This window comes from Sphaerodactylus townsendi, unplaced genomic scaffold (genome assembly GCF_021028975.2).
Source record: "Sphaerodactylus townsendi isolate TG3544 unplaced genomic scaffold, MPM_Stown_v2.3 scaffold_19, whole genome shotgun sequence".
Lineage (NCBI taxonomy): Eukaryota > Metazoa > Chordata > Lepidosauria > Squamata > Sphaerodactylidae > Sphaerodactylus > Sphaerodactylus townsendi.
The window spans coordinates 2306657-2377203 of record NW_025950352.1 but is presented as its reverse complement, the minus strand read 5'-3'; the positions used below and the strand labels follow the sequence as shown (position 1 = coordinate 2377203).

The window sequence follows — 70547 nt, the reverse complement described above, 5'->3', positions numbered from 1 at the left end:
CCGCGTGCCCCCATCTTTTGCCTAGCTGCTAGCCCCCAACTTGCCTGCCAAACACGAGGACCTTCCCGGTCTGCGCGGGGAAGGGAGGGGGCAGTGCAGGTGGCCAAAATGCACCCCCTACATGTCCCAGGCAAATCGTGCCTGGGTGAAATGTCCCCCCCATACCCTCCCCAAGATATGCCATTAGTATTCAGCTCTGTGCAGTGGTGGGATCCAAAAATTTTAGTAACAGGTTCCCATGGTGGTGGGATTCAAACAGTGGCGTGATATTAGAAAGCCAATGGGGCTTCAGAAGGAAGCGGGGCATTTCAACGGGGGCGTGGCGGGCATTCCCGAGAAGCGGGGGCATTAATAAATTTTCTCTGTTACTGTAAAACTCTTACTGTAAAAAAAAAAGTTCCTAATTTCCAGCCTGGCATCTTTCTGTCCATAGATTTAAAACTCATTAGAAAGGCAGGAGTCCCTATAAGTCTGCTGCCCATACAGAAACAACTTCAGCTTCTCCTCTAATTGACTGCCTGTCAAATACTTAATACTTTCAAATACTTAATTTTGTTTCTAGAAATCAAAAGAAGGAGACTTTCCTTAAACCAGGAACTTGACCATATTTCTAAAACATGTTTGTAAAACAGCCCACAGCAAGGAGAATTATCCCGTTTTCATACCTTAGCCATGAACCAATAGCGTAGGAAACAACAGGACTTTATGATGTTTGGACCTAATGGGATTTCTAACGGAAAAGCAGACCCAATTAGTAACCCCCTCTCGGCACACACAAATAATTAGTAACCCACTCTCGGGAACCGGTGAGAACCTGCTGGATCCCACCTCTGGCTCTGTGCCTGCTGCCCCTGCATTCCACATTGAGGATGGAGGCAACAGCTTTGCAAAGCTCAATGCCGGATTCTGCTGAAGGCCGTATATGGCTCATGGGCCATAGTTTGGAGACACCCCCCCCCCCCAGAGTAGGCAATACAGACCTTGATAGACCACGACTCTGAGTCAGTATAAAGGAAGCTTCATGTATTTCACTCTGCCTTGACTTGTGTAAAACAAAGTCCTTCTTCACTGAAATAATATTTAATTCATTGCCACAGGGTGTAGTGACAGCGTCATTCCTTTAGCTGGTTTTACAAGGGGAGTACGCAGATTCGTGGAAGAGAACTCAATCTGTAGCTATTAAGTGTAATGACTCAATGGAACCTCCATGCTTAGAGGCAGCATGCCTCCGTTTAATGGTTGCTCGGAATGCAATTACAAGGACTCACGGCGGACTCTTGGGCCTGCTTTTGTTCCAGTTGGGCACTGTGTGAAACAGGGTGACTGGTCTAGATGGATTGTTGGCATCTCTTTGTGGTTCTCCTGGTTTCTTATCTAACAATACCGGCATGGACCTGGCCTCCTTGTGAACCTCACACTGTTATTTGGCCATTTCCAACCTCTGCCCCTTAGGGAGCTGGGGATGTTTAGTTTGGTGGAGAGAAGGTTAAGAGGTGACAGGATAGCCCTGTTTAGATATCTGAAGGGATGTCTTATTGGTGAGGGAGCAAGCTTGTCTTCTGCTGCTCCAGAGACTAGGACCAGGAGTCATGGGTTCAAGGGGAAGGAAAAGAGATTCCACCCAGTGGTGGGATCCAAAATTTTTAGTAACAGGTTCCCATGGTGGTGGGATTCAAACAGTGGCGTAGCACCACTGGGGCTGGAAGTGATTTTTTTTTGACCCGAGGGGACGTGGCGGGGCATTCCGAGAATTGGGGGCATTTAATAATTTCTCTGTTACTGTAAAAAAACTCTTACTGTCAAAAAAAAGTTCCTAATTTCCAGCTGATATCGCTTTCTTGTCCATGGTTAAGAACTCATTTCTATAGCAGATCCCCTAGCGTCCTGGAAGGCCGGCAGAAAACAACTTCGCTACTCCTCTAATTGACTGCCTGTAAAATGCTTAATACTTTCAAATACGCTTCAAATTTTGTTTTCTAGAAATCAAATGAAGGAGACTTTCCTTAAACCAGGAACTTGACCATATTTCTAAAACATGTTTTTAAAACAGCCCAACAGGGAGAATGATCCCGTTTTCTACGTTCGCTAACCAGCCACATAGGAAACAACAGGACTTTATGATGTTTGGACCTAATGGAATTTCTAACGGAAAAGCAGACCCGATTAGCAAACCCCTCTCGGCACACACAAATAATTAGTAACCCACTCTCAGGAACTGGTGAGAACCGGCTGGATCCCACCTCTGGGTATATCGCCGTAAGAGTCCACCTTCCGAATCAGCCATTTCCCCCAGAGTAACCGATCTCCGTCACTTGCAGACAAGTTGTGATTCTTGGAGATCTCCAGGCCCCGCCTTGAAAACGGCAACCCTGTTTTATTGGATCCAACCCAGCAAATCTTCCTTTTTAATGCCATCCCACGTGTCCTCCCTGCGAGGGCTGTTTGTTGCCACACCGCTTTGCTTGCTTGCTCTAACCATGTGCGGCGCCGCCCACCAGTTGGGAAAGATGGTGGCATGTGCCTCAGCATCCAAATGTAGCTCTTGGCCTTCCACACCTCGGAACAGCATCTCTGGAAGAGCCCCGCCTTACCTGGCCACTTCCTGGCTGGCCCAGTTATCACCTTTCAGGGGTTTCTACCATCCCAGAAAGGAACAGGTGAGTCACGGACCAAGAACCCTCGTAATTAGTTCTGCTCATGAGCAACACAATAACTTTCCATGCAATTAGCCAACATGTGTGTTTTTCTTTTCTTCACAAAAAGCCTTGGCTGAGCAACACTGTGTTTTGCAAGGAGTAACAATCACACCCGTTGAGCAAACGTAGTTTACAGAATCACAGAACGATGGCGTTGGAAAGGATCATATAGGTCAGGGGTAGGGAACCTGCGGCTCTCCAGATGTTCAGGAACTACAATTCCCATCAGCCCCTACCAGCATGCTGGTAGGGGCTGATGGGAAATATGGATTCAGGAACGTCTGGAAGGCTGCTGGTCCTGACTATCGTCATCTAGACCGGGGGGTAGGGAACCTTTAACACTCAAAGGGAACCCATTTGGACCCGTTTTCCGCGAGGGAAAAGAAAGCACTGCCGAACCGCATAAATAATGGTACGACATTTAAAATAAAGAGAACACTGTATATATAGGGGTTTTACCTTTTACTCCGGCTCGATTCCGAAGCGCATGGATCGCCCGTCCTGCACTGCCTGCCCAGGAGTGGGCAAGGGGATAAAGCCGGTGGCTTGGCCTTGCCAGCCGCCAGAAGCGCCCGCCCCGCTCTCAGCAGGGGTGAAGCGAGGAAGAAAAAAACCCATGGCGGCCAGCCCATTGGCGACCATGGGCGGTTAGTGCGTCAGCCCTGCTGCCTGCAGAGGAAATTTGCGGGCAAGAATAGAACCGGCTGGCTTTCGGCTCTGCGGTGGAACCTTGCCGCAGTGCAAGGGCAGAAGAGCCGTAGGTTCCCTACCCCTGATCTAGATCAACCCCATGCTCAATTCCAGGATGCGGTCTAGAAACAGCTTTGATTCCCAACCAGGAGTGCGTGATGATGGTACCCTCTTGCGGTGCCCGATCGAAGCATGTCCCAGGGGTACCCGGCGGCAATGCTTCCGGCCCCCCTCGCTTTGCATGGGAGTACCGGCGTACCAGCAAGGGACCCATGGAAGTGGCAGAGGGGCAGGGCATGCTGCAAAAAAAAAGGTCAGTAGCTACTTTCTACCGCCCTACCCGCATTAACGTGCTTCCCTTCACCTTGGGAAGGTGCGGGTAGAAGTAGCCAGAAGGGGAAACTGGGAGGGAAGGTGGGGGGGGAGGATGGCAGGAAATTACCGTATGAGATCTGAAGAGTGAGGTCAAAGGGAATTACCATGACAGCATCGAAAAGGTTAGAGAAAAAACACCTGGAAGGCCCTCCAGACGTTAGCATGGACTACACTTAAGCATAGGTGTATCCAAAAGAACTTCGCTGGCCCTCCAGGCTGTTATGGACTACAGTTCCCCATCAGCCTACCTGCGCGCATGATGCTGGCGAGGGGATGATGGGAAGCTATAATCCACTGCTTTATCTGGAAGACGCCGCGAAGTCGGCTTCTAACCTAATCCTAAAAGCATCCCTGACAAGAGTTTGTTCAAATGCACCTTGAAGACTGGCGGAGAAGGGGAGCTCGCCCTTTCTCCATGCAGCTGAATTCATGGCTAAATTACTTTTACAGTAATGCTGTATTTCGAACCGGTCACCTCAGCTCCCGTCGGCTTTCCCCCCCGGGATCGGTTTAAAAGCTGTTCTGCCACCTTTTGAATGTTGAGCGCCAGCAGCCTGGTTCCTTTTTGGTTAAGATGAAGCCCGTCCAAAGTTGGGATCCAACCAGTTCTCACCACTTCTCTAGAAGTGGTGACTAATTTTTTCTGAGTGCCGAGAAGGGGTTACTAAAGCAACCTCCCTGCCCAATAGGGACTGGAGGGGCGTGTGTGTGGCGGCGCCACCAGTGGTGGGATCCCAAAATTTTAGTAACAGGTTCCCATGGTGGTGGGATTCAAACTGTGGCGTAAGCATTAATAGGGAACTGGGAGTGAGCGGCCACGGCCAGAGCGATGGCCAGCGGGCATTTCAGGAGGCGGGGCATTCCATGGGGCGGGGAGCTGTGGCAGGGACGCCGCCCAGCAGCTGCGCGATCGCTTAGGCGGGAAGCTTGAATGCAAGCAAGCGCAGGAACGCCCGCGCCGCCAGTGCACCCTCTTGCTAGACTGCTTGCAGTTCTGCGGCGCTACTGCTGAGAGGAGAAATGTCACTAAAAGGCAAAAACCGCGCATTGGCAAAATCACCCGGGTAGTGGCACCTCTACCGGCACACACAAATAATTAGTAACCTACTCTCGGGAACCTGCTGGATCCCACCTCTGGGCACCACTGTTGGAATCCCACCACCATCGGAACCTGTTATTAACATTTTTGGATCTCACCACTCCGTCCCTTTTGTACATACCTGCCTTGTCCCAAAAGGTTCCCCAGTTCCTAACAAATCTGAAACCCTCTGCCTTACACCACCTTCTCATCCACGCATTGAGACCCGTTATCTCCGCTTGCCTAGCTCGCCCTGCGCGTGGAACAGGTAGCATTTCTGAGAATGCCATCTTGGGGGTCCCGGACTTCAACCTGTTACCTAGAAGCCTAACTTTAGCCTCCAGAACCTCCCGTATACATTTCCCAATGTCGTCGGTGTCAACGTGGACCACAATTGCTGATTCCACCCCAGCACTGTCTAACAGTCTATCTCAGTGATGGCGAACCTTTTCAAGACCGAGTGCCCAAATTGCAACCCAAAACCCACTTATTTATCCATAGAAGTGCCAACCGCGGCGAAGATTTAACCTGAATACGCATTGAGGGTTTTAGTTTTAGAAAAACAGTTGACTCCGGTAAGTATGTTTTTCGGGAGTGTAGAAACTTAAGCGGTGGTAATCAGTGGCTTTGCTTTGAAGCAACCGTGCAACTCTTCCAATGGGTGAATCATGACCCTAGGAGGATTTACTCAGAAGCAAGCCCCATTGCCAGCAATCGAGCTTACTCCCAGGTAAAGGATCACGCTTTTGTTCTTCGCATGAAAATCAGTGGGGTTTAACAGCTCTTAACAGGGTTACCTACACTGCTTCCCCAAAACGAGGTCTTAGGTTTAATGATAATAATTGAGCCCAGTGGCCCAGGCCAGCCTAGATGTGTGTGGGGGGGCACTCTGTGCGTGCCCACAGAGAGGGCACTGCCATCTCTGGCACCCGTGCCATAGGTTCGCCACCACTGGTTTATCTTGACCAGGGTTCTTCAAACTATGGCCCTCCAGATGTTCATAGACTACAGTTCCCATGAGCCCTACCACTTGGCCATGCTGGCAGGGGCTGATGGGAATTGTAGTCCATAACATCTGGAGGGCCACGAGTTTGACACCTGTGATCTAGACTGATGAAAAGCAACCCCCTCCCCAAAAACTCTTGGTCCACCCCCAACACTGATTGTTTAGTCGAAGGCTTTCGTGGCCGGATTCAACTGGTTGTGGTGGGTTTTCTGAGCTGTGTGGCCGTGGTCTGGTAGATCTGGTTCCTAACGTTTCGCCTGCATCTGTGGCTGGCCACAACGAGATCTCCCTGACCACAGCCGCACAGTTCGGACAACCCACCGCAACCAACTAACTGGTCAACAAGAGGGCGAATTTCTTTATAATGCTGCCTGCTTCCACATGCAGTTAATTATACCTGAAGGTTTTATAGCGCTCCACACACCTTATCTTCTATTTCTGACAGGTGTCACGTGAGGTGGGGCAGGGTGATTCTATTTATATTGCAGATGACGGGCTCAGGCTGATTTAATGAAGGCTGTTTTGCTTAATCAGCTACCATCTCTGTCACCCTATCTCTGTAAATATACACCCGTGACTGCACCCTCATTTAGGCCGATGAGAATATAACTTAGCTGGATCTTGTTGGCCTTCAAGTGCCTCTAGGAGAATCAACATAATTTGCATGGAACGTCCGTGTGTGTTGCATGCACGAGGCTGCCAAGTTCGAGCATAGCGCTATCTGTTTATTCTGAGTTCCTCTTGAGCCTAATTTAACCCCGTGCTATCTTTCTCTTCTCCAGAGTAACGTGCATGCTTCCTCTTCTTATCTTCACAACGTCCTTGCGAAGGAGGCTGAGCTGAGAAAGAGTAAATCACCCAGTTGACTGAGAGAGCCATTGCAAAACTCTACCTCACTGTTTCCAGGGGGCTGAACAATCACTCCGTCATAACCGCCAAGGCGATGTTATGATCTCCATAATTTGGGAGGATGGTCCCGGAATAGATGTAAAAATGTGTTGATGATGATGAAGAATCGAGCCACAGAGGTGATTTCCCTTGCACTCTTCCAACCATTTATCTGTACAGTTGCAATAATTTCTGGGGCACTGACTCCCTATGAGTCAAATGGAGTACAATGGCGTAGGAGGTTAAGAGCTCGTGTATCTAATCTGGAGGAACCAGGTTTGATTCCCAGCTCTGCCGCCTGAGCTGTGGGGGCTTCTCTGGGGAATTCAGATTAGCCTGTGCACTCCCACGCACGCCAGCAGGGTGACCTTGGGCTAGTCACAGCTTCTCGGAGCTCTCTCAGCCCCACCTACCTCACTCAGACGTTTTTGCAGCAGCTGAGTATTATGTGATCTACAGTTTTGTTGGCTTCCTTGCAAAACCTGCGCTTTGCTTCATCTGAGGATTTTTCGATTATGGCCTTGATCGCATTTGCCCTAATGGCGAACTCTTAACTGGTGAAGTAGATTTGTTTCCCGACTCCTGCATATGAAGCCTCCTGGGTGCCCTTGGGCCAGTCACAGTTCTCAGTCTTACTTACCTTGCAAGATATCCGTTGTGGGGAGAGGATGGGAAGGAGAGTGCAAGTCACTTTGAGACTCCTGAAAAGAAGAGGAAAGTGGGGTATGAATGCAAAACATTGTTGTTGTTGTCGTCGTCATCGACAACAGTGGCGTAGTGGCTAAGAGCAGGTGCACTCTGATCTGGAGGAACCGGGTTTGATTCCCAGCTCTGCCGCTTGACTTGTGGAGGCATATCTGGGGAATTCAGATTAGCCTGGGCACTCCCACACACGCCAGCTGGGTGACCTTGGGCTAGTCACAGCTTTTCGGAGCTCTCTCAGCCCCACCCACCTCACAGGGTGTTTGTTGTGAGAGGGGAAGGGCAAGGAGATTGTCAGCCCCTTTGAGTCTCCTGCACGAGAGAAAGGGGGGATATAAATCCAAACTCCTCCTCCTCCTCCTCCTCCTCCTTCTTCCTCCTCCTCCTCCTCTTCCTCCTCCTCCTCCTCTTAACTAGCATGGCTGATGAGAACTGAGAACTGCACAGTTGCAAGGGAGGGAGGGAGACTTGGGTAGATGGCACTAGCCTTGCAAACTCCAGATTGGGAAATAACAGGAGATTTTGGGGGTAGAGGCTCAGGAAGCAGGGATTTGGGCAAGGAGGGACTCCCGTGAGGTATAATGTCATAGAATCCACCTTTCAATGTGGCCATTTTCTCCAGGGGAGTTGAATCTTTGCTGCCCGGAGGTCAGTTGTACTCCCAGGAAATCTTCAGTCCTCAGCTGGAGGCTGGCATCTGTAGGTGGTACTCAGTGGTGGGATCCAAAACTTTTAGTAACCAGTTCCCATGGTGGTGGGATTCAAACAGTGGCGTAGCGCCAATGGGGCTGGGTGGGGCACAACCGGGGCATGGCCAGGCATTCCGGGGGCGGGGCATTAATAATTTCTCTGTTACTGTAAAAAAATTCTTACTGTAAAAACAAAGTTCCTAATTTCCAGCTGGTGTCTTTCTGTCCATAATTTAAACTCATTCTAGCAAGTCCTATCGTCTGCTGCCAACAGAAACAACTACTTCTCCTCTAATCGACTGCCTGTCAAATACTTCATACTTTCAAATACATAGTTTTGTATCTAGAAATCAAAAGAAGGAGACTTTCCTTAAACCAGGAACTTGACCATATTGCTAAAACATGTTTTTAAAACAGCCCAACAGGGAGAATTATCCCGTTTTCTACCTTCACTAACCAGCCACATAGGACACAACAGGGCTTTATGGTTTTTGGACCTAATGGGATTTCTAACGGAAAAGCAGACCCAATTAGTAGCCCCCTCTCGGCACACACAAATAATTAGTAACCCACTCTCGGGAACTGGTGAGAACCTGCTGGATCCCACCTCTGGTAGTACCGCACTTCCAGGGGGCGTGCATGGCTTCCAGAGGGAACGAGCAGCTGCAGCATCCTGACGGCCCCGGCCACGCCAAGCTGTTGGCTCCTGCGGTTCACCCACACACATTCCACTGCTCAAGGGCCCTCCTGGCTCTCCTGGTTCACACATAAGAGCTGCCTTCCAGCCGGCTGCCTCCTCAGTCGGTCCACCCAGCACGCCTCAGGAGTTCATCACCTGCCCTGGAGGAGCCTGTTTCAGCCGCCCAGAAAGGCTGAGGCGAGCCGTGGGAGAAGATGAAGTCGGGCGTCGTGATCCTCTTGTGCCTTCTCTTGTGTGTCGAGCAAGGTAAGATTCCAGGTGCAAACAAACGGCTCATGCGCCTCTTCCCTCTAACACTGTGGTGGCGAACCTTTGGCCCCCACCCCCCCCCCCCCCCTCCCCGCGCCCCCCCCCCCCCAGCCACCTCCCCCCCCCCCCCCCCCCCCGCCCCCCTCCCCCGCCCCACCACCCCCACCCCCCCCCCCCCCCCCCCCCCCCCCCCCCCCCCCCCCACCCCACCACCCCCACCCCCCCCCCCCCCCCCCCCCCACCCCCCCCCCACCCCCCCCCCCCCCCCACCCCCCCCCCCCCCCACCCCCCCCCCCCCCCACCCCCCCCCCCCCCCCCCCCCCCCCCCCCCCACCCCCCCCCCCCCCCACCCCCCCCCCCCCCCACCCCCCCCCCCCCCCACCCCCCCCCCCCCCCACCCCCCCCCCCCCCCACCCCCCCCCCCCCCCACCCCCCCCCCCCCCCACCCCCCCCCCCCCCCACCCCCCCCCCCCCCCACCCCCCCCCCCCCCCACCCCCCCCCCCCCCCACCCCCCCCCCCCCCCACCCCCCCCCCCCCCCACCCCCCCCCCCCCCCACCCCCCCCCCCCCCCACCCCCCCCCCCCCCCACCCCCCCCCCCCCCCACCCCCCCCCCCCCCCACCCCCCCCCCCCCCCACCCCCCCCCCCCCCCACCCCCCCCCCCCCCCACCCCCCCCCCCCCCCACCCCCCCCCCCCCCCACCCCCCCCCCCCCCCACCCCCCCCCCCCCCCACCCCCCCCCCCCCCCACCCCCCCCCCCCCCCACCCCCCCCCCCCCCCACCCCCCCCCCCCCCCACCCCCCCCCCCCCCCACCCCCCCCCCCCCCCACCCCCCCCCCCCCCCACCCCCCCCCCCCCCCACCCCCCCCCCCCCCCACCCCCCCCCCCCCCCACCCCCCCCCCCCCCCACCCCCCCCCCCCCCCACCCCCCCCCCCCCCCACCCCCCCCCCCCCCCACCCCCCCCCCCCCCCACCCCCCCCCCCCCCCACCCCCCCCCCCCCCCACCCCCCCCCCCCCCCACCCCCCCCCCCCCCCACCCCCCCCCCCCCCCACCCCCCCCCCCCCCCACCCCCCCCCCCCCCCACCCCCCCCCCCCCCCACCCCCCCCCCCCCCCACCCCCCCCCCCCCCCACCCCCCCCCCCCCCCACCCCCCCCCCCCCCCACCCCCCCCCCCCCCCACCCCCCCCCCCCCCCACCCCCCCCCCCCCCCACCCCCCCCCCCCCCCACCCCCCCCCCCCCCCACCCCCCCCCCCCCCCACCCCCCCCCCCCCCCACCCCCCCCCCCCCCCACCCCCCCCCCCCCCCACCCCCCCCCCCCCCCACCCCCCCCCCCCCCCACCCCCCCCCCCCCCCACCCCCCCCCCCCCCCACCCCCCCCCCCCCCCACCCCCCCCCCCCCCCACCCCCCCCCCCCCCCACCCCCCCCCCCCCCCACCCCCCCCCCCCCCCACCCCCCCCCCCCCCCACCCCCCCCCCCCCCCACCCCCCCCCCCCCCCACCCCCCCCCCCCCCCACCCCCCCCCCCCCCCACCCCCCCCCCCCCCCACCCCCCCCCCCCCCCACCCCCCCCCCCCCCCACCCCCCCCCCCCCCCACCCCCCCCCCCCCCCACCCCCCCCCCCCCCCACCCCCCCCCCCCCCCACCCCCCCCCCCCCCCACCCCCCCCCCCCCCCACCCCCCCCCCCCCCCACCCCCCCCCCCCCCCACCCCCCCCCCCCCCCACCCCCCCCCCCCCCCACCCCCCCCCCCCCCCACCCCCCCCCCCCCCCACCCCCCCCCCCCCCCACCCCCCCCCCCCCCCACCCCCCCCCCCCCCCACCCCCCCCCCCCCCCACCCCCCCCCCCCCCCACCCCCCCCCCCCCCCACCCCCCCCCCCCCCCACCCCCCCCCCCCCCCACCCCCCCCCCCCCCCACCCCCCCCCCCCCCCACCCCCCCCCCCCCCCACCCCCCCCCCCCCCCACCCCCCCCCCCCCCCACCCCCCCCCCCCCCCACCCCCCCCCCCCCCCACCCCCCCCCCCCCCCACCCCCCCCCCCCCCCACCCCCCCCCCCCCCCACCCCCCCCCCCCCCCACCCCCCCCCCCCCCCACCCCCCCCCCCCCCCACCCCCCCCCCCCCCCACCCCCCCCCCCCCCCACCCCCCCCCCCCCCCACCCCCCCCCCCCCCCACCCCCCCCCCCCCCCACCCCCCCCCCCCCCCACCCCCCCCCCCCCCCACCCCCCCCCCCCCCCACCCCCCCCCCCCCCCACCCCCCCCCCCCCCCACCCCCCCCCCCCCCCACCCCCCCCCCCCCCCACCCCCCCCCCCCCCCACCCCCCCCCCCCCCCACCCCCCCCCCCCCCCACCCCCCCCCCCCCCCACCCCCCCCCCCCCCCACCCCCCCCCCCCCCCACCCCCCCCCCCCCCCACCCCCCCCCCCCCCCACCCCCCCCCCCCCCCACCCCCCCCCCCCCCCACCCCCCCCCCCCCCCACCCCCCCCCCCCCCCACCCCCCCCCCCCCCCACCCCCCCCCCCCCCCACCCCCCCCCCCCCCCACCCCCCCCCCCCCCCACCCCCCCCCCCCCCCACCCCCCCCCCCCCCCACCCCCCCCCCCCCCCACCCCCCCCCCCCCCCACCCCCCCCCCCCCCCACCCCCCCCCCCCCCCACCCCCCCCCCCCCCCACCCCCCCCCCCCCCCACCCCCCCCCCCCCCCACCCCCCCCCCCCCCCACCCCCCCCCCCCCCCACCCCCCCCCCCCCCCACCCCCCCCCCCCCCCACCCCCCCCCCCCCCCACCCCCCCCCCCCCCCACCCCCCCCCCCCCCCACCCCCCCCCCCCCCCACCCCCCCCCCCCCCCACCCCCCCCCCCCCCCACCCCCCCCCCCCCCCACCCCCCCCCCCCCCCACCCCCCCCCCCCCCCACCCCCCCCCCCCCCCACCCCCCCCCCCCCCCACCCCCCCCCCCCCCCACCCCCCCCCCCCCCCACCCCCCCCCCCCCCCACCCCCCCCCCCCCCCACCCCCCCCCCCCCCCACCCCCCCCCCCCCCCACCCCCCCCCCCCCCCACCCCCCCCCCCCCCCACCCCCCCCCCCCCCCACCCCCCCCCCCCCCCACCCCCCCCCCCCCCCACCCCCCCCCCCCCCCACCCCCCCCCCCCCCCACCCCCCCCCCCCCCCACCCCCCCCCCCCCCCACCCCCCCCCCCCCCCACCCCCCCCCCCCCCCACCCCCCCCCCCCCCCACCCCCCCCCCCCCCCACCCCCCCCCCCCCCCACCCCCCCCCCCCCCCACCCCCCCCCCCCCCCACCCCCCCCCCCCCCCACCCCCCCCCCCCCCCACCCCCCCCCCCCCCCACCCCCCCCCCCCCCCACCCCCCCCCCCCCCCACCCCCCCCCCCCCCCACCCCCCCCCCCCCCCACCCCCCCCCCCCCCCACCCCCCCCCCCCCCCACCCCCCCCCCCCCCCACCCCCCCCCCCCCCCACCCCCCCCCCCCCCCACCCCCCCCCCCCCCCACCCCCCCCCCCCCCCACCCCCCCCCCCCCCCACCCCCCCCCCCCCCCACCCCCCCCCCCCCCCACCCCCCCCCCCCCCCACCCCCCCCCCCCCCCACCCCCCCCCCCCCCCACCCCCCCCCCCCCCCACCCCCCCCCCCCCCCACCCCCCCCCCCCCCCACCCCCCCCCCCCCCCACCCCCCCCCCCCCCCACCCCCCCCCCCCCCCACCCCCCCCCCCCCCCACCCCCCCCCCCCCCCACCCCCCCCCCCCCCCACCCCCCCCCCCCCCCACCCCCCCCCCCCCCCACCCCCCCCCCCCCCCACCCCCCCCCCCCCCCACCCCCCCCCCCCCCCACCCCCCCCCCCCCCCACCCCCCCCCCCCCCCACCCCCCCCCCCCCCCACCCCCCCCCCCCCCCACCCCCCCCCCCCCCCACCCCCCCCCCCCCCCACCCCCCCCCCCCCCCACCCCCCCCCCCCCCCACCCCCCCCCCCCCCCACCCCCCCCCCCCCCCACCCCCCCCCCCCCCCACCCCCCCCCCCCCCCACCCCCCCCCCCCCCCACCCCCCCCCCCCCCCACCCCCCCCCCCCCCCACCCCCCCCCCCCCCCACCCCCCCCCCCCCCCACCCCCCCCCCCCCCCACCCCCCCCCCCCCCCACCCCCCCCCCCCCCCACCCCCCCCCCCCCCCACCCCCCCCCCCCCCCACCCCCCCCCCCCCCCACCCCCCCCCCCCCCCACCCCCCCCCCCCCCCACCCCCCCCCCCCCCCACCCCCCCCCCCCCCCACCCCCCCCCCCCCCCACCCCCCCCCCCCCCCACCCCCCCCCCCCCCCACCCCCCCCCCCCCCCACCCCCCCCCCCCCCCACCCCCCCCCCCCCCCACCCCCCCCCCCCCCCACCCCCCCCCCCCCCCACCCCCCCCCCCCCCCACCCCCCCCCCCCCCCACCCCCCCCCCCCCCCACCCCCCCCCCCCCCCACCCCCCCCCCCCCCCACCCCCCCCCCCCCCCACCCCCCCCCCCCCCCACCCCCCCCCCCCCCCACCCCCCCCCCCCCCCACCCCCCCCCCCCCCCACCCCCCCCCCCCCCCACCCCCCCCCCCCCCCACCCCCCCCCCCCCCCACCCCCCCCCCCCCCCACCCCCCCCCCCCCCCACCCCCCCCCCCCCCCACCCCCCCCCCCCCCCACCCCCCCCCCCCCCCACCCCCCCCCCCCCCCACCCCCCCCCCCCCCCACCCCCCCCCCCCCCCACCCCCCCCCCCCCCCACCCCCCCCCCCCCCCACCCCCCCCCCCCCCCACCCCCCCCCCCCCCCACCCCCCCCCCCCCCCACCCCCCCCCCCCCCCACCCCCCCCCCCCCCCACCCCCCCCCCCCCCCACCCCCCCCCCCCCCCACCCCCCCCCCCCCCCACCCCCCCCCCCCCCCACCCCCCCCCCCCCCCACCCCCCCCCCCCCCCACCCCCCCCCCCCCCCACCCCCCCCCCCCCCCACCCCCCCCCCCCCCCACCCCCCCCCCCCCCCACCCCCCCCCCCCCCCACCCCCCCCCCCCCCCACCCCCCCCCCCCCCCACCCCCCCCCCCCCCCACCCCCCCCCCCCCCCACCCCCCCCCCCCCCCACCCCCCCCCCCCCCCACCCCCCCCCCCCCCCACCCCCCCCCCCCCCCACCCCCCCCCCCCCCCACCCCCCCCCCCCCCCACCCCCCCCCCCCCCCACCCCCCCCCCCCCCCACCCCCCCCCCCCCCCACCCCCCCCCCCCCCCACCCCCCCCCCCCCCCACCCCCCCCCCCCCCCACCCCCCCCCCCCCCCACCCCCCCCCCCCCCCACCCCCCCCCCCCCCCACCCCCCCCCCCCCCCACCCCCCCCCCCCCCCACCCCCCCCCCCCCCCACCCCCCCCCCCCCCCACCCCCCCCCCCCCCCACCCCCCCCCCCCCCCACCCCCCCCCCCCCCCACCCCCCCCCCCCCCCACCCCCCCCCCCCCCCACCCCCCCCCCCCCCCACCCCCCCCCCCCCCCACCCCCCCCCCCCCCCACCCCCCCCCCCCCCCACCCCCCCCCCCCCCCACCCCCCCCCCCCCCCACCCCCCCCCCCCCCCACCCCCCCCCCCCCCCACCCCCCCCCCCCCCCACCCCCCCCCCCCCCCACCCCCCCCCCCCCCCACCCCCCCCCCCCCCCACCCCCCCCCCCCCCCACCCCCCCCCCCCCCCACCCCCCCCCCCCCCCACCCCCCCCCCCCCCCACCCCCCCCCCCCCCCACCCCCCCCCCCCCCCACCCCCCCCCCCCCCCACCCCCCCCCCCCCCCACCCCCCCCCCCCCCCACCCCCCCCCCCCCCCACCCCCCCCCCCCCCCACCCCCCCCCCCCCCCACCCCCCCCCCCCCCCACCCCCCCCCCCCCCCACCCCCCCCCCCCCCCACCCCCCCCCCCCCCCACCCCCCCCCCCCCCCACCCCCCCCCCCCCCCACCCCCCCCCCCCCCCACCCCCCCCCCCCCCCACCCCCCCCCCCCCCCACCCCCCCCCCCCCCCACCCCCCCCCCCCCCCACCCCCCCCCCCCCCCACCCCCCCCCCCCCCCACCCCCCCCCCCCCCCACCCCCCCCCCCCCCCACCCCCCCCCCCCCCCACCCCCCCCCCCCCCCACCCCCCCCCCCCCCCACCCCCCCCCCCCCCCACCCCCCCCCCCCCCCACCCCCCCCCCCCCCCACCCCCCCCCCCCCCCACCCCCCCCCCCCCCCACCCCCCCCCCCCCCCACCCCCCCCCCCCCCCACCCCCCCCCCCCCCCACCCCCCCCCCCCCCCACCCCCCCCCCCCCCCACCCCCCCCCCCCCCCACCCCCCCCCCCCCCCACCCCCCCCCCCCCCCACCCCCCCCCCCCCCCACCCCCCCCCCCCCCCACCCCCCCCCCCCCCCACCCCCCCCCCCCCCCACCCCCCCCCCCCCCCACCCCCCCCCCCCCCCACCCCCCCCCCCCCCCACCCCCCCCCCCCCCCACCCCCCCCCCCCCCCACCCCCCCCCCCCCCCACCCCCCCCCCCCCCCACCCCCCCCCCCCCCCACCCCCCCCCCCCCCCACCCCCCCCCCCCCCCACCCCCCCCCCCCCCCACCCCCCCCCCCCCCCACCCCCCCCCCCCCCCACCCCCCCCCCCCCCCACCCCCCCCCCCCCCCACCCCCCCCCCCCCCCACCCCCCCCCCCCCCCACCCCCCCCCCCCCCCACCCCCCCCCCCCCCCACCCCCCCCCCCCCCCACCCCCCCCCCCCCCCACCCCCCCCCCCCCCCACCCCCCCCCCCCCCCACCCCCCCCCCCCCCCACCCCCCCCCCCCCCCACCCCCCCCCCCCCCCACCCCCCCCCCCCCCCACCCCCCCCCCCCCCCACCCCCCCCCCCCCCCACCCCCCCCCCCCCCCACCCCCCCCCCCCCCCACCCCCCCCCCCCCCCACCCCCCCCCCCCCCCACCCCCCCCCCCCCCCACCCCCCCCCCCCCCCACCCCCCCCCCCCCCCACCCCCCCCCCCCCCCACCCCCCCCCCCCCCCACCCCCCCCCCCCCCCACCCCCCCCCCCCCCCACCCCCCCCCCCCCCCACCCCCCCCCCCCCCCACCCCCCCCCCCCCCCACCCCCCCCCCCCCCCACCCCCCCCCCCCCCCACCCCCCCCCCCCCCCACCCCCCCCCCCCCCCACCCCCCCCCCCCCCCACCCCCCCCCCCCCCCACCCCCCCCCCCCCCCACCCCCCCCCCCCCCCACCCCCCCCCCCCCCCACCCCCCCCCCCCCCCACCCCCCCCCCCCCCCACCCCCCCCCCCCCCCACCCCCCCCCCCCCCCACCCCCCCCCCCCCCCACCCCCCCCCCCCCCCACCCCCCCCCCCCCCCACCCCCCCCCCCCCCCACCCCCCCCCCCCCCCACCCCCCCCCCCCCCCACCCCCCCCCCCCCCCACCCCCCCCCCCCCCCACCCCCCCCCCCCCCCACCCCCCCCCCCCCCCACCCCCCCCCCCCCCCACCCCCCCCCCCCCCCACCCCCCCCCCCCCCCACCCCCCCCCCCCCCCACCCCCCCCCCCCCCCACCCCCCCCCCCCCCCACCCCCCCCCCCCCCCACCCCCCCCCCCCCCCACCCCCCCCCCCCCCCACCCCCCCCCCCCCCCACCCCCCCCCCCCCCCACCCCCCCCCCCCCCCACCCCCCCCCCCCCCCACCCCCCCCCCCCCCCACCCCCCCCCCCCCCCACCCCCCCCCCCCCCCACCCCCCCCCCCCCCCACCCCCCCCCCCCCCCACCCCCCCCCCCCCCCACCCCCCCCCCCCCCCACCCCCCCCCCCCCCCACCCCCCCCCCCCCCCACCCCCCCCCCCCCCCACCCCCCCCCCCCCCCACCCCCCCCCCCCCCCACCCCCCCCCCCCCCCACCCCCCCCCCCCCCCACCCCCCCCCCCCCCCACCCCCCCCCCCCCCCACCCCCCCCCCCCCCCACCCCCCCCCCCCCCCACCCCCCCCCCCCCCCACCCCCCCCCCCCCCCACCCCCCCCCCCCCCCACCCCCCCCCCCCCCCACCCCCCCCCCCCCCCACCCCCCCCCCCCCCCACCCCCCCCCCCCCCCACCCCCCCCCCCCCCCACCCCCCCCCCCCCCCACCCCCCCCCCCCCCCACCCCCCCCCCCCCCCACCCCCCCCCCCCCCCACCCCCCCCCCCCCCCACCCCCCCCCCCCCCCACCCCCCCCCCCCCCCACCCCCCCCCCCCCCCACCCCCCCCCCCCCCCACCCCCCCCCCCCCCCACCCCCCCCCCCCCCCACCCCCCCCCCCCCCCACCCCCCCCCCCCCCCACCCCCCCCCCCCCCCACCCCCCCCCCCCCCCACCCCCCCCCCCCCCCACCCCCCCCCCCCCCCACCCCCCCCCCCCCCCACCCCCCCCCCCCCCCACCCCCCCCCCCCCCCACCCCCCCCCCCCCCCACCCCCCCCCCCCCCCACCCCCCCCCCCCCCCACCCCCCCCCCCCCCCACCCCCCCCCCCCCCCACCCCCCCCCCCCCCCACCCCCCCCCCCCCCCACCCCCCCCCCCCCCCACCCCCCCCCCCCCCCACCCCCCCCCCCCCCCACCCCCCCCCCCCCCCACCCCCCCCCCCCCCCACCCCCCCCCCCCCCCACCCCCCCCCCCCCCCACCCCCCCCCCCCCCCACCCCCCCCCCCCCCCACCCCCCCCCCCCCCCACCCCCCCCCCCCCCCACCCCCCCCCCCCCCCACCCCCCCCCCCCCCCACCCCCCCCCCCCCCCACCCCCCCCCCCCCCCACCCCCCCCCCCCCCCACCCCCCCCCCCCCCCACCCCCCCCCCCCCCCACCCCCCCCCCCCCCCACCCCCCCCCCCCCCCACCCCCCCCCCCCCCCACCCCCCCCCCCCCCCACCCCCCCCCCCCCCCACCCCCCCCCCCCCCCACCCCCCCCCCCCCCCACCCCCCCCCCCCCCCACCCCCCCCCCCCCCCACCCCCCCCCCCCCCCACCCCCCCCCCCCCCCACCCCCCCCCCCCCCCACCCCCCCCCCCCCCCACCCCCCCCCCCCCCCACCCCCCCCCCCCCCCACCCCCCCCCCCCCCCACCCCCCCCCCCCCCCACCCCCCCCCCCCCCCACCCCCCCCCCCCCCCACCCCCCCCCCCCCCCACCCCCCCCCCCCCCCACCCCCCCCCCCCCCCACCCCCCCCCCCCCCCACCCCCCCCCCCCCCCACCCCCCCCCCCCCCCACCCCCCCCCCCCCCCACCCCCCCCCCCCCCCACCCCCCCCCCCCCCCACCCCCCCCCCCCCCCACCCCCCCCCCCCCCCACCCCCCCCCCCCCCCACCCCCCCCCCCCCCCACCCCCCCCCCCCCCCACCCCCCCCCCCCCCCACCCCCCCCCCCCCCCACCCCCCCCCCCCCCCACCCCCCCCCCCCCCCACCCCCCCCCCCCCCCACCCCCCCCCCCCCCCACCCCCCCCCCCCCCCACCCCCCCCCCCCCCCACCCCCCCCCCCCCCCACCCCCCCCCCCCCCCACCCCCCCCCCCCCCCACCCCCCCCCCCCCCCACCCCCCCCCCCCCCCACCCCCCCCCCCCCCCACCCCCCCCCCCCCCCACCCCCCCCCCCCCCCACCCCCCCCCCCCCCCACCCCCCCCCCCCCCCACCCCCCCCCCCCCCCACCCCCCCCCCCCCCCACCCCCCCCCCCCCCCACCCCCCCCCCCCCCCACCCCCCCCCCCCCCCACCCCCCCCCCCCCCCACCCCCCCCCCCCCCCACCCCCCCCCCCCCCCACCCCCCCCCCCCCCCACCCCCCCCCCCCCCCACCCCCCCCCCCCCCCACCCCCCCCCCCCCCCACCCCCCCCCCCCCCCACCCCCCCCCCCCCCCACCCCCCCCCCCCCCCACCCCCCCCCCCCCCCACCCCCCCCCCCCCCCACCCCCCCCCCCCCCCACCCCCCCCCCCCCCCACCCCCCCCCCCCCCCACCCCCCCCCCCCCCCACCCCCCCCCCCCCCCACCCCCCCCCCCCCCCACCCCCCCCCCCCCCCACCCCCCCCCCCCCCCACCCCCCCCCCCCCCCACCCCCCCCCCCCCCCACCCCCCCCCCCCCCCACCCCCCCCCCCCCCCACCCCCCCCCCCCCCCACCCCCCCCCCCCCCCACCCCCCCCCCCCCCCACCCCCCCCCCCCCCCACCCCCCCCCCCCCCCACCCCCCCCCCCCCCCACCCCCCCCCCCCCCCACCCCCCCCCCCCCCCACCCCCCCCCCCCCCCACCCCCCCCCCCCCCCACCCCCCCCCCCCCCCACCCCCCCCCCCCCCCACCCCCCCCCCCCCCCACCCCCCCCCCCCCCCACCCCCCCCCCCCCCCACCCCCCCCCCCCCCCACCCCCCCCCCCCCCCACCCCCCCCCCCCCCCACCCCCCCCCCCCCCCACCCCCCCCCCCCCCCACCCCCCCCCCCCCCCACCCCCCCCCCCCCCCACCCCCCCCCCCCCCCACCCCCCCCCCCCCCCACCCCCCCCCCCCCCCACCCCCCCCCCCCCCCACCCCCCCCCCCCCCCACCCCCCCCCCCCCCCACCCCCCCCCCCCCCCACCCCCCCCCCCCCCCACCCCCCCCCCCCCCCACCCCCCCCCCCCCCCACCCCCCCCCCCCCCCACCCCCCCCCCCCCCCACCCCCCCCCCCCCCCACCCCCCCCCCCCCCCACCCCCCCCCCCCCCCACCCCCCCCCCCCCCCACCCCCCCCCCCCCCCACCCCCCCCCCCCCCCACCCCCCCCCCCCCCCACCCCCCCCCCCCCCCACCCCCCCCCCCCCCCACCCCCCCCCCCCCCCACCCCCCCCCCCCCCCACCCCCCCCCCCCCCCACCCCCCCCCCCCCCCACCCCCCCCCCCCCCCACCCCCCCCCCCCCCCACCCCCCCCCCCCCCCACCCCCCCCCCCCCCCACCCCCCCCCCCCCCCACCCCCCCCCCCCCCCACCCCCCCCCCCCCCCACCCCCCCCCCCCCCCACCCCCCCCCCCCCCCACCCCCCCCCCCCCCCACCCCCCCCCCCCCCCACCCCCCCCCCCCCCCACCCCCCCCCCCCCCCACCCCCCCCCCCCCCCACCCCCCCCCCCCCCCACCCCCCCCCCCCCCCACCCCCCCCCCCCCCCACCCCCCCCCCCCCCCACCCCCCCCCCCCCCCACCCCCCCCCCCCCCCACCCCCCCCCCCCCCCACCCCCCCCCCCCCCCACCCCCCCCCCCCCCCACCCCCCCCCCCCCCCACCCCCCCCCCCCCCCACCCCCCCCCCCCCCCACCCCCCCCCCCCCCCACCCCCCCCCCCCCCCACCCCCCCCCCCCCCCACCCCCCCCCCCCCCCACCCCCCCCCCCCCCCACCCCCCCCCCCCCCCACCCCCCCCCCCCCCCACCCCCCCCCCCCCCCACCCCCCCCCCCCCCCACCCCCCCCCCCCCCCACCCCCCCCCCCCCCCACCCCCCCCCCCCCCCACCCCCCCCCCCCCCCACCCCCCCCCCCCCCCACCCCCCCCCCCCCCCACCCCCCCCCCCCCCCACCCCCCCCCCCCCCCACCCCCCCCCCCCCCCACCCCCCCCCCCCCCCACCCCCCCCCCCCCCCACCCCCCCCCCCCCCCACCCCCCCCCCCCCCCACCCCCCCCCCCCCCCACCCCCCCCCCCCCCCACCCCCCCCCCCCCCCACCCCCCCCCCCCCCCACCCCCCCCCCCCCCCACCCCCCCCCCCCCCCACCCCCCCCCCCCCCCACCCCCCCCCCCCCCCACCCCCCCCCCCCCCCACCCCCCCCCCCCCCCACCCCCCCCCCCCCCCACCCCCCCCCCCCCCCACCCCCCCCCCCCCCCACCCCCCCCCCCCCCCACCCCCCCCCCCCCCCACCCCCCCCCCCCCCCACCCCCCCCCCCCCCCACCCCCCCCCCCCCCCACCCCCCCCCCCCCCCACCCCCCCCCCCCCCCACCCCCCCCCCCCCCCACCCCCCCCCCCCCCCACCCCCCCCCCCCCCCACCCCCCCCCCCCCCCACCCCCCCCCCCCCCCACCCCCCCCCCCCCCCACCCCCCCCCCCCCCCACCCCCCCCCCCCCCCACCCCCCCCCCCCCCCACCCCCCCCCCCCCCCACCCCCCCCCCCCCCCACCCCCCCCCCCCCCCACCCCCCCCCCCCCCCACCCCCCCCCCCCCCCACCCCCCCCCCCCCCCACCCCCCCCCCCCCCCACCCCCCCCCCCCCCCACCCCCCCCCCCCCCCACCCCCCCCCCCCCCCACCCCCCCCCCCCCCCACCCCCCCCCCCCCCCACCCCCCCCCCCCCCCACCCCCCCCCCCCCCCACCCCCCCCCCCCCCCACCCCCCCCCCCCCCCACCCCCCCCCCCCCCCACCCCCCCCCCCCCCCACCCCCCCCCCCCCCCACCCCCCCCCCCCCCCACCCCCCCCCCCCCCCACCCCCCCCCCCCCCCACCCCCCCCCCCCCCCACCCCCCCCCCCCCCCACCCCCCCCCCCCCCCACCCCCCCCCCCCCCCACCCCCCCCCCCCCCCACCCCCCCCCCCCCCCACCCCCCCCCCCCCCCACCCCCCCCCCCCCCCACCCCCCCCCCCCCCCACCCCCCCCCCCCCCCACCCCCCCCCCCCCCCACCCCCCCCCCCCCCCACCCCCCCCCCCCCCCACCCCCCCCCCCCCCCACCCCCCCCCCCCCCCACCCCCCCCCCCCCCCACCCCCCCCCCCCCCCACCCCCCCCCCCCCCCACCCCCCCCCCCCCCCACCCCCCCCCCCCCCCACCCCCCCCCCCCCCCACCCCCCCCCCCCCCCACCCCCCCCCCCCCCCACCCCCCCCCCCCCCCACCCCCCCCCCCCCCCACCCCCCCCCCCCCCCACCCCCCCCCCCCCCCACCCCCCCCCCCCCCCACCCCCCCCCCCCCCCACCCCCCCCCCCCCCCACCCCCCCCCCCCCCCACCCCCCCCCCCCCCCACCCCCCCCCCCCCCCACCCCCCCCCCCCCCCACCCCCCCCCCCCCCCACCCCCCCCCCCCCCCACCCCCCCCCCCCCCCACCCCCCCCCCCCCCCACCCCCCCCCCCCCCCACCCCCCCCCCCCCCCACCCCCCCCCCCCCCCACCCCCCCCCCCCCCCACCCCCCCCCCCCCCCACCCCCCCCCCCCCCCACCCCCCCCCCCCCCCACCCCCCCCCCCCCCCACCCCCCCCCCCCCCCACCCCCCCCCCCCCCCACCCCCCCCCCCCCCCACCCCCCCCCCCCCCCACCCCCCCCCCCCCCCACCCCCCCCCCCCCCCACCCCCCCCCCCCCCCACCCCCCCCCCCCCCCACCCCCCCCCCCCCCCACCCCCCCCCCCCCCCACCCCCCCCCCCCCCCACCCCCCCCCCCCCCCACCCCCCCCCCCCCCCACCCCCCCCCCCCCCCACCCCCCCCCCCCCCCACCCCCCCCCCCCCCCACCCCCCCCCCCCCCCACCCCCCCCCCCCCCCACCCCCCCCCCCCCCCACCCCCCCCCCCCCCCACCCCCCCCCCCCCCCACCCCCCCCCCCCCCCACCCCCCCCCCCCCCCACCCCCCCCCCCCCCCACCCCCCCCCCCCCCCACCCCCCCCCCCCCCCACCCCCCCCCCCCCCCACCCCCCCCCCCCCCCACCCCCCCCCCCCCCCACCCCCCCCCCCCCCCACCCCCCCCCCCCCCCACCCCCCCCCCCCCCCACCCCCCCCCCCCCCCACCCCCCCCCCCCCCCACCCCCCCCCCCCCCCACCCCCCCCCCCCCCCACCCCCCCCCCCCCCCACCCCCCCCCCCCCCCACCCCCCCCCCCCCCCACCCCCCCCCCCCCCCACCCCCCCCCCCCCCCACCCCCCCCCCCCCCCACCCCCCCCCCCCCCCACCCCCCCCCCCCCCCACCCCCCCCCCCCCCCACCCCCCCCCCCCCCCACCCCCCCCCCCCCCCACCCCCCCCCCCCCCCACCCCCCCCCCCCCCCACCCCCCCCCCCCCCCACCCCCCCCCCCCCCCACCCCCCCCCCCCCCCACCCCCCCCCCCCCCCACCCCCCCCCCCCCCCACCCCCCCCCCCCCCCACCCCCCCCCCCCCCCACCCCCCCCCCCCCCCACCCCCCCCCCCCCCCACCCCCCCCCCCCCCCACCCCCCCCCCCCCCCACCCCCCCCCCCCCCCACCCCCCCCCCCCCCCACCCCCCCCCCCCCCCACCCCCCCCCCCCCCCACCCCCCCCCCCCCCCACCCCCCCCCCCCCCCACCCCCCCCCCCCCCCACCCCCCCCCCCCCCCACCCCCCCCCCCCCCCACCCCCCCCCCCCCCCACCCCCCCCCCCCCCCACCCCCCCCCCCCCCCACCCCCCCCCCCCCCCACCCCCCCCCCCCCCCACCCCCCCCCCCCCCCACCCCCCCCCCCCCCCACCCCCCCCCCCCCCCACCCCCCCCCCCCCCCACCCCCCCCCCCCCCCACCCCCCCCCCCCCCCACCCCCCCCCCCCCCCACCCCCCCCCCCCCCCACCCCCCCCCCCCCCCACCCCCCCCCCCCCCCACCCCCCCCCCCCCCCACCCCCCCCCCCCCCCACCCCCCCCCCCCCCCACCCCCCCCCCCCCCCACCCCCCCCCCCCCCCACCCCCCCCCCCCCCCACCCCCCCCCCCCCCCACCCCCCCCCCCCCCCACCCCCCCCCCCCCCCACCCCCCCCCCCCCCCACCCCCCCCCCCCCCCACCCCCCCCCCCCCCCACCCCCCCCCCCCCCCACCCCCCCCCCCCCCCACCCCCCCCCCCCCCCACCCCCCCCCCCCCCCACCCCCCCCCCCCCCCACCCCCCCCCCCCCCCACCCCCCCCCCCCCCCACCCCCCCCCCCCCCCACCCCCCCCCCCCCCCACCCCCCCCCCCCCCCACCCCCCCCCCCCCCCACCCCCCCCCCCCCCCACCCCCCCCCCCCCCCACCCCCCCCCCCCCCCACCCCCCCCCCCCCCCACCCCCCCCCCCCCCCACCCCCCCCCCCCCCCACCCCCCCCCCCCCCCACCCCCCCCCCCCCCCACCCCCCCCCCCCCCCACCCCCCCCCCCCCCCACCCCCCCCCCCCCCCACCCCCCCCCCCCCCCACTAACTAACTAACTAACTAACTAACTAACTAACTAACTAACTAACTAACTCTTGTGGTTATTTTTCTCCTTCAGGGGCGTCTGGGGAGCCCCTCCTCAGTAAGGGATGTTCTCCGAGTTGTGCCGAGTATCCTGTCCGCGTGGCGTCCGCCCTGCCCGACTCAACTCAATGCTGCCGCCGATCATTCTGCAACAGGTCCACCAGCCTGAAAACGAGCCTTGTGGCGTTGAGTGTGGCAGCCGTGTCTAGTTTCTTCTACATTCTACAGTCCGGATTGTGAGAAAGGCTGGCAAAGGGTCGCAGTACACAAACGGGGAGCGCTTCCCAAAGAGTGTCATCCGGAGTGCTGTTGTGGTCATCAAAGTCGCTCTCCTCAAGCACCTCATAGGACCTTGACCCCTGCCCTGACATTGCCCCCCAAGGCGCTCTGCCTAGCCCCTCTCCCCACTGTTTCCTCCCATGCAACTTCTCTGTAAACAGCCTGCACTGATTCAGAAAGCTCCCCCCCCCAAAAAGTCTCTGCTGTCAAATCCAGTGCTCACCAAAATCCGCTCTGCAAAATGTCCAGAGAGGCAGTGCATGAGTTGGCTGTAGAACAAGCAAGAATGTTTTGTGGCTCTGGAAAGAGGAATTGTTGGCTGATTTTTGGTTATGCAGAACATAATAGAGACCAATAAAGACCCAGGTTTTTTTATTATTATTATTATTATTATTATTATTATTATTATTATTATTATTATTATTATTATTATTATTATTATTATTATTTATTCAATTTCTATACCGCCCGATCCCCAAAGGGCTCCGGGCGGTGAACAACATAATATATAAACAATAAGCAGGAGCAAATCCAGTACAATACAAACATAGGCTCCATCAATAAAAAACATCTTAAAATACATAAAAACAGCGGCTAACAATCTAGCAAATTAAACAAGAGGCGTCCAGGCTCAATTTAAAAACCCACCCCAAGAAGGGGGGGACGGCAGGCCCCTCAATATGAGGAGCTCTGTTGTACCAGTGCCAAAAGCTTAGGAACAGTGGGGCACCATATCAACGGCTGGACACTCCAAAGGCCCGGTGGAACAACACAGTCTTACAGGCCCTGCGGAACTCACCAAGGTCCCGCAGGGCCCGGACAGTTGGTGGGAGGGTGTTCCACCAGGCCGGGGCCAGCGCTGTGAAAGTCCTGGCCCATCTGGAGGCCGTCGCATCATTGAGGGGCCGGGGACCACCAGCAAATTGGCCTCTGCTGAACGCAGAGGCCGAGTAGGGACATATGGGGTGATGCGGTCCCGAAGGTACATTAAAAAGTTTACCAGCTATATGGGAGGGCCACAGTAGTGGGATCCAAAAATTTTAGTAACAGGTTCCCATGGTGGTGGGATTCAAACAGTGGCGTAGTGCCAATGGGGCTGGGCGGGGCACGACGGGGGCGTGGCCGGGCATTCCGGGGGCGGGGCATTAATAATTTCTCTGTTACTGTAAAAAAACTCTTACTGTAAAAAAGAAGTTCCTAATTTCCAGCTGGCATCTTTCTGTCCATCATTTAAACTCATTCTAGCAAGTCCTATCGTCTGCTGCCAACAGAAACAACTACTTCTCCTCTAATTGACTGCCTGTCAAATACTTAATACTTTCAAATACTTAATTTTGTTTCTAGAAATCAAAAAAAGGATACTTTACTTAAACAAGGAACTTGACCATATTGCTAAAACGTGTTTTTAAAACAGCCCAACAGGGAGAATGATCCCGTTTTCTCCCTTCGCTAACCAGCCACATAGGAAACAACAGGACTTGATGATTTTTGGACCTAATGGAATTTCTAACGGAAAAGCAGACCCAATGAGTAACCCCCTCTTGACACACAAGGATAATTAGTAACCCACTCTTGGGAACTGGCGAGAACCTGCTGGATCCCACCTCTGGAGGGCGACCATGGAAAGGAAAACAATAAACTATTCTGTACTGCTTGACAAATGATTACTAGATATGGTTGCAACTGCTAGGTTGTTGTAGGCTCAGACCTGGAAAGACCCGAGAATACCCCCACTGGAGGAACTACTCAACTTTGCTGACATGGATAAACTATCATCTTCAATGAACCAGAAACCAGAATTGGGACTTATATGGGGAAATTTGGGGACCATGAATAATCTTCCTAAAATCAAGATATGCTTCTACACAGTGGTGGGATCCAAACATTTTAGTAACAGGTTCCCATGATGGCGTAGCGCCAATGGAGCTGGGCGGGGCACGATGGGGGCGTGGCTGGGCATTCCGGGGGTGGGGCATTCCTGGGCGGGGCTGTGGCAAGGACGCAGCCGCTGCATCGGTCCTCGGGCGGGAAACGAATGCACGCAGGTGCGGGCTGCCACGCACGCCGGTGCACCTCCTGCTAGACTGCTTCAAGTTCTGCGCGCTACTGCTGAGAGGAGGGGCGTAACTAAGGCAAAAATCACGTGGCAAAATCACCCATTAGTAACCCCCTCTCGGCACACACAGATAATTAGTAACCTACTCTCGGGAACCTGTGAGAACCTGCTGGATCCCACCTCTGCTTCTACACCAACCTCAGGTTTGAACTGCAGGCTGTATATGTTTTGCGTCTCATTTTTTGTCTGCTCGTTTCGGTTGTTCCCACTCACAACATTTGACCATTGAACTTCTGCAGCCTGCACAGTTTAGCAATCCACCTCCAAACCACGAACTGGTGAGGACTTTACCTTTATTCTCTTTAGAGACTCTGAGATTTGCCAGAGGGCTCCCAATCCTCTCTAGGCAGAAAATGCCGGGCCGACTTTACCCCAGCCACCTGTGAATTTACCTGCTAAACACTTCCAGGACGAGAGGAACCTGAGAATGCCGCTCTTAGACGGAACCGAAAGGCATGACTGATGCATTTGGAGAAGAAGAAGAAGAGTTTGGATTTATATCCCCCCTTTCTCTCCTGCAGGAGACTCAAAGGGGCTGACAATCTCCTTGCCCTTCCCCCCTCACAACAAGCACCCTGTGAGGTAGGTGGGGCTGAGAGAGCTCCGAGAAGCTGTGACTAGCCCAAGGTCACCCAGCTGGCGTGTGTGGGAGTGCACAGGCTAATCTGAATTCCCCAGAGAAGCCTCCACAGCTCAGGCGGCAGAGCTGGGAATCAAACCCGGTTCCTCCAGATTAGATAGACGAGCTCTTAACCTCCTACGCCACTGTCTCTTGCACACTCTGCTGAGATTCAGGAGGGAGCTCTTGTAACAAATTAGGGCCGCTAGCCTCCAGAGAGCCAGCGTGGTGTAGTGCTTAAGAGTGGTGGAATCTAATCTGGAGAACCGGGTTTGATTCCTCACTAGTCCACAGGAGCGGCAGACACTTATCTGGTGAACTGGGGTGGTTTCTGCACAGCCCAAACACAATGGGCTGAGGAAACAATTTATCCTGTTTTGGAGAACAGCTTTGCACAGGGCTCTTCCGCCAGATGGGTTCAGCCTATTATATTTCCCTCAACGGAGGTTTTACAAACGTCGCTAAACTAGCAATCTTTCTGGAGAAGCCAACGCTACCACACAGCCGTCCAGACTGTTTGCAATCCCTTCCCAGAGGGGTGAAATTCAAACAGGAGAAACCGGGTTCATTAATTACATGTTACCCACGTTATTAGCGTGCTGTGTAGAAACCACCTGGGTTTGTTTTCCCCACTCCTACGCATGAACCTTGCTGGGTGACCCTGGGCAAGTCACAGTTCTTTGGAACCTCCTCAGCCCCACCGACCTCACAAGGTGTCTGTTGTGGGGAGAGGAAGGGGAAGGAGTTTGCCAGCAGCTTATGACTGAGAAAAGTGAGGCATACCGGTAAATATATATGCTTATTCTCCTCCTGGAATTACGACTGGTGTCCAGGTTAGACAGATCACTTCCTTGGAGAAAATGGTGGCTTTGGAAGATGATTTCTGGCATTATACCCCACTAATTCTCCTCCAAATTACCAGGAATGTCCCCGCCCCAGACTTGGCAAAGGGATTTCAGTGAGGGATTTCAGTACTTCAGGTTGTCAGATGGGGAATAATAATGATAATAATAATAGCATCATTGACATAGCAGTCCCCGGTGACAGCAGGGTCATTGAAAAAGAACACGAGAAGGTCACTAGATACCGCGATTTGAACATCGAGCTTCAGCGTCTATGGCACAAACCAGCTGAGGTCGTCCCGGTGGTAATGGGCACGCTGGGCGCCATCCCGAAAACACTAGGGCAGCACTTGAAACATCTTCGATTGACAAAATTAACATCTGTCAAATTCAGAAGGCAGCCCTGCTGGGATCCGCATGAATACTATACATTACAGCTTCCTAGGCCTTTGGGTGAGGTTCGAATTGTAATGACGGCCAACAACCAGCTAAAGATCTGGCAGCTGTGAAATCTACAATGATAACAACAACAAACAACAAACAACAACAACAACATAATGATAATGATAATGATGATGATGATGATGATAATGATAATGATAATGATGATGGTGATGATGATGATGATGATGATGATGATGATGATGATGATAATAATAATAATAATAATAATAATAATAATAATAATAATAATAATAATAATAAAAGTTTGGATTTATATCCCACCTTTCTCTCCTGTAAGGAGACTCAAGGTGGATTACAAGCTCCATTCTCTTCCTCTCCCCACAACACACGCCTTGTGAGGCAGGTGGGGCTGAGAGAGTCCTGAGACAACTGTGACTAGCCCAAGGTCACCCAGCAGGACTGTAGGAATGCGGAAACACATCTGGTTCACCAGATAAGCCTCTGCCCCTCAGGGGAAGGAGTGGGGAATCAAACTGGGTACTCCAAATTAGAATCCGCCTGCTCTTAACCACCACACTACACTGATTCTCAAGGCCAGGAACATGGACTGAACCCCCTTTCTCTCTCCCTTAAAAAGACCTGTGCCCCACCAGAAAAGTGTGGAGGTTTTTGCACCTGCAGGAGAAACACAATGCAACGCCAGGTGTCTCACCACCCGCCTCTTCCCGGACTGTTTCCGGGCATAGAGTTGCCAACTCTGGGTTGGGAAATCCCTGGACATTTGGGGGGGGGGGCCCGGAGAGAAAAGGGCTCAGGCACGGGGGACGGACAGAGGTGGGACCCAGCAGGTTCTCACAGGTTCCCTTGAGTAGGTTACTAATTATTGGTGTGTGCCGAGAGGGGGTTACTAATGGGTGATTTTGCCACATGATTTTTGCCTTAGTTACGCCCCTCTTCTCAGCAGTAGCGCGCAGAACTGGAAGCAGTCTAGCAGGAGGTGCACCGGCATGTGTGGCAGCCTGCGCCTGCGTGCATTTGTTTCCCGCCCAAGAACCGGCGCAGCGGTTGTGTCCTTGCCACAGCCCCGCCCAAGAATGCCCCGCCCCCGGAATTCCTGGCCACTCCCCTGTCGTGCCCCGCCCAGCCCCATTGGTGTTATGCCACAGTCTGAATCCCACCACCATGGGAACCTGTTACTAAAATTTTTGGATCCCACCACTGGGGACAGGGCAGGGGACAGACGTTTTTGTGGCAGTCTAGAGATGCTACACTGGACTGCAATCCAAGATGATTAAGCAAGACACCGTCTGGGGCTAAAGCTGTCCCCCCTTTGAAAGAGACTTGTGGGACCTGCATATCTACCACAGCTGTTGAAGTTTTTCTGAGGTCAGGCGTTTATCCAGAGGGTGACTAGCTCTGTTTCTGATTGACCTGTGGATTCGTCAGGGTCTGTATGTTGCTTCACGTTTCTATGATTGCTTATGATTCAGGATTCATTGATGGACTCATTGTTGCACCGATGCCCGCTCTTATGACACTGTATGGTTTCTAAAACATTTGTAAATAATACATGACAGAGAGTCTGTGTGAAAGCATTGGCTTTGTGTTTTGAGTTACACAGCTTTTGTGCTGCTAGCCAATTTCAGTGTAATTATGTGTAGTGGATACAGTCTTGGTACACTGACCCCTCCCCCACCCCCCAAATTGATCGCTGTTGGTCGAATCCCCAATTGAAATTTGCATGCAGATCCAAACCTGCTCGTTGTGAAACCGTGTCCTCTTCATCGGAGTTTCTCCCTCCCCACCGCAGCGAGCACACAGCAGACACACCCGTTTGCAGAACTCTTAGCAATCCCCACTTCCAGGTGAGCTCGCTTCGCCGGTCTCCCCTGATTGGCTGGCGTGCCTTGATAAGGCGGGACCTTTTCCCACTGCAGAAACGTACATTGTAGGGGCGTGATAAAAAAACAGCGTGTAAAAGTTTAAAGTTTAACTGTTTAACTGTGCAAACAGTTGATCGTTACCTGTGTAAACCATGAACGATTCAAAGTTGCACGTTTGACTGTTTAACGTTTGAGTCCCCTTCTGCTGCCTGATCGCAAAAGCGGAAACGAAACCAAGGAAAGGCTGCGCACATATCGCAGCACTGATTGGTTTCCCGAATTCTGCGTCACACTCCAGGGCGGGAAACGAGTCAGGGCTTCAACCCTCATCCCTCCCCCCGGAGCAGCTCTGAACCGTGTTAATGGGGCCTGTGCCACTTGCAACCAGGTCCTGCCGGAACGTGCATTAACGGGGAGAACGAGCACCAGAAACGGAATCTGCCACGCAAGCCATGGGGAGGTCGTCCCTCAAACCTGGTTACTTTGTGTTCTGAAACCTGGCTAAGACGGTAGTGGGGATTCGACCGTTATGGGAGGGACCTCAGTAAAGATGGGATGCCATAGAGTTCACTCTCCAAAGCAAATTTACTCCAAGGGAACTGGTCTTTGTTGCTTATTTTATTTTTATTTATTACTGGGTTTATTCACTCTGCTTCGTTAAAGGCTCAGGGCAGTTTCCATCATTCTATAAAACTACACTTGGACAGATTTATGGAGGAGAAGTCGATCTATGGCTCCCAATCTTGATCCTCCTTGATCTGAGATGGCCAATGCCTTAGCAGACCAGGTGCTCAGGAGCAGCAGCAGCAGAAGGCCATTGCTTTCACCTCCTGCAGGTGAGCTCCCAAAGGCACCTGGTGGGCCACTGCAAGTAGCAGAGAGCTGGACTAGATGGACTCTGGTCTGATCCAGCAGGCTCTTTCTTATGTTCTTATGTACACAGAAACATTATAGATGCTTAAAATGGACAAAGCATTATAAATACTTAAAATCACTCATCATTCGATTTTTTAAAAAGGTATCCACAAGGGAACTCACGCAGGCTCACACATATAGTTTAATTCTGGGATCTCTCCTGCTATTATGCTTTTGTTATTATTCAGTTGGGGACAGGATCCCAATAGAGCATAGGTGTCAAACTCCCAGCCCTCCAGACGTTATGGACTACAGTTCCCATCATCCCCTGCCAGCATGATGCTGGCAGGGGGTTATGGGAACTGTAGTCCATAATATCTGGAGGGCCGCAAGTTTGACACCTGTGCAATAGAGGGATCAAGAAAAAAAAATAAAGGAGAGAGAAGGGGAAGAGAAATGGAGGGGGAGGGGAGAGGGAAGCGGGGAGGAGAAATGGAAAAGGGAGGGAAGAGAACAAGAGAGGGGAAGGACAGAGATCAATTGAAATTCTTCGGGGAGGGGGTGTCTCAAGACCTCACCTGGAGGTTGGCAAACCCATGTTCAGTAACAATGAGGAAGCACTTCCCTGGATTCCTTTGGATGATTTGGCCCACCATGCTTCTGTCCAACCTCCTGCAGGGCCAGGGAATGACTTGAACCGCAAAACAGGTGTAATTGAGAATCCTTTTAATCAAAAGGTGGTTGATGAGATAACAGCCCAGCCAGACAACCTGAGGGTTTGTAGACCTACATCCCCACCTAGTGGCCATTTGTAGTATACACTCTGAACCCACCCTTACACCGGGTTGCAAGATCTTTTTTTAAAACCTGACCTCTTTTCAAGTTTTTATTCTCGGCGTCCTTGGCGCATAAAAGAGGACCTGCGTCCAAAAATAAAATGGTAGGACCACTAGTGTCTGTCCTATATTTCAACATTTGTTTTTCGGAAAGTACTTCCACTGACACCCTACCCTGTTTCCCCTAATATAAGACATCCCCTGAAAATAAGACGTAGTAGAGGTTTTGCTGAAGTGCGAAATATAAGGCATCCCCCGAAAGTAAGACGCAGCAAAGTTTTTGTTTGGAAGCACGCCCGACGAACAGAACACAGAAAAATAAGACATCCCCTGAAAATAAGGCATAGCGCATCTTTGGGAGCAAAAATTAATATAAGACACTGTCTTATATTCGGGGAAACACGGTAGTTCAGCTGTAGATAGGGTCGCTGGAAATCTCTTGCGATTCATCTCCAGGCAACCAAGAATAGTTCCCCTGAAGAAAATGGAGGCTTAGAAGAAGAAGAAGATTATTTTGGATTAATACCCCACTTTTCTCTCCTACAAGGAGACTCAAGGTGGCTTACAAGGTGGCTCTTTAGTTTGGAGAGGAAACGTCTGAGGGGAGATATGATTGAAGTCTATAAAATTATGCATGGGGTAGAAAATGTTGACAGAGAGACATTTTTCTCTGTTTCTCACAATACTAGAACCAGGGGGCATCCACTGAAAATGCTGGGGGGAAGAATTAGGACTAATAAAAGGAAACACTTCTTCATGCAACATGTGCTTGGTGTTTGGAATATGCTGCCACAGGAGGTGGTGATGGCCACTCACCTGGATAGCTTTAAAAGGGGCCTGGACAGATTTATGGAGAAGTCGATCTATGGCTACCAATCTTGATCCTCCTTGATCTCAGATTGCAAATGCCTTAACAGTCCAGATGCTCTGGAGCAACAGCAGCAGCAGAAGGCCATTGCTTTCTCCTCCTGCATGTGAGCTCCCAAAGGCACCTGGTGGGCCACTGCGAGTAGCAGAGTGCTGGACTAGATGGACTCTGGTCTGATCCAGCTGGCTTGTTCTTATGTTCTTATGTACAATCTCCTTCCCCTTCCTCTCCCCACAACAGACACCTTGTGAAGTAGGTGGGGCTGAGAGTGTACGGAGAGAACTGTGACTAGCTCAGGGTCACCCAGCAGAAATGTAGGAGTGCGGAAACACATCTGGTTCACCAGATAAGCCTCTGCCCCTCAGGTGGAGGAGTGGGGAATCAAACCCAGTTCTCCAGATTAGAATCCACCCGCTCTTAACCACTTGATACCCTGTTGAGGCCCCTCCCTTCCCCAAACTGTTCCCTCCCTAGGATCCACCCCCTCCCCAAAGTTCCAAGAATTTTCCAACCCAGAGCTAGCAACCCTAGTTGTAAAACATTTGCTTTGTTTGCGGGATGTCCCAGATGCATTCCCTGCCACAACCGGTTAACAAAGGATAAGTGTTGTGAAAAACCGTCCTTCACCCAACACCCCAGAAAGCGACTGCCACTCAGTGCCACAGATACTAGGCTGCATAGATCTACGGACTGGCTCAAAATCAAAGTCCTTTATTCATATGCCTCTTAGATAATAAGAACATAAGAACATAAGAACGAGCCGGCTAGATCAGACCAGAGTCCATCTAGTCCAGCTCTCTGCTACTCGCAGTGGCCCACCAGGTGCCTTTGGGAGCTCACGTGCAGGAGGTGAAAGCAAGGGCCTTCTGCTGCGGCTGCTGCTCCCGAGCACCTGGACTGTTAAGGCATTTGAAATCTCAGAGGATCAAGATTAGGAGCCATAAATCGACATCTCCTCCATCAATCTGTCCAAGCCTTTTTAAAAGCTATCCAGGTGAGTGGCCATCACCACCTCCTGTGGCAGCATATTCCAAACACCAATCACACGTTGTGTGAAGAAGTGTTTCCTTCTTTTATTAGTCCTAATTCTATCCCCCCAGCATTTTCAATGGATGCCCCCTGGTTGTAGTATTGTGAGAAAGAGAGAAAAATGTCTCTTTGTTCACATTTTCTACCCCAGGCATAATTTTATAGACTTCAATCATATCCCCACTCAGACGTCTCCTCTCCAAACTAGAGTCCCAAACGCTGCAGCCTCTCCTCATAGGGAAGGTGCTCCAATCCCTCAATAATCCTCATTGCCCTTCTCTGCCCTTTTTCTATCTCTTCGATATCCTTTTTGAGATGTGGTGACCAGAACTGGACTCAGGACTCCAAGTGCTCATACTCCAAGTGCTCCAAGTGCTCAGGAACAGAAAGCAGGCATTCTGACACAAGGCTGTTTGCTTACTTAACAAGTTTGGATCCTGTTCTTCTGGGGCCTTGTGCAGCTCATAATAAAACCCATTTACAAGGGAGGAGGGACGTGCCAAATGCTGACATTTAAGGGTGTATTATAGATTAGCAGTTTAAAAAATTTTTCAAGAGCATTTTCACACTTGTAGGAAGTTAGGAGTATGCAGAAAATAGGTGTATGTTCTGTCTCAAGAAGAAGAAGAAGAAGAAGAAGAAGAAGAAGAAGAAGAAGAAGAAGAAGAAGAAGAAGAAGAAGAGTTTGGATTTATATCCCCCTTTTCTCTCCTGCAGGAGACTCAAAGGGGCTGACAATCTCCTTGCCCTTCCCCCCTCACAACAAGCACCCTGTGAGGTGGGTGGGGCTGAGAGAGCTCTGAGAAGCTGTGACTAGCCCAAGGTCACCCAGCAGGCGTGTGTGGGAGCGTACAGGCTAATCTGAATTCCCCAGATAAGCCTCCACAGCTCAGGCAGCAGAGCGGGGAATCAAACCCGGTTCCTCCAGATTAGATACACGAGCTCTCAACCTCCTACGCCACTGCTGCTCCTGTTGTTAGTACAGTCAGTTGAGGTGCAGCAGTTGAGAAAGTTGTATGCTTCCGCCTTAGAATATAGTCCTCAACAAATATGAGAATTATGATTCACTTTTACCCACTGCCAAAACCATTATTTTGTGCATTATTGAACATGGTACTTCGACACAAAAGCATTTATAGTTCACCAAACACTATCAAGTGGGTGGGAAGTTAGTATGGTATTACCCGATCTCATTAAATCACAGAAGTTAAACATGGTCAGTGTTTGGATATCAGGAGTCTCAAAGCGGCTTACAAACTCCTTTCCCCTCCTCTCCCCACAACAGACACCCTGTGAGGTAGGTGGGGCTGAGAGAGTTCTGAGAGAACTGTGACTAGCCCAAGGTCACCCGACAGGCTTCATGTGGAAGATCACCGAAACAAATCCAGTTCACCGGATCATTGTCCACCGCTCATGCGGTGGAGCGGGGAATCAAACCCTGTTCCCCAGATTAGAGTCTGCCGCTCTTAATTACTACATCATGCTGGAGATGGCAGTTAGATACCCCCAGCAGGGCGCTCCAGCTACAAGGCGGCTTCCTTCAAAGGCCATCCAAGTTGGGTTCCTGGCTTTTATTTCGGAGAGGCAATGTTGCAGAAACTCTTTTCGCAGCAAAACAGAGAAACGGACGCTCGGTCGGCAGGTTCTCGGTCCGACGGGCAGCTCTCCACACACTTCTTGGTGATCAGCAACTTGGAATCGTCATCTGGGCAAGGAGAAGGAAAAGAAAGAGAAAAGTGCAGCATGAAGCAGACTGCCGCGGTGGTTGAGAAGGCCCAGCAAAGACTGTACTATCTGAGACTTTTAAGGAAACAACAACTGGATGGAAAACTCCTGGTGTCCTTTTACCGCTGTGCTATAGAGAGTGTCTTCACCTACTGCATCTGTGTATGGTTCTCCAGTTGCACAGTGGCAGATAGGAAGGCGCTCCAAAGGGTGATCACTACTGCCCAGAGGATTATCGGCTGCCCTCTCCCCTCCTTGGAAGAACTCTATAATTCCCGAAGCCTAAAGAAAGCCCAAAATATTCTGAGAGACCCGTCTCATCCAGCCCACTCTCTTTTTGAACTGTTGCCATCGGCAGACGATACAGGTCTATCAAAACTAGGACAAAGAGGCTTAGAGACACCTTCTACTCTAGAGCTGTGGCGATGCTGAACTCCGTGGCTTCGTGTTGATGTGTTTGGGGCTGTGTAGGGATGGGTGGAGGAAGGGGAGAGTGAGGATGGGGTATGAGTCTGAAACTGTGTGCATCGAGGAATGCTGCTGTAAATTTCGTTGTGCGTGCACAGTGACAATAAAATGCTTATGCTTATGCTTGTGAAAGGCCTCTTGTCTCATTCAGGTTGTCAAGTGGCCAGGATGGGGGGAAAAAACCCCCTTTTTAAAACAAAGTCTGATATGGGGGTGTTGTTTATCAGGAGATGTTATTCACCTGCACACCATGAAAACCTTCACAGCCATGCATCAAGCTTCTGTAACTGGAAGAGCCGTAGCGAGGGGGAATTGCGCCCAGGGCATGCATGAGCTCTGCATCCCTGCCATGGCCCCCACCCCACCCTGGAATGCCTTGCCCCGCCCCGCCCCCACACCGGCATGGGCCCGGTGCATCATGCCCCCCTGTCCCCTTGGCGCTACGCCACTGATAACTGGGACAGGACGTTACCCTCCAAACAGCTGCCTGCCCCGTTTCCAAAAGCAATGCCTCTGGGAGTCCCTGAACTTGCGGAAAGGAGTACAGCGTCTCTCTGTATGCAAAGTGTTCAGAATAGTGAGGGGTGTAGGTCTGCCTGTCCTGGGCTGGGAAATTCGGGGAGATTTTAGGGCTAGAGCCTGCAGAGAGTGGAGTTGGGGTTGGGGAGGAACCTCAATGGGTCATGCCTTAGTGTCCCGCCCCCAAAGTAGTCTCAATGGGTCATGCCTTAGAGTCCCCCCCAGCAGTCCCCCACCCAAGCAGCCATTTTCACCCGGGAAGACTGACCAGGGGCCATTCATTGAAACCAGGGGGCATTCATTGAAAATGCTGGGGGGAAGAATTAGGACTAATAAAAGGAAACACTTCTTCACACAACGTGTGATGGGTGTTTGGAATATGCTGCCACAGGAGGTGGTGATGGCCACTCACCTGGATAGCTTTAAAAAGGGCTTGGACAGAATTATGGAGGAGAAGTCAATCTATGGCTACCAATCTTGATCCTCCTTGATCTGAGGTTGCAAATGCCTTAGCAGACCAGGTGCTCGGGAGCAACAGCCGCAGAAGGCCCTTGCTTTCACTTCCTGCACGTGAGCTCCCAAAGGCACCTGGTGGGCCACTGCGAGTAGCAGAGAGCTGGACTAGATGGACTCTGGTCTGATCCAGCTGGCTTGTTCTTATGTTCTTATGTTCTTATGACCTCTGTGGTCTGGAGATCCCGGAGTCTGCCAGCCATGTTGCTGCAAGCTACTTTTGCAAACGAGCAGTCGGTTGCAGCATGTGAAACGGCGCTTGGAAATATGAGGACATAAGAACATTCTGCTGCTGCTGCTGCTCCTGAGCACCTGGTCTGCTAAGGCATTTGCAATCTGAGATCAAGGAGGATCAAGATTGGTAGCCATAGATTGACTTCTCCTCCATAAATCTGTCCAAGCCCCTTTTAAAGCTATCCAGGTGAGTGGCCATCACCACCTCCTGTGGCAGCATATTCCAAACACCAATCATACATTGCGTGAAGAAGTGTTTCCTTTTATTAGTCCTAATTCTTCCCCCCAGCATTTTCAATGGATGCCCCCTGGTTCTAGTATTGTGAGAAAGAGAGAAAAATGTCTCTCTGTCAACTTTTTCTACCCCATGCATAATTTTATAGAGAACCGGATAGAGTCGCTTACCTCTGCCCGAAACAGTCCCGATAGTTAGACACCTTTGCTTGTCTTCGGGGCAATGAGACATTCTCAGGCACTTCCAGTTGGAGGTCTGATCTTCACAGGTGAAGCAAACCAAGGCGTGAGCTGCAAGCAGAGTAACCGTTGGTCATGTACTTTATCATCACCCCCCAGCACAGTACTGCTAGGTCTAGGTTGCTAGAACATTTATTGACGAGTAGCAGTGAATTTACCCAGCACAAAAAGACTGTATTTCTTTCAAATACTGAAGTTACAGATGTCCTTGAACAGACAGTTAAATTTCTTTGCTTTGTGATTCTTAAAAGTTCTTAACTTTATATCATCTTCTTTATCTTATCTATGTAACTTTATATATCTTATCTATATAACTTATCTGTATAACTTTAAGAACATAAGAACATAAGAACTAGCCTGCTGGATCAGACCAGAGTCCATCTACTCCAGCACTCTGCTACTCGCAGTGGCCCACCAGGTGCCTTTGGGAGCTCACGTGCAGGATGTGAAATTAACGGCCTTCTGCTGCTGCTCCTCCTGAGCACCTGGTCTGCTAAGGCATTTGCAATCTGAGATCAAGGAGGATCAAGGTTGGTAGCCATAGATCGACTTCTCCTCCATCAATCTGTCCAAGCCCCTTTTAAAGCTATCCAGGTGAGTGGCCTTCACCACCTCCTGTGGCAGCCTATTCCAAACACCAATCACACGTTGCGTGAAGAAGTGTTTCCTTTTATTAGTCCTAATTCTTCCCCCCAGCATTTTCAATGGATGCCCCCTGGTTCTAGTATTGTGAGAAAGAGAGAAAAATGTCTCTCTGTCCACATTTTCTACCCCATGCATAATTTTATAGACTTCAATCATATCTTTATCTTATCTATAAAGATATCATAACTTTATCTTATCTATATAATCTTATCTATATAATCTATATATCTATATTATCTTATCTTCTTTATCTTATCTATATAACTTTATATAACTTAATATTCTTTAATATTCTTTAGATAACTTTATGTTCTTAATTTTATATTATCAGCACTATGGTTATTTTAATGTTGACCATTCTATATCTGCTGTGCCTCAGTTTTTAAGAATAACCCTGTTCAAACTTGAATGTCAATAAAGGTTCCATATTGATTGCCAGCAGAGAAGAGAAGAAGGAGGAGAAAGCAAGCCTAGAGGGAAAATTACTGGAGGGATATAAAAGCTGTAAAGGCTCATCTTCCACGGGCTGGATAACAACATATGGATCTTGACCAGGGGTAGGGAACCTGCGGCTCGAGAGCCGCATGCGGTTCTTCTGCCCTTGCACTGTGGCTCCACGAGCCGAGGCGCCGGCCCCATCCTTGCCGGCTCTGAAAGCAGCAGGGCGGGCACACCAACTGCCCATGGTCGGCTGGGCTGCACCATGGGCTTCCCCTCTTGCCTGCCTCCCTGCTGGGAGCGGGGTGGGCGCTTTCCCGGAGGCTGGCGAGGCCAAGCCGCCGGCTTCATCCTTGCCCGCCCTGCAGGCAGCAGGGCAGGCGCATCCATGCGCTTCTCAGAATGAGCGGAGTAAAAGGTTTTTAAAAACCCTATATATATAGTGTTATCTTTAAATGTCAAAAAGTATTTGCGGCTCCAAGTGTTTTCTTTTCCCGTGGAAAACGGGTCCAAATGGCTCTTTGAGTGTTAAAGGTTCCCTACCCCTGATCTTGACGAAGGCTTTCGCAGCCAGAATCAACAGGCTGTTGTGGGTTTTCGAGGTTGTGTGAACATAAGAACATAAGAACAAGCCAGCTGGATCAGACCAGAGTCCATCTAGTCCAGCTCTCTGCTACTTGCAGTGGCCCACCAGGTGCCTTTGGGAGCTCACGTGCAGGAGGTGAAAGCAATGGCCTGCTGCTGCTGCTGCTGCTCCTGAGCACCTGGTCTGCTAAGGCATTTGCAATCTGAGATCAAGGAGGATCAAGATTGGTAGCCATAGATTGACTTCTCCTCCATAAATCTGTCCAAGCCCCTTTTGAAGCTATCCAGGTGAGTGGCCATCACCACCTTCTGTGGCAGCCTATTCCAAACACCGATCACACGTTGCTTGAAGAAGTGTTTCCTTTTATTAGTCCTAATTCTTCCCCCCAGCATTTTCAATGGATGCCCCCTGGTTCTAGTATTGTGAGAAAGAGAGAAAAATTTCTCTCTGTCAATCTCTCTCTGTGTGGCTCTGGTCTGGTGGCATTAGCTCCTGACGCTTTGCCCGCTTCTATGGCTACCATCTTCAGAGGCAGGTCACGGTAAGATGTGATTCCCCGTGGCACAGTATGTGTGGCAGGGTATATGTTTTGCCCACCGCCCGCTGTAAGCTCCACGCTGCCCAAACCTCCAGGAATTTCTCAAGTCTGAGTTGGGAACCCTAACAGCCCTTCCCCTGTAACTGCAAAATAATATACATCTATGTACACTCAGATCAGACAGCTTCTTTGCAAATAGACATATTTACTTGGAAACTAACTTGTGGTGAAATTTAGGCACAGGCTTAAAGGTTACAGGTTAAAGGTTAAAGGCACAAGTTAAAGGTTAAATGCCCTGTTCCGGTTTTCTCAGCTGCCCTTCTCCTGTTTGGGTTTTCATATATGCCACATACAGAAAAGTACGTTGCTTACCTACATGGACGCACACGAGGGCGATCAACACGGAACCCAGAAGCGACGCCCTCTTCATGTTGATCTGCTGGTTCGGGATGAGGGAGCCGTAGTTTATATACCACGTTGATTCTGGCAGGAAGACAGCGGGGGAGTCTCTGGGTGTTGCAGGCAAGAGGCAGAAATGGGCGTGGATTCTTTGAAGGCCTTCAGCACGGAAACTCCGTACAGGCAAGGAGTAGACCCAAGAAAGCAGATCTTATCAGCCTGATCCAAAAATCAGACCATTTGTCTGTTGGGCGCGATGTGGTCTACTTTCTTGTCACAGTCAGCAGTTCCACACGGCAAGGATTTCTAGTATTGCTTTCGTTGCTGCTGCAAACGCAGAGGTGCGCATGTTGGTGACTGATCTTTCAAATGGAAGAAGAAGAAGAGGAAGAGTTTGGATTTCTATCCCCCCTTTCTCTCCTGCAGGAGACTCAAAGGGGCTTACAATCTCCTTGCCCTTCCCCCTTCACAACAGACACCCTGTGAGGTAGGTAGGGCTGAGAGAGCTCCGAGAAGCTGTGACTAGCCCAAGGTCACCCAGCTGGCGTGTGTGGGAGTGCACAAGCTAATCTGAATTCTCCAGATAAGCCTCCACAGCTCAGGTGGCAGAGTGGGGAATCAAACCCGGTTCCTCCAGATTAGACACATGAGCTCTTAACCTCCTACGCCACTGCTGCTCCCAATGGAGGAGTTTTCAGCACACTCTTCTTTTCAATTTCCCCCTTGCATGCATGCTCAGCTGTGACTTTGCTTCGGCTCTGAGAGGCGTGGACATCGCTTGCTTCGACAACATGCCAACTTTCTTTCCCCACGCAAGAGCTGTAGTGCTATAAAAGGTGAAATCAAATTTGAAACAGGCAAGTGGCAATCGATAAGAGTTCTAAATTGCTACCTTGCAATATCAACATACAAACAGTATCCCTCCGGCCATCTTGCTACTTTCCCCTCCCCCAATTACTACACATTTCCTATTATATGTGTGCAATGAAAAGGGTGGGAAATTTCATTTTCTTCAAAATAAAAACTGGGAATGCGGCAGGACTAAAATTTGAGATGCTATGACCTGGGTAGCCTAGGCTAGCCTGATTTTGTCAATGCTCAGAAGCTAAACAAGATCAGACCTGGATAGTTCGTCAATGGGAGACCACCAAGGAAGTCCAATGGCAACCACCTCTGTTTGTCTGTTGCCTTGAAAATCCTATGGGGATGCCATATGTTGGCTGTGACATAATGACAAAAAGAAGTAGAAGAAATAGGTAACTGGTTATAGATGGTTATATGTCCCCCCAGGTGGTACACCCCTGTGGCTAGGGTTTGGTGAGGTATGGGACTTCAATGGGGCATAACACTCTGTAGAAGTTCAAGGTGATCTTTTTCTCCAGACGAACTGATTTCTCTTGCCCAGAGAGCCATTATAATAACTGGCAGTCCTGAAAATGCACATCAGAACTGGTTGTGCGTGTCATTTTTAAAAACGATCGACCAGCCCGCCAGAAGCATCTATAAAAATTAACAACGTTTATTTCTCGAGGCCCAGCTCAGTAGCGTGAAGTGTCCACCGGGCTGCGCGTGGGTTGGACGTTACACAGCGAGGCCGCCTCAAAACAAAATCCAAGGAGTTATCAGATCACTCTGAGTGGGTGGGAGACGCTCCCAACTGTTGCTTGATAGGCACAGTGTTCAAATGAGATAAGGATAAACTGAGATAAGATACAAGATAGCTAGATCTGAGTCCAGCAGCAACTTGGAAACCAAGAAGATTTGCAGGGCATAAGCTTTCAAGAGTCAAAACTCTGGGAATGTTGACTTTTGAAATCTTATACTCAAAAACGGTGGGTCTTTGAGGTGCTCTTGGAGTCAACTCTACTGCAGACCAATATGGCGCCCTTCTGAAAATACAATATTGTATTTTTTATTTTTAGAAGAAGAAGAAGAAGAAGAGTTTGGATTTATATCCCCCCTTTCTCTCCTGCAGGAGACTCAAAGGGGCTGACAATCTCCTTGCCCTTCCCCCCCTCACAACAAACACCCTGTGAGGTAGGTGGGGCTGAGAGAGCTCCGAGAAGCTGTGACTAGCCCAAGGTCACCCAGAAGCATGGTGTGGGAGTGCCCAGGCTAATCTGAATTCCCCAGAGAAGCCTCCACAGCTCAGGCGGCAGAGCGGGGAATCAAACCCGGTTCCTCCAGATAAGATACACGAGCTTTTCACCTCCTACGCCACTTTTACTTTATTTACATCCTGCCTTTACATAAGAACATAAGAACATAAGAACTAGCCTGCTGGATCAGACCAGAGTCCATCTAGTCCAGCATTCTGCTACTCGCAGTGGCCCACCAGGTACCTTTGGGAGCTCACATGCAGGATGTGAAAGCAATGGTTCTTCTGCTGCTGCTGCTCCTGAGCACCTGGTCTGTTATGGCATTAGCAATCTGGAGATCAAGGGAGGATCAAGATTGGCAGCCATAGATTGACTTCTCCTCCATAAATCTGTCCAAGCCCTTTTAAAAGCTGGGTCCAGGTTAGTGGCCATCACCACCTCCCTGTGGTGCATATTCCAAACACCAATCACACTCAATGCGTGAAGAAGTGTTTCCTTTTATTAGTCCCACCTTCCCCCCCCAGCATTTTCACAATGAATGCCCCTGGTTCTAGTATTGTGAGAAAGAGAGAAAAATTTCTCTCTGTCAACATTTTCTACCTCCCATGCATAATTTTATAGACTTCCAATCATATCCCCCCCTCAGACGCCTTCCTCTCCAAACTAAGAGAGTCCCAAACGCTGCAGGTTTCTTCCCATAAGGAAGGTGCTCCAATCCTTTCCAATCATCCTCAAGGCCCTTCTCTGCACTTTTTTCTATCATCTCTTCTCGATATCCTTTTTGAGATGTATGCGACTCAGAACTGAACACAGTACTCCAAGCGCGGTCAGCACCCCACGGCTTTATATAAGTGCCATGGCACAATCTTTGCAGCTCTTGGCCCCAATTCCTTTCCTAATTATCCCCTGCATAGAGTTTTGGCCTTCTTTTCAATTCCGGGCTGCCATGCATTGAGTTGACATTCCCATGGAACTATCAACTAAGACGCCCAAATCCCTTTCCTGGTCTGTGACTGATAGCACTGACCCCTGTAGCGTGTAAGTGTGAAGTTTGGATTTTTTTGCCCCTACGTACTACCTCTACATTTCGGGCTACATTGAACTGCATTTGCCATTTCTTTTAGCCCACTCACCCACTTATCACAGGTCCACTTTGGAGTTCTTCAAGCATCCTTTCGTGGTTCTTACCACCCCATATACTCTGGTATCATCTGCAAATCCTGGCCACTACACTACCTAATTCTACTTCCAGGTCATTTATAAATAAGTTAAAGAGAACTGGTCCCACACACGGATCCTTGGGGGACACCACTCCCTAAGCATCCTCTCCATTGTGAGAACTTTCCCATTTATACCCACCCTTTGTTTCCTGTTCCTCAACCAGTTTTTAATCCATAGGAGGACCTCCCCTCTTATTCTCTCATTGCTGAGTTTTCTTTCAACAGTCTCTGTGAGGAACTTTGTCAAAAGCCTTTGGAAATCCAAGTAGACAATGTCCACTGGTTCCTCTTATCCACATGTCTGTCATTACACCCTCAAAGAACTCTAAAGTAAGTTTGTAAGACAGGACTTGCTCTCTACAAAAGCCATATTGACTCTTTCCTCAGCAGGTCTCTGCTTTTCTACATGTTTAATACCTATCTTAAATGATAGATTCTACCACCTACTAGGAAATAGATGTCAAACTGACTGGTCTGTAATTTCCTTGGTCCCCCCTAACCCTTTCTTAAAGCATTGGTGTGCATATTGGCCACCTTCCAGTCTTCAGGGATGTAGCCTCTGGATTTCTCAGGGATAAGTTGCATATTAATGTGAGAACACTAGCAATTTCATGCTTGAGCTCTTTAAGAACTCTTTTGGATGAATGCAAACTGGGGCCAGGGATTTGGTAGCATTTAGTTTATCAATGGCTGCCAGAACTTCTTCCTCCTTCTACCACTAACTTCAAGTTCCCTGGATTCACCTCCTAAGAAGTTTGGTTCAGGTGCAGGAATTTTTCCTCACTCCCTCCTCTGGGTGAAGACAGATGCAAAAGAATTCATTCAGCTTCTCTGCAATCTCCTGTCATCTTTAGCACACTCTTTGTTCCTTCATCATCTAACGGTCCCACCGCCTCCTAGCTGGCTTCCCCTGCTTTGATGTAACTTGAAGAACTGTTTCTGTTGCTAGTCTTGGATGTTCGCAGCCATGCGTTCCTCTCATAATCCTTCTTTTTTTGCCTCCCCCCCTTACAGCTAATCTGTATTTCTCTTTTTGCCACACCATTCGTGCCTCCTTCTGGTATTCTCTTTCATCAGTTAAGTTGGACTTCCATTTTCTAAAAAAGACATCTTTTTTTCCCACAATTACCTCAACTCCTCCCTTTGTTAACCATGGTGGCTTTCTTTGACTGGGCGCTTGCCTTTCTAACCCAAGTGGAACACATTCCAGCTGAGCTTTTAAGACTGTGTTTTTAAATAAACTCCTAAGCACCTTGGACATTTTTGACTCTCTTTGATTTTCCCTTTCAGCTTCCTCAAGTGCACTATCCCTCTCATCTTTGAGAGAAATTTCCCCTTTCTGAAGGCACAACTACATTTTCACATTAGTAGCTGTCACTTGTTCGCATGCAGAGATACTGAATCTGGACAGCATTGTGGTCGCTGTTCCCTATCGGCTCAACAACACTGACTCTCCCGCACTAGGCTGTCCTGGGTCCCACATATGAATTAGATTCCAGGACTACATCTCCCCTGGTTGTCTCTACAACCATCTGCTCAAGCCACAAGCCATTTAGGCATATCCAGGAATGTTCTCTCCTTACCATGACCTGAACATGCATTTTTCCAGTTTATGGGAGTTTAGTTAAAATCAGCCATTACCACCTATATTACATATTTTTTGCTTTTGCTGGTCCTCTAATTTTTTTTTTTTTTTTCCATCTCAGAATCCCTTGTGCACTTTGGTCAGGGGACGCATAATATTCCTAATAATGTTAAACTTTGCTTCACCCCTGGTATTGATATCCACAGTGCTCTTGTAGAGGAATCAGCTTCCCCTGCATTGTCTATTGTCTTTCTCCTCAATGGGTACCCAATGGGTACCCAAAATGGCTTACCTAATTTTACCCTTTCCTCCGTTTTATCCTCACCACAACCCTGTGAGGGAGATTAGTTTGAGAGCATGTGAATGGCCCCAGGACACTCAGCAAGTTTCCACGGCAGAGAGGGGCTACCCGGTTTCTCCCTTTGCATGGCTGCCCGTTTCTGTGAAGGAATTGGCCCTTCAAATATTTAAACGTGGCTGCCATGTCCCCCCTTCAACCTCCTCTTCTCCAGACTAAACATTCCCAAGCCCCTCAGCCTTTTCTTGAAGGGCTCGGTCTCCAGCCTCTCCCCCCCCCCGCCCCGATCATCCTCATCGCTCTCCTCTTCACCTGCTCCATCCTGCCCCATCATCGCTGAAGTGAGGCCTCCAGAACTGCACCCAATACAGAAATTCCACAGCACTTTAAAGACAGACACATTTTTTATTCTAACCCAGAGGGCTTCGTTGATAGTTCCATGGGAATGTCAACTCGATGCATGGCAGCTGTGAAAAGGGCAAACTCTATGCTGGGGATAATTAGGAAAGGAGTTGATAATAAAACTGCAAGGGATTGTTTCATGCCCTTATATAAAGCACACGTGGGAAGCACTCGCATCTTTGGGAGTCCCTGTGTTCAGTTCCCTGGCTCTACATCTCAAAAAAGGATATTGGACAGATAGGAAAAAAGTGCAGAGAAGGAAGCAACGAGGATGATTGAGGGACTGAGCACCCTTCCTTATGAGGGAGAGGCTGCAGCTGCTTTAGGACTCTTTTAGTTTGGAGAGGAGGCGGCTGAGGGGGGATATGATTGAAGTCTATAAATTATGCATGGGGTAGAAAATGTTGACAGAGAGAGAAATTTTTTCTCCATTGGGGGGCAAAGTATCCATTGAAAATGCTGGGGAAGAATGAGGACTAATCAAAAGGGAAACACTTCTTTTCACGCAAACGCAGTGATTGGTGTTTGGAATATGTTGCCACAGGAGGTGGTGATGGCCACTCACCTGTAGATAGCTTTAAAAGGGGCTTGGACAGATTCTATGGAGGAGAAGTCAATCTGTGGCTACCAATCTTGATCCCTCCCTTTGATCTGAGATTGCAAAATGCCCTTAGCAGACCAGGTGCTCAGAGCAGCAGCAAGCAGAAGGCCATTGCTTTCTACATCCTGCACGTGGAGCCCCCCTTCCTAAAGGCACCTTGGTGGGTCTGCTAAGAGTAGCAGAAAGCTGGACTAGATGGACTCTGGTCTGATCCAGCTGGCTTGTTCTTATGTTCTTATGAGGGCTGAGTTCATGAACTAGGATAAACATATGTTCATTGCCCGACGTCTGTTTATTATTAGCCGAGGAAAACACCAGCAATTTGGGACTGTCCTCGGTAAAGGAGGGTTGTTGGAGCAAATGTAATAACTCTGCCCTGATAAGGAATGGGAGTCCTCTCCCGGCTGCTGTTGTTTGTGAGGATGGGGGTTGGGTCCCAATGGATGATTTGGACAAATTCCCTCTGTCTGCACTGGCAGGAAACCGGAGAGCAAGACCCAAGTGAGGCTCTATCCAAGTGAGTAGAGGAAGCGCACCACACTCCTTCTGGGACTTCAAAGACAACAGTGTAAAAAGTAGGGTCACCAGCTCTGGGTTGGGAAATATGCAGAGATTTGGGGGGTGGAGTCAGAAGAAGAAGAAGAAGAGGAAGAGGAGGAGGAGGAGGAGGAGGAGGAGTTTGGATTTATATCCCCCCTTTCTCTCCTGCAGGAGACTCAAAGGGGCTGGATTAACCTCTCTGGGCCCTTCCCCCCCTCACAACAAACACCCTGTGAGGTGTAGGTAGGGCTGAGAGAGGCCCTGAGAAGCTGGTGACTCAGCCCAAGGTCACCCAGCTGGCATGTGTGGGAGGGTACAGGCTAATCTGAATTCCCCAGAGAAGCCTCCACAGCTCAGGCGGCAGAGCCGGGAATCAAAACCCGTTCCTCCTCCAGATTAGATACATGAGCTCTTTAACCTCCTATCACGCCTACTGTCTGCTCCAAAGAAGTTTTTTACAATCTCCTTTTCCTCCCCCCACAACAAACACCCTGTGAGATGGGTGGGGCTGAGCTCCAAAGAACTGTAGCTAGCCCAAGGTCACCCAGCTGGCATGTGTTGGAGTGCACAAGCTAATCTGGTTTCCCAGATAAGCCTCCACAGCTCAAGTGGCAGAGGGAGAATTAAACCCGGTTCTCCAGATTAGAGTGCACACCTGAAGTGTGTGTGTGTTTTGCGGAGGGGAGGCACTTCAGTGGGGTAGAATGCCACAGAGCTCACCTTCCAAAGTGGCCATTTCCCTCTAAGTTGGAGTATCAAGCCAGATCCCAGGTGAGATCTCCAGCCTCCACCTTGAGATTGGCAAATCTAGGACAAAGGGATGTGTGAGTGGGGAACTACCTGGTTGGACAAGTTGCCCTTTGATCAGTCTCATCCTGGAATCAGCATGCAAGGTAAGATTGCCAAGGCGGTTGGTGCCCAGGTCACGCCTGCCCTTGCTGTTACTTGAATGTTCATGGGCCGTTGTGTTTCTATCGCTGTGCTTGTAACTAGCGAAGTATGCCTCCCTCGTTCCTCCCTGGCCTGGGGCTGGATGCGACTATCACTCGTCCTTGACTACTGGAACACAACAATACTGAATTCACCTATTCAGTTTTCCTATTCATCCTATTGTGGGAGACTGTAGAAGTGGGAAACTTGGATATATATGCAGGCTGAAAAAGCCGGGGGCCCAGCTCTGGCTTTCTGCATCAAAGGCAGAGGTGGGATCCAGCAGGTTCTCACAGGTTCCCGAGAGTAGGTTGCTAATGATTTGTGTGTGCCGAGAGGGGGCTACTAATTACTTATTTTGGTCACTGCGATTTTGCCTTGAGTTACACTCCTCCCTCTGCTCCCTCAGCAGTAGCCAAGCAGAACTGGAAGAAGAAGAAGAAGAAGAAGAAGCAAGCGAAGACGAAGAAGAAGAAGAGGAAGAAGAAGAAGGAGAAGGAGGAGAGGAAGAAGAAGAAGAAGAAGAAGAGGAGTTTGATTTATATCCCTCCCTTTCTCTCCTGCAGGATGACTCAAAGGGCTGACAATCTCTTTGCCTCTTCCCCTCACAACAAACACCCCTGTGGAGGTAGGCGGGCTGAGGGAGCTCTTGAGAAGCTGTGACTAGCCCAAGGTCACCCAGGCTGGCATGTAGGTGGAGGGTACAGGCTAATCTGAATTCCCCAGATAAGCCTCCACAGCTCAGGCGGCAGAGCTGGGAATCAAACCCGGTTCCTCCAGATTAGATACACGAGCTCTTAACCTCCTACAGTCTCACAGGAGGTGCACCGGCGTGCGTGGCAGCCTGCGCCTGCGTGCATTCGTTTTCTCTCTCAAGCCACAGCCCCGCCCAGCAATGCCCCGACCCCAGAATGCCCGGCCACGCCCCAGTCGTGCCCCGCCCAGCCCCATTGGCGCTACGCCACTGTTTGAATCCCACCACCATGGGAACCTGTTACTAAAAATTTTGGATCCCACCACTGGGTCTTGACACAGTTCAATAAAGCTCTCGAACCTTTCCTGAGTCTCAATTATTGACGGGAGTAACAGACTCCTACAGACTGCAGATCTCACAGATTTGTGACTGGTCTTCAGGCAAAAAGGAGGAGTTCCTTTGGAGAAAATCGCTGCTTTGTCGGGTGGAATCTGCAGAATTCAGTGGCGTAACTATGGGGGGGACATGGGGGGACTGCAGCCTCAGGCGTCACTTCCTCCGAGGCGCATTGCAGCCCACTGCAGCTGCCCCCCTCGCAAGGGCACAGTTGGAGGCCAGTGAGCGGGGCTTACCCCGAGTGCCGTTTTACAAAGCGATGCTCCTGGCAGCTTTGCACCGCACTGAAGTACCTCCCCTCTCCAAACCATGCCCTTCCCATGTTGCAGCCCCCCTGCCCCCAAACTCCCAGGAATTTCCCAACCCAGACTTGGCAAACCTAATTAGGTATTTTTGGTGAGACTTTTATTTTGGAGGCCAGATGTTGCACCAGGAATGGCCACAGCAGTAAAGAGAGCTGGAGTAAGAGCTCAGGGTGGGACAGTCCGGAGTGCACATCTTGGTGATTAGCCGCTCGTTACCTAGATGAGAAAAAAGAGAGACACAAACAGGTTATCGGAGAAGAAGAAGAAGAAGAAGAAGAAGAAGAAGAAGAAGAAGAAGAGGAGGAGGAGGAGGAGGAGGAGGAGGAGGAGGAGGAGGAGGAGGAGGAGGAGGAAGAGGAGGAGGAGGAGGAGGAGGAGGAGGAGGAGAAGGAGGAGTTTGGATTTATATCCCCCCTTTCTCTCCTGCAGGAGACTCAAAGGGGCTGACAATCTCCTTGCCCTTCCCCCCTCACAACAAACACCCTGTGAGGTAGGTGGGGCTGAGAGAGCTCTGAGAAGCTGTGACTAGCCCAAGGTCACCCAGCTGGCGTGTGTGGGAGTGTACAGGCTAATCTGAATTCCCCAGAGAGAAGAGAGGGGAAGGGACAAGGAAAAGGAATAATACTAAGAATAATGAGAGTTTGGATTTAAAAACCCCTTTCTCTCCTGTAAGGAGACTCAAAGGGGCTTATATATCCCCTTTCCCTTCCCCCCCCAACAAACACCCTGTGAGGTGGGTGGGGCTGAGAGAGCTCCGAGAAGCTGTGACTAGCCCAAGGTCACCCAGCTGGCGTGTGTGGGAGTGCACAGGCTAATCTGAATTCCCCAGAGAGAAGAGAGGGGAAGGGACAAGGAAAAGGAATAATACTAAGAATAATGAGAGTTTGGATTTAAAAACCCCTTTCTCTCCTGTAAGGAAACTCAAAGGGGCTTATATATCCCCTTTCCCTTCCCCCCCCCAACAAACACCCTGTGAGGTGGGTGGGGCTGAGAGAGCTCCGAGAAGCTGTGACTAGCCCAAGGTCACCCAGCTGGCGTGTGTGGGAGTGCACAGGCTAATCTGAATTCCCCAGAGAGAAGAGAGGGGAAGGGACAAGGAAAAGGAATAATACTAAGAATAATGAGAGTTTGGATTTAAAAACCCCTTTCTCTCCTGTAAGGAGACTCAAAGGGGCTTATATATCCCCTTTCCCTTCCCCCCCCAACAAACACCCTGTGAGGTGGGTGGGCTGAGAGAGCTCCGAGAAGCTGTGACTAGCCCAAGGTCACCCAGCTGGCGTGTGTGGGAGTGTACAGACTAATCTGAATTCCCCAGATAAGCCTCCACAGCTCAGGCGGCAGAGCGGGGAATCAAACCCGGTTCCTCCAGATTAGATACACGAGCTCCTAACCTCCTACACCACTGCTGCTCCTAGAACAAGAAGAGTTTGGATTTATACCCCACCTTTCTCTCCTGTAAGGAGACTCAAAGGGGCTGACAATCTCCTTGCCCTTCCCCCCTCACAACAAACACCCTGTGAGGTAGGTGCGTCTGAGAGAGCTCCGAGAAGCTGTGACTAGCCCAAGGTCACCCAGCCGGCATGTGTGGGAGTGCACAGGCTAATTTGAATTCCCCAGATAAGCCTCCACAGCTCAGGCGGCAGAGCTGGGAATCAAACCCGGTTCCTCCAGATTAGATACACGAGCTCTTAACCTCCTACAAAACATGGATAACACATCCCAAACACATCCATTATGTAGATGCGTATGGCTTGTTACTCTGTTGAAGTGATGTTTTTGGGCTAGATGCCTTGCCACACTTGTATAATAATTGTGGTGGCTGTAGAAGACCGAGGTTGAAAGTATTGACCTCACCTGAATTAACATTATCACCACTAATTGATGTTTTCATGAACTGATGTTTATATGTGGCCTATCTCCTGAAGCAGGAGTCGTGCGACGCAGTGGTTAAGTGCTTGCACTGCCACTCACACGGTCAGGAGTTCGAGCCCCCTGTGGGTCGGATATCCTGGCAGCTGGCTCATGGTCAACTCAGCCATCCATCCATTTCTTGGTCGGTAAATGAGTACCTAGCTCATAGCTAGGGGATAAAGAATAGCCGGGGAAAGCAATGGCAAACTTCCCCACAAGAGTGGCTTGCCTATAAAATCACTGCTTGCAGTGGTACCCCAGGATCAGATACAACTGAAGCGGAATCCAACGGAACATCTTGCAACTGGAATTGGAATACTTCCCACTTGTGATATTTATGGATTTTCACTAAAGGGATATCAGTTATATCCAATCCAATCCAAAAACCTTTATTAGGCATAAACCAGAAGTACCATACATTCCAAGTACAAAAACAGGATCATTGTTATATGTCCTGTAGAACACGGATTAAAATGTAGCAACTGCTTCAGAAATTTCTACATTAGGGCTGTTCAATGGCTTAGACATTTTTAGTTTGTCTGAGAGAAATATAAATTCTATCTATCTATCTATCTATCTATCTATCTATCTATCTATCTATCTATCTATCTATCTATCTATCTATCTATCTATCTATCTATCTATCTATCTATCTATCTATCTATCTATCTATCTATCTATCTATCTATCTATCTATCTATCTATCTATCTATCTATCTATCTATCTATCTATCTATCTATCTATCTATCTATCTATCTATCTATCATTTACTTATTTATTCATTCTTTAGACTTTTATACCGCTCTATCCCCGAGGGGCTCCGGGCAGTGTACAACATGTAAACATAGTACAATCATAAGATGGCTAAAAACCTTTTAAAAGCAGCGATAAAAGCAATACGAACTGAGTATAATAGATATAATAAATACAAGTATAAATATAAGTGGCGTCTAGAGGTAGTAAAACTCCCAGATCGGTTCTAATATCATTATACCTCAAACAGTAAAGCAGGATATGAGGGATTGAGTCCATAGCGTTGTGACAGTGCCGACAACAACGCTCACTTTGTGGGATGTTAAGGAAACGACCTTGAAGGTAGACAGAGGGGAATGAGTTGCACCTTGCTCTTGTCATGACCCGTCTGCACTTATAATTAACAAGCTGTTCTAAATATACAGCAGGGCTAGATTTCGGGGGTGTGATCCCAAAGTATAGAGGGGAACAGGAGCTTTGTGCAGCACTCAGGAGAGATTGGTATTCCTGGTCATACAGTCTGATCTTTAGATGATGGCAAATTTCTGTGGCGGTATCAGTTATATCAAGACTTTTTGTCTTTTGCGTACACGTTGGGATCCCTTTTCCTGTTTGTGATGCGTTATCCATGTTTTGTATTATTCTTCATTGTTGGTCATTGGTTTGTTTGATATAGTCATTTTTTAATTACAGAAAAGGATTTAGACCGCACTTGGAGTACTGTGTCCAGTTCTGGTCGCCGCATCTCAAAAAGGATATTGAGGAGATAGAAAAAGTGCAGAGAAGGGCAACAAGGATGATTGAGGGACTGGAGCACCTTCCCTATGAGGAGAGGCTGCAAAGGCGTCTTGGGGACTCCTTTTAGTTTTGGAGAGTGAGGCGGCTAGGGGGGGGGGATAATGGATTGAAGTCTATAAAATTATGCATGGGTAGTAGAAAATGTTGACAGAGAGGAAATTTTTCTCTCTTTCTCACAATACTAGGAACCAGGGGCATCCATTGAAAGAAATGCTGGGGAAGAATTAGGACTAATCCAAAGGAAACACTTCTTCACGCAACGTGTGATTGGTGTTTGGAGATATGCTGCCACAGGAGGTGGTGATGGCCACTAACCTGGATAGCTTTAAAAGGGGCTTGGACAGATTGATGGAGGAGAAGTCGATTTATGGCTACCAATCTTGATCCTCTTTGATCTGAGATTGCAAATGCCTTAACAGACCAGGTGATCGGGAGCAACTTAGCCTTGAGAAGGCCATTGCGTTCACATCCTACATGTGAGCTCCCAAAGGCACCTGGTGGGCCACTGTGAGTAGCAGAGAGCTGGACTAGATGGACTTTGGTCTGATCCAGCTGGCTTGTTCTTATGTTCTTATGTTCTTATGGCTCTCTGTAAAGGTTCCCGGAGGTGCGTCCAGCTTACCAGTCCCTAAAGGGGCTGCAACTGTCAGGCATTTCTGAGCATTTGAGGGGCAGAAGGACAGCCGGAGGCAACCCCAGTTTGACCTCTGGTTTTCACACGTGAAGCACATCATGGAATGAACTGCAAAGAAAAGAAACCATAGATTGGTTCTGGCTTGACTGGAGGACTCCCCATATTCTCATTTGCAAAGATGAAGCAAGGAGACACGAAATGTACGAAATCTGTACGAAATCTTGCCACAGAAATAAAGTTGTATAAACACTGAAGCAAGATGCAACACTGAACACATTGAACACACACATTTTATTGCATCATATATTTTGTTTTACAAAATTAAAAGAGGAATTCTTATTGATTGGAAAAGCAAGCACAAACAAACACACCCGTCGGTTGAAACGTGGAAGCGCAACCACTAATCCACCTGGATCGACGTGGCTTTTGGGGCCCTGGTCCTTCAACGTGCATCTGTGCATGTATTTTTATTTGTAATTTTTGGAATTGCTGCTGTAATGTATTTTAATGAATTTTAATGTTTTATTGCTATTGTATTTATGAGATCTTATATTGTATTTGTTTTATGTCTCATTGTACACCGCCCAGAGCCCTTCGGGGGTTGGGCGGCCTATTAAGCATCATCATCATCATCATCATCATCATCATCATCATCATCATCATCATCATCATCATCAAAAATCTTCTGCTTCACTGGAAAATACCTTTTTCAGCTGCTCTGTAGTAGTAGTAGTAGTAGTAGTAGTAGTAGTAGTAGTAGTAGTAGAAGAAGAAGAAGAAGAAGAAGAAGAAGAGTTTGAATTTATATCCCCCCTTTCTCTCCTGCAGGAGACTCAAAGGGGCTGACAATCTCCTTGCCCTTCCCCCCTCACAACAAACACCCTGTGAGGTAGGTGGGGCTGAGAGAGCTCCGAGAAGCTGTGACTAGCCCAAGGTCACCCAGCTGGCATGTGTGGGAGTGTACAGGCTAATCTGAATTCCCCAGATAAGCCTCCACAGCTCAGGCGGCAGAGCTGGGAATCAAACCCAGTTCCTCCAGATTAGATACACGAGCTCTTAACCTCCTACGCCACTTGGAGAACCACTGCACTGAGGGAGGGGGAGAGCCAGGGAGGGGGAGAGCCAAAGCCATTGGAGAACCACTGCACTGAGGGAGGGGGAGGGCCAGATTGTGACTACTGCACTACTCATGTGCCGAGCCTTTAGAAGAAGAAGAGTTGGTTTTTCTGCTCTGCATTTCTCAACCTGTCGTCGTCGTCGTCGTCGTCGTCGTCGTCGTCGTCGTCGTCGTCGTCGTCGTCGTCGTCTTCTTCTTCTTCTTCTTCTTCTTCTTCTTCTTCTTCTTCTTCTTCTTCTTCTTCTTCTTCTTCTTCTTCTTCTTCTTCATTTGCAGCTGCTCGTACACTCTACTGCAACCTGGAAAAACAGCTAGTGTAGACAGTCCCGCCCAAAAGGGTCAATACTCCAAGAGCTTACCTGTCTCCACACACAATGCTGCCCCCACCACAAAAGCCAAGAAAGACGTGCTCTTCATGGTCTCTTCCTGCCTTGCTTTGAAACAGCAGCAACACCTTTGGAGAAGTGATGTAGCCTCTGGACACTATAACTCAAATCACAATTGTACTATTTATGTGTGTCGCACAATGCCAAAAACAATGGGCGTCAGCTATCTGGGGGCGTGAGTAGATGAGGAAACAGTTCAAAGAGATATCTCTCTTTTCTGGCCTAAATACCAGGGGATTTTGGGGGCGGATCTTGAGAAGGGTGGAGTTTGGGAAAGGGAAGGACATCAATGGGATACAATGCCATTTTTTCCCCAGAGGAGTGTCAGGGGGATAGTATCTATGTGATTGAGATGCATTCCTACCTCAATGTAACTGCTTGAAACAACAAGCCAATGCTGCTAAAAGATATATGTAGCCAGGCTGCTATATGTAACCACTGCCATTTGGAGCGTTGCTTCCTTGATCTTTACTTTATGGCTTCACATGCTTTGTAGATAACAAGGTTTCTCCTGACACCCTGGTCCAGCAGGAAAAAGGGTTACACCCATTATCTTGTGGGGGCAGGAAGCCAGGTGGCTTTCTCTTACTATCTGCTGCCGACCTTGGGGTGCCTTAGGGCTTTTCTGCATGGGCGGCATCATAAACGATGCCGATGCACCCCCCCGGGACAGTTTGCATGGACGGTCCCAGTAGGGGTGCGGGCAACGGCGCAGCCTTTGCACAGGTCGTGACATCCCCGAATGCCTTACCTTCGTCTCCTGGCTTCCGGTGCGTCACAGAGACCAAGGGACACCCGCCCTGGCCTGAGCGACGGCTCAGAAGTGGCAGGCCGGGGGGGGGGTGTCCCCTGGCCTCTCCAACACGCCAGAAGCCAGGAGACAAAGGTAAGGCATTCGGGGAAGGCGGGGGGGGGGAATGGCGCCTTCCACCCACTGCTGTTCACACGGCAGCAGGTGGAAGACACCACTGTTGAAAAACCTCGCTCCTGGAGCGAGGTTCAACAGCGGCGGCGTTGCGCCATTTGGGTGTTGCGAGCAAGGCGCTGCTGCGTTGAATTAGCACCTGCTGTGCAAACGCCACCCCAGGGAGGGCGATTTTAGCATCCCTGGGGCGCTGTTATCCACCCGTGCGGAAACAGCCTTAGCTTGAGAAATTGTTTTTCACAAATTCTTGGGAAAGTGGGAGGGGGCACTTGCAACAGGGATAAAGGGGATAGCAAAGGCCGGGTTTGTCAGAACGGGCTTTGCCAAGCTTTGGTGCTTTGATGCCTTATCAATAAACGCTACCGATCCATACCTCAGAGCTCATTTATTGGCTTAAGGTTCACAAGACCTAACAGGGAGTTGATCTCTGTCACCTGCAGAACAGTTGTAATCCCAGGAGATCTTGAGCCACATCACATGGGAGAGTGGCTGCATGATCCTCCAAGTTGGAGGCTTTTAGATAGATCTAAAATTGAAGAGATAGAAAAAGTGCAGAGAAGGGCAACCAGGATAATTGAGGGACTGGAGCACCTTCCCTATGAGGAGAGGCTGCAGCGTTTGGGACTCTTTAGTTTGGAGAGGAGACGTCTGAGGGGGGATAGGATTGAAGTCTATAAAATTATGCATGGGGTAGAAAATGTGGACAGAGAGAAATTTCTCTCTCTTTCTCACAATACTAGAACCAGGGGGCATTCATTCAAAATGCTGGGGGGAAGAATAAGGACTAATAAAAGGAAACACTTCTTCACACAATGTGTGATTGGTGTTTGGAATATGCTGCCACAGGAGGTGGTGATGGCCACTAACCTGGATAGCTTTAAAAGGGGCTTGGACAGATTGATGGAGGAGAAGTCGATCTATGGCTACCAATCTTGATCCTCCTTGATCTGAGGTTGCAAATGCCTTAGCAGTCCAGGTGCTCGGAAGCAACAGCTGCAGAAGGCCATTGCTTTCACATCCTGCACGTGAGCTCCCAAAGGCACCTGGTGGGCCACTGCGAGTAGCAGAGAGCTGGACTAGATGGACTCTGGTCTGATCCAGCTGGCTTGTTCTTATGTTCTTATGTTCTTATGAGGCGACCACTGAACCACATCTGGTGTGACCACCAAGACTCAATATACCTCCTGGCAATCCTGCACATACTCCTCTGCCTTCCTGGTTTATTCCACTGCTCCTTGGACATTTGGGGAATGTTGAGAAAGAGGAGTAGGCAGTGGCATAAATTGGCATAGATTGTGGTGGCTAATCATAGTTAGACTTTCTATCCCCTGGCTCTATCATCAACCCAAATGGAAACTGTACCCAAGAGATCAGAAAGAAACTGGGAAGGGCAGCCATGAAGGAACTAGAAAAGATTCTTCGGTGTAAGGATGTGTCACTGCTGGCAACCATGATCAAGTTAATTCATGCCATAGTGTTCCCAACTACTATGTCTGGGTGTCAAAGTTGGACAGTGAAAGGAAGTTACGAGGTGAGTATAGAATCATAGAGTTGGAAGAGACCCCATGGGTCATCCAGTCCAACCCTCTGCCATGCAGGAACACACACTCAAAACACTCTTGACGTATGTTCATCCAGCCTCTGTTTAAAAACCTCCAAAGAAGGAGACTCCACCACACTCCGAGGTAGTGCATTCCACTGTTGAACAGCCCTTACTGTCAGGAAGTTTTACCTGATGTTTAGGTGGAATCTCTTTTCCTTCACCTTGAACCCATGACTCCTGGTCCTAGTCTTTGGAGCAGCAGGACACAAGCTTGCTCCCTCTTTGACATGATATCCCTTCAAATACCTAAACATGGCTACCATGTCACCTCTTAACCTTCTCTTCACCAAACTAAACAAACCCAGCTCCCTAAGTCTCTCCTCGTAGGGCATGGACTCCAGATCTTTGACCATTTTGGCTGCCCTCCTCTGGACCCGTTCCAGCTTGTCAATATCCTTCTTGAATTGCGGTGCCCAGAACTGAACACAATATTCCAGCTCTTAACCTGTTCTTCGCCACTATACCATGCTGGCTCTATCTCTTTCAGAGATATGGCCTCTAATCTAATGGCCTTATTTTTTGGGGGGAAGCATGTTGAATGTCAGGTTCCTTATGGACAAGTAGCCTGTGTTTGACAAGGACACTTTGACTTTTCTCTTCCAGAGACCTCAACGGTGCCACAGATGTCTACGAATGTAATGGTCACGACGTCCCTCGTCAGAGGTAAAAGAAGGATTGGAAATAATCTGGAGGGGAGGAGGGGAGGTAGGAAGCCCTGACATAGGCCCTTTCCCTTTGGTTGCCCTCCTCTGGACCCGTTCCAGCTTGTCAATATCCTTCTTGAATTGCGGTGCCCAGAACTGAACACAATATTCCAGCTCTTAACCTGTTCTTCACCACTATACTATGCTGGCTCTATCTCCTTCAGAGATATGGCCTCTAATTTAATGGCCTTAAGACTCCACCACTCTCCGAGGCAGTGAATTCCACTGTCGAACAGCCCTGACCGTCGGAAAGTTCTCTTTTCCTGCACCTTGAATCCATTACTCCGTGTCCTAGTCCCTGAGGCAGCAGAAAACAAGCTTGCTCCCTCTTTGACGTGGTATCCCTTCAAACATTTAAACATAGCTATCATGTCCAAGTTGTCAAGAAGAAAGTAGATTGGGGTGCTGTGTGGTTTCCGGGCTGTATGGCCGTATTCTAGCAGCATTCTCTCCTAACCTTTTGCCTGCATCTGTGGCTGGCATCTTCAGACCCTCTAGAATCCTCTAGATCCTCTAGAATGCTGCTAGAACACGGCCATACAGCCCGGAAACCACACAGCACCCCAGTGATTCCGGCCGTGAAAGCCTTCGACAATAGAAAGTAGATCCCTTTGAAATGTGATTGGAGGACAATGTCATTGGTGCTGTGGATTGCCAAAAAGGCAAATCAGGGTTCTAGATCAACCCTGAACTGTCCCTGCAGGCCAAAATGACTAAACCGAGGCTTCTGACTTGGAACACCCCGGGAAGTGTTTTGAAAACCATGCCTTCCAGACCGCACCCACTTAATGACACGTTCACCGATCGGCACCCCCCACGGTTTGGGCTTCTCGGTTACACCCCAGCTCTGCCCAACGTACACGATCGCCGGTGTCCTTTGCGCTGTTGCAAGGAGCTTGTGGCCTGGGTGGAGGGAATCGTTTTGCTGCACCCTCTCAGAATGAAGTCATCCATTGTCAAGAGGAAATAATACAGCGGCGCGGTTCACCTGGGAAGACCTAGCATTTGCTCATAGCCTGGCAAAACATGGGCTCCATCAAGCATCCAGCACGATGCATGGGCTCGCAGCTTTATTGCAGGTGTTACGTAAGGAAATCTTAATTACTTTAAATATGGAAACAGGTCACCAACGCCTATTGACTATAGCCACCTTATGGAGCAGCCATAATTGGTAGACGATTGATCCATCCACTGCGGTATTATGACTGACAGAGATCCTACAAAGTCCTCTGTAAGATACCTATCTGTGTCGGCCTAATCTATCTAATTTATCACATATTTATCCCACGCTTTTTCCAAGGACTTCAGAGCAGGATATTTTGTCAGCTCCTCCCCAACTTAATATTAATACTGATCGGATATCACCGGTGGTGGGATCCAAAAATTTTAGTCACAGGTTCCCTCGCCAGCCCCCCCACTCAGCAAAGGGGGCAGAGGCGTACCTAGGCAAACCTGAGCCCTGGGCAAAACCTGAGTTGGATGCCCCCCCAATGGGCAGCCACCCCACCACCAAACCCCCCCCCCCAATTTTTTTGCACCAGGTCATTTCTAAATCATCATCCCATTATAGAAAATGCCTCAACTTACAAATCTGAACACAGCAATGGTGAAACGCACAGGTTCTTTGACAGAGACTGGTGAGATAAAAGGTGCGACAGGCTGAGAATCCATGAATTGCAGTACCTGGAAGGGATTAACCCAGTTCAGGGAGTGACATTATTAGTCGCAATTGCTATATGGAACCTTCACGTTCAAAGGCAGGATGCCTCTCGGGGAGGCAAGGGTGTGGAAATGGAGAAGCGGACCCAATTAGTAACCCCCTCTCGGCACACACAAATATTTAGTAACCCACTCTCGGGAACTGGTGAGAACCTGCTGGATCCCACCTCTGGATATCTCTATTAATTCATATAGCGAAGTTGCACAGCCCGGAAAGGGAAGACTCACCCACCGCAAAGCCGCTTCAAGCAAACGTATTGCAAAACGATAAAACTTGATTTATTGGGGTACATCCACACAGCCATATTGCAGTGGAAAGGAGATAGAAGTCTAATTTTTGGAATATGGGAATGGGGCTGGCCACGTGGGTTTCACAACTCTGCCTTAACAGGAAAGGGTTCCCACCAGAGGTGGGGTCCAGCAGGTTCTCACCAGTTCCCGAGAGTGGGTTACTAATTATTTGCGTGTGCCGAGAGGGGGCGACTAATTGGGTCTGCTTTTCCGTTAGAAATTCCATTCGGTCCCAAAATCACAAAGTCCTGTTGTTTCCTATGTGGCTGGTTAGCGAAGGTAGAAAACGGGATAATTCTCCCTGTTGGGCTGTTTTAAAAACATGTTTTAGTAATATGGTCAAGTTCCTTGTTTAAGGAAAGTGTCCTTCTTTTGATTTCTAGAAACAAAATTAAGTATCTGAAAGTATTAAGTATTTGACAGGCAGTCAATTAGAGGAGAAGTCGTTGTTTCTGTTGGCAGTAGACGATAGGACTTGCTCTAATGAGTTTAAATTATGGACAGAAAGATACCAGCTGGAAATTAGGAACTTTTTTTTTTACAGTAAGAGTTTTTTACAGTAACAGAGAAATTATTAATGCCCCGCCCCCGTAATGCCCGGCCACGCCCCTGTCGTGCCCCGCCCAGCCCCATTGGCACTACGCCACTGTTTGAATCCCACCACCATGGGAACCTGTTACTAAAATGTTTGGATCCCACCACTGGTTCCGACCCTCCAAAATATTTTAAACATATAAATAAAACCTGCATGCTATTTAATCTCTACATAAAGTCCTTGGACGAGATCATGGATACCTTTGCAGCTGGAGGTCATGAACAGGCCGATGACACCAGGCACTGCTATTTAGAGCCTAATGCTGATATTGCTGACTTGAACCACTGGCGGGTGGGCTGCTGTGGTCTTGCGGCTAACGGGGAACAATTAAAATTGGATCCTGACACCGACTGGGTAGGCTGAGATCCCATAGGAATGTCAGCCTCCAGGCAAGATCTGGGGACCTCCTGGAATAACAGCTCACCTCCAGTCTACAGAGATCGGTTCGCTTGGAGGGAATGGATGCTTTGGAGGGCAGTCTCAATGGCATTTTATCCCTGTTAAGGTCTCTGTCCTCCCCCAGGCTCTATCCCCAAATCCCTAGGAATTTCCCAATCTAAATCTAACAACCCTACCCCTCATCTTGCATTGGTGGTGGTGGTGGTGGGGAGGGGACTCAGCAACCCTCAGTCTTGGAGGGCACTGCATAATGTAGAGGTTAAGTGGTGGACTCTAATCTGGAGAACAGGGTCTCTGTTGTCGGGAGAGGAAGGGAAAAGGAGTTTGTGAGCCGCCTTCAGTCTCCTTATAGGAGAGAAAGATGCAGAGGTGGGATCCAGCAGGTTCTTACAGGTTCCCGAGAGAAGGTTACTAATTATTTGTGTGTGCCGAGAGGGGGTTACTAATGGGTGATTTTGCCACGTGATTTTTGCCTTAGTTGTGCCCCTCCTCTCAGCAGTAGCGCGCAGAACTGGAAGCAGTCTAGCAGGAGGTGCACCGGTGTACGTGGCAGCCTGCGCCTGTGTGCATTCGTTTCCTGCCCAAGGACCGGCTCAGCGTCTGTGTCCTTGCCACAGCCCCGCCCAGGAATGCCCTGCCACGCCCCCGTCGTGCCCCACCCAGCCCCATTGGCGCTACGCCACAGTTTGAATCCCACCACCATGGGAACCTGTTACTAAAATTTTTGGATCCCACCACTGGAAAGATGGGGTGTAAATCCAAACTTTTCTTCTTCCTCTGACATTTCAGGGGATTCTGGCCACTCCCACCGACAATTAAGAGTCAGGGTTATAGTTGACTTAGCAATATTTCTGCAGAAGCAAATTAATTCACTAGCAAAAAAAGTGCTTTCTTTCATCTTTGCTCTGTGGCGGCGAGAGACCAGGTGGCTTTATCTGTAGTGCTTTGATTGTGTGTCCCTGCATGGCAGGGGGTTGGACTTGATGGCCCTTGGGGGTCTCTTCCGACTCTAGGATTCTATGATTTTATCTTCATTTAGCCTGGAAGATGAGTGTACCTATGAAAATGGAAAACACTCTTTTAGACCCCCCATAGAGATTTCCCAAGTTGTACATTCGATTCTGAAAGAATTTGATTCCATCCAGGACCACCTGAACACCTGGTCCAGAACTCCTCCATCAACATGTTTTTATTTTATTTTTTTAAGTATTATGGGGCTTGAATTAATGATGTTTTGTTAATTAATGATATTGGCATGTTATTGTGTACTAGTTATTGATATCCATTGGTATTTAGCTACGTATATGTCATGATTGTTGTTATTTTGCTGATGCTGTTACATTATATGCTAATGCGCGATGCTGACTTTGTAATGTATGATATTGTGACGTGTTATTTTGTTGACTTTATTGCCCATTTCTATGAAATTTTCTTGCATATTGTGATGCTTATTGATGTTTGCTAATATTGATAATGCTGATATTGATATTGTTACTTCTACCATTGTTGTGCTAATATTGATAATGCTGATATTGATATTGTTACTTCTACCATTGTTGTGCACTGTCCTGAGCCCTTCGGGGGAGGGCGGGATATAAATTGAATAAATGAACGATCCGTGTCGTATCGGATTCGATCGATCAGTTCCTGAATCGAAACGAAATCCAATCGAACGAACGGTGAAACGAATCCAACGAACTTAACTTACCCACTACTTACCACTTTACTTACTTACTTACTTACTTACTTACTTACTTACTTACTTACTTACTTACTTACACATTAGTAACCGCTCGGCACTCGGCAGCAGCTCGATCTGGATCGTGGGAGTCGTTTTGTCGTTTTGTTTCCCGTCTTACCGTGTTGGATTAATTGCAGCGTTTTTTCTCCTTTGCACTTCTGGGTTTGGGCCTCTCGCCTTCTCTTTTTGCAATTCCGGGCCGACTGGGAACAATTGTGGCGCTGTGCCGGTTCATGTTGAAATCCATCTCCCGGTTTTGGGGTGCCGCTGTGGATTACAGTTGCAACATGACTCTGGAAGAGCTAGTGTCCTGTGCCAACACTGAGAAGAAGATGAAGTCGGTCAGTGAAGCTGTGGAGGACCTGTTGGCAGCTGCCCAGAGGCATGGCTGCTTGACCGTAGGCGTTTACGAGTCGGCCAAACTCATGAATGTTGACCCCTTACTTACTTACTTACTTACTTACTTACTTACTTACTTACTTACTTACTTACTTACTTGTTCACTTTGTCTGGATTACATTTCAGTTGACTTGTCCTCACCTGCTCCATCACTGACCCTGGTTACCTGTTTGGAACTTCATGTCATCAAATACACCTGACCTCCCAGCGCCTCAATGAACTCATCCTGCGGTTTCGGTTAGATGTCACAAAGTGTGGGAGACAAAATTAAATGCAGTATCCTATAAACCAGGGTGGAGCACCTGTCTGCCAGACCCACCTTCTGACACATACCTGCTAAATGGGACTGGAGTCACCAACGAAAAAAATATCCCTCAATCCCTCATCCAGAAAGGCAAGCCAGAAGACTACTATGAAGAAGACGACGACGAGTTTTGGATTTATACCCCCCTCTTTCTCTCCTGTAAGGAGACTCAAAGGCGTTTACAATCTCCTCCCCCACCCCACAACAAACACCCTGTGAGAGAGCTCCGAAGAACTGTGACTAGCCCAAAGTCACCCAACTGGCATGTGTTGGAGTGCACAAGCTAATCTGGTTCACCAGATAACCCTCCACAGCTCAAGCAGCAGAGCAGAGAATCAAACCCGGTTCTCCAGATTAGAATCCACCTGCTGTTAACCACTAGGCCACTGCTGCTCCCACTATGTCACTATATACATAGTGCTCATACTAAATATACGATTAAGTACTCATACTATATACATAGTGCTCGTAGTGCTGCTCCTAGGGTTGGAGATTCGGACAGTCCGAATCTGGATTTTTACCGAATCTGCACTGATTCGGACGGATTCGGACGAGCAAGGTCCGAATCTGAGCTGTCCGAATCCTAACAGATCCGAATCCATGGGATTCGGATGACCAGCCGAATTGCGTTTTTATTTTTTGGTGTTTGTTTCACGTTTCAGCCTGGAGGGGGTGCATTTTTAAACATATCGGCACCAAAATTTCAGGGTATCATCAGGAGACTGCCCTGATGATACCCTCCAGGTTTGGTGCAGTTTGGTTTATGGGGGCCAAAGTTATGGACCCCCAAAAGGGGTGTCCCTATCCCCCATTCTTTCCAATGGGAACTAAGGAGATGAGGCTACCCTTTTGAGGGTCCATAACTTTGGCCTCCTCTCTTGAACCAAACTGCACCAAACTTGGAGGGCATCATCGAGGATAGTCTCCTGATAATGACACTGGACCAATATGATGGTGTACTCTGGATACATCTACAAATGCACTCCCTGCAGGCACTCCCCCAGAAATTTGCACAAGATTCTTTTGTTCTGCAGTGACTTAGCTGCATTGCTGTCAATAGGGAATTTCTGATAGAGGGGCTGTGGACTGCACATTTTTTCATGGTAAACCCACAAAAACTTCTCATAGGGGCATCTTCAGGAGAGTCTCTGGATGACACCATCTAGGTTTGGGGAACTCTTACTTCGGGGGGGGGCAGCAGTCGGGGAGATGGGCCCCTACCGCTTTTGAGGGTCCAATAGAATTAAACCCCCTGAAGCAAAATTCCCCAAACCTGGATGGTGTCATCCAGAGACTCTCCTGAAGATACCCTGAAAGTTTTGTGACCATACCTTCACCTAAATGTGCACCTCACAGCCCTCTACCAAAGGCTCATCATTGACAGCAATACAGCTAAGTCACTGCAGGCTAACATGGGCAAATTTCTGGGGGTGCCTGCAGGGAGACGACCATTTTGGAAGATGTATGGAAGCACCAAATTATCAGGGTCATCATCAGGTGAACTGTCCTGATGTTGCCCACCAAGTTTGGTGCAGTTTGGTTTCGGAATATGGACCACTCAAAGGGGGGGTGCAACTATCCCCCCCCATTGTTTCAAATGGGGAGCTTATGAGGGGATGGGGGCTTACTAACCTTTGAGAGTCCACATACATTTTGGCTCCCACTGAACCAAACTGCACCAAACCTGTCAGGGGTATCATCCAGGACAGTCTCCCTGATGATACCCACTGAAAGTTTATGGTGTCACTAGCTTTAAAATGCTGGTTTTGCGTGTTTCACCGCTTCGCTCACAATTCCAGCAGAGCTTGCATGTGCAGGAGCGGTGCAAACATGGAAAACCCGGAATTTTTTCCAAGCTTCAGTGGCACTGAATTTCCAGGGGTACATCATCAGGAGACTGTCTATTGATGACACCCCAAGTTTGGTGCAGTTTGGCTCAGGCTGGCAAAGTTATGGACCCTCAAGGGGGCCTCATCTCCCCATTGTTGTTCCAATGGGAGAGCTAAGGGAGATGGTACGGCTACCATTTTGAGGGTCCATAGCTTTGGCCCCTAAGAAGCCAAGCTTCCACCAAGCTTGGGGGGGTGTCAACAGGACAGTCACCTGATGATACCTCTGATATTTTGGTGCTGATATAATCTAAAAATGCGCGCCCTGCAGAGTATCTACCCCAAAAATTTGCCGCTAACAATATTCTTTTTTTTTCTGCATACGTGACCTTCTGCATTGCTGTCAATAAAGGGGAATTTCTACCGGGGTGGAGGGAGCTGTTGGGGTGCACATTTATCAAAAGGAACACAGGGCTGAAACCAAAACGTTCAGGGTATCTTCAGGAGAGTCTCTGAATGACACCATCCAGGTTTCAGGAACTTTGCTTATGGGGGCAGTGGGAGATGGACCCTACCGATAACATTGAACCCCTTGAAGCAATGGTCACCAAACCTGGATGGTGTCATGAAGAGACTCTCCTGAAGACACCCTGAAAGTTTTGTGGGTTTACCATGAGAAATGTGCACTCCACAGCCCTCCCACAGAAATTTCCCATTGGCTGCAATTGAGCCACCAGCCAGCCACTACAGAGCACAGAATCTGGGGAAATTTCTTTGGGTGACTGTGAGGGGTGCACCTTTAGAGCTACTGTCACCAAAATTTCAGGGTATCATAAAAGTACTGTCTCTATGATACTCCCCAAGTTTGGTGAAGTTTGGTTCAGGGGGTCCAAAGTTATGGACCTTCAAAAGTGTAGCCCCATCTCCTGTTAGCTTCCATTGGAAACAATGGGGGATGGGGCACCCCTTTTGAGAGTCAATAACTTTGCCCCCCCTGAACCAAACTACACCAAATATGGGGAGAATCATCAGGATAGTCCCCATATGATATCCTGAAAGTTTAGTGCCGCTAGCTTTAAAATTGCGTCCCCTGCAGGCCAAAACGTGTAAAAACACCAAAAATTCAAAAAAATAATAAAACGGACCCGAATTTTTCGGATTTACCCGAATTTTCGGGCATATTTGAATCGGCTATGATTTGGATTCGGGTATACAAATCATTTTATGCCCCCAAATACCCAAATCCGAATTTTACCGAATTTTTTTAGTGTTGACCAACCCTAGGCCTGCTCCTACTATGTTGCTATGTACATGCTGATCCCACTATGATCAGTGGGATGCTAACTGCGTGCATCAGGAAAACATTTCGCCTGGGAAACCCTTTTTATTTACAGCTTCGAAGCTTCTCTGTTTAGTAACATCCCCGCCTAGGAATGTGCTAAGGAGGCGCACCTTGCGGACTCTCTTTTGAAACTGAGGCTGCATCACAGCAGGTACCTGCTGGAAAAACCCGGGCGAGTCACACCTCTTCCTCGCCCTTCTGGCATCCGGAGATATTTACAAGAAGAAAGGGAGAAGCCCAAGGGAATTATAGATGGATGACAGGATTTGGAAGGAATGAAGGAGCTGTCAGGATGAATAGACCCTGAAATCAAGTCGTGGGAGGTATAACCTGGGATTAAAGATGGGAATGAAATTAATAGCCCTGTGACGTCACCTGCTTTGCTCCGCAACCACCCAGAAGGGGATCTGTTGTCCCAATCTGGGGCTCATTCCGCACATGCAGAATAAGGCACTTTCAAACTGCTTTCAGTGCTCTTTCAGTGCTATCAGTCACAGACCAGGAAAGGGATTTGGGAGTCTTAGTTGATAGTTCCATGGGAATGTCAACTCAATGCATGGCAGCTGTGAAAAAGGCAAACTCTGTGCTGGGGATCATTAGGAAAGGAGTTGATAATAAAACTGCAAAGATTGTCATGCCCTTATATAAAGCAGTGGTGCGACCGCTCTTGGAGTCCTGTGTCCAGTTCTGGTCGCCACATCTCAAAAAGGATATTGAGGAGATAGAAAAAGTGCAGAGAAGGGAAACGAGGATGATTGAGGGACTGGAGCACCTTCCCTATGAGGAGAGGCTGCAGCGTTTGGGACTCTTTAGTTCGGAGAGGAGACGTCTGAGGGGGGATATGATTGAAGTCTATAAAATTATGCCTGGGGTAGAAAATGTTGACAGAGAGAAAATTTTCTCTCTTTCTCACAATACTAGAACCAGGGGGCATACATTGAAAATGCTGGGGGGAAGAATTAGGACTAATCAAAGGAAACACTTCTTCACGCAACGTGTGATTGGTGTTTGGAATATGCTGCCACAGGAGGTGGTGATGGCCACTAACCTGGATAGCTTTAAAAGGGGCTTGGACAGATTTATGGAGGAGAAGTCGATTTATGGCTACCAATCTTGATCCTCTTTGATCTGAGATTGCAAATGCCTTGGTAGATCAGGTGCTCAGGAGCAGCAGCAGCAGCAGAAGGCCATTACTTTCACCTCCTGCATGTGAGCTCCCAAAGGCACTTGGTGGGCCACTGCGAGTAGCAGAGTACTGGACTAGATGGACTGTGGTCTGATCCAGCTGGCTTGTTCTTATGTTCTTATGTTCTTATGAAGCTGCGCGGAATGGCAAAATCCACTTGCAAACAGTTGTGAAAGTGGTTTGAAAACGCATTATTTTGCATGTGTGGAAGGGGCCTGATTCCCGTGGAAGAACCTGAACTATTGTGGGTTTTCCGGGCTGCATGGCTGCGGTCTGATAATTTTTGCTCCTAACGTTTCACCTGCATTTGTGGCTGGCGTCTTCAGAGGCGTTAGCCCAAATAAACTCAAAAATACACATGTTGCACTCTGGTTGTGTCCAATCTTATATACTGATCTTACGTATAATTAAATAACTTAACACTTCGATTCCTGAACAAAGAATTGAATGGACTAAGTGATTATTTAAGTTTAGTTATCAGAGTTGGAAGACTTATGTTGTATCTTTAAGAACTTTGTCGGAGAAATAAGGAAATGTAAATACAAATAGAAGTGTTGAGTTGTTTAATTATATGCAAGATCAATATATAAGATGGGACACAGCCAGAGTGCAACGTGTGTATTTTTGAGTTTATTTGGGCTATCGTTGACATTGCACTCTTAAAGATAGTGGTCTTCAGAGGCGTTCCACAGCAAGCAGTGGCATAGGAGGTTAAGAGCTCGTGCATCTAATCTGGAGGAACTGGGTTTGATTCCCAGCTCTGCCGCCTGAGCTGTGGAGGCTTACCTGGGGAATTCAGATTAGCCTGTACACTCCCACACACGCCAGCTGGGTGACCTTGGGCTAGTCACAGCTTCTCGGAGCTCTCTCAGCCCCACCTACCTCACAGGGTGTTTGTTGTGAGGGGGGAAGGGCAAGGAGATTGTAAGCCCCTTTGAGTCTCCTACAGGAGAGAAAGGGGGGGGATATAAATCCAAACTCCTCCTCCTCTGAAGATGCCAGCCATGGATGTGAGTTACATTTTGGGAGCAAAACTTACCAGACCACGGACACACGGCTTGAAAAACCCACCGTTTTTTTTCCCTGCAGCCCGGTTGATTCTGCAGCCGGTTGATTCTGGCCGGGAAAGCCTTTGACGACACAGCGGAGTTTATATCTTGGCATTTCTACACTGCCTCGTTCTGTGGCCGATCTGGAGAAAGCCCAATCATAGAAAATGTAAACGTTCAGATCCATATTTGTGGGAACTATGAATTGAGTCCAGGGGTGTAGTGAGGGGGAATTGCGCCCAGGGCACATGTGTGCTGTGCACCACCACCACCCACCGCCACCACGCCCCGGAATGCCCCGGAAAACCCACGCATGGCGCACGCCCGGGGCAAGACGCCCCCCCTCCCCCTGGCAGCTATGCCCCTGATTGGGTCCCTTTGCCCACCGCAACCAAGAGACAGAACAATGGGAATGAACTTTCCCTTTTTAAAACTTGATATTCAAAATGGATAATATTAACAATAACGTAGACCGGCCTAATTTGGTGCTCATGACAGCTCGATGCCCGAGGCCACTGCGTTGTTTATTTGCTTTGATGGTTGGGAAGCAGCCGCAAAGGAAGACGTTTTGCACCTGTGCTGCTCGGGGCCACAAAATACTTTGAATTTGTTCCAGCGGTGACGCTCCGGCAAGGATTTCTTTCCAGCTCCATCTCTGTGGCTGCCGGCCTCCTCCTGGGAGCTGGGATTCGTGTGGAATTACAATTGTCAGGCCTCTGGACGGTTCAGTAATGAGACTTTGTGTTCAAATGACTTATTTCATTGCAAACAGCATCAGGATTAAGTGTTTAGACATCCATTGACAGAACTGGAGTTTGCGGGCAAAAGGAGCTCCCATTATACCCATGCCCTCGTTCTTCCTCCCTTCGGCAGTGGCGTAGTGGTTAAGAGCAGGTGCATTCTAATCTGGAGGAACCGGGTTTGATTCCCCGCTCTGCCGCCTGAGCTGTGGAGGCTTATCTGGGGAATTCAGATTAGCCTGTGCACTCCCCCACACGCCAGCTGGGTGACCTTGGGCTAGTCACAGCTTCTCGGAGCTCTCTCAGCCCCACCTACCTCACAGGGTGTTTGTTGTGGGGGGGAAGGGCAAGGAGATTGTAAGCCCCTTTGAGTCTCCTACAGGAAAGGGGGATATAAATCCAAACTCCTCCTCCTCCTCCTCCTCCTCCTCCTCCTCCTCCTCCTCCTCCTCCTCCTCCTCCTCCTCCTCCTCCTCCTCCTCCTCCTCCTCCTCCTCCTCCTCTTCTTCTTCTTCTTCTTCTTCTTCTTCTTCTTCTTCTTCTTCTTCTTCTTCTTCTTCTTCTTCTTCTTCTTCTTCTTCTTCTTCTTCTTCTTCTT

At 57.7% G+C, this 70547-nt stretch overlaps 2 protein-coding genes across 2 annotated transcripts; both read right to left on the bottom strand.

Moving 5' to 3' along the window:
- Window positions 1-35404: 35404 nt before the first annotated feature.
- On the bottom strand, window positions 35405-45986 carry LOC125425149 (lymphocyte antigen 6E-like). Its single transcript, XM_048482693.1, has 4 exons — window positions 45968-45986; window positions 40427-40612; window positions 37779-37898; window positions 35405-35619 (listed from the first exon to the last, which is right to left on the bottom strand). Exons 1-4 carry the CDS (start codon window positions 45984-45986, stop codon window positions 35486-35488), a joined length of 459 nt encoding a protein of 152 aa, XP_048338650.1. The 3' UTR covers window positions 35405-35485.
- A 3620-nt stretch (window positions 45987-49606) lies between these two features.
- LOC125425080 (lymphocyte antigen 6E-like) lies at window positions 49607-55209 on the bottom strand. The gene is made up of 3 exons (XM_048482569.1): window positions 55097-55209; window positions 53609-53728; window positions 49607-49739 (listed from the first exon to the last, which is right to left on the bottom strand). The coding sequence occupies exons 1-3, from the start codon at window positions 55152-55154 to the stop codon at window positions 49624-49626; spliced, it is 294 nt and encodes a 97-aa protein (XP_048338526.1). The 5' UTR covers window positions 55155-55209; the 3' UTR covers window positions 49607-49623.
- Between the last annotated feature and the right edge of the window lie 15338 nt (window positions 55210-70547).

Excerpts from the sequence above, each read along its gene's own strand:
- LOC125425149 (XM_048482693.1), bottom strand. Across the intron at positions 37,899-40,426 it reads CCTCGTGTGCGTCCATGTAG|CTCACGCCTTGGTTTGCTTC; the intron begins GTAAGCAACGTA and ends CTCTGCTTGCAG. Across the intron at positions 35,620-37,778 it reads CGGGACTGTTTCGGGCAGAG|ATGACGATTCCAAGTTGCTG; the intron begins GTAAGCGACTCT and ends CTCCTTGCCCAG.
- LOC125425080 (XM_048482569.1), bottom strand. The coding sequence starts at position 55,154 with ATGAAGAGCACGTCTTTCTTGGCTTTTGTGGTGGGGGCAGCATTGTGT. Across the intron at positions 53,729-55,096 it reads AGCATTGTGTGTGGAGACAG|TTCATTCCATGATGTGCTTC; the intron begins GTAAGCTCTTGG and ends TTTTCTTTGCAG. Across the intron at positions 49,740-53,608 it reads TGCAGCCCCTTTAGGGACTG|GTAACGAGCGGCTAATCACC; the intron begins GTAAGCTGGACG and ends TTTCTCATCTAG.